This window comes from Mastomys coucha, unplaced genomic scaffold (genome assembly GCF_008632895.1).
Source record: "Mastomys coucha isolate ucsf_1 unplaced genomic scaffold, UCSF_Mcou_1 pScaffold1, whole genome shotgun sequence".
NCBI lineage: Eukaryota > Metazoa > Chordata > Mammalia > Rodentia > Muridae > Mastomys > Mastomys coucha.
The window spans coordinates 10,262,307-10,334,395 of record NW_022196891.1 but is presented as its reverse complement, the minus strand read 5'-3'; the positions used below and the strand labels follow the sequence as shown (position 1 = coordinate 10,334,395).

At 39.2% G+C, this 72,089-nt stretch overlaps 1 long non-coding RNA gene across 1 annotated transcript; it reads left to right on the top strand.

Moving 5' to 3' along the window:
* Positions 1–20,891: 20,891 nt before the first annotated feature.
* On the top strand, positions 20,892–36,063 carry LOC116069891. The gene is made up of 4 exons (XR_004110199.1): positions 20,892–20,981; positions 23,864–23,919; positions 29,631–29,704; positions 35,732–36,063. It is a non-coding gene; the product is annotated as an uncharacterized LOC116069891 (long non-coding RNA).
* The last annotated feature ends 36,026 nt before the right edge of the window (positions 36,064–72,089 follow it).

The following is a 72,089-nucleotide window of genomic DNA, read 5'->3' as shown; positions in this document are numbered from 1 at the left end:
TTCCTGTTCCCTTCCCTCAGTTCTCTATACCCAGTATTCTGTCAGTTTATGTTTTCTTCATTTTTCAATTTTCAGTTCTTGAACAGTATTATTTTCTTCAATGGTTTAACTGTATTTTCCTCTGTTTCTGTAGTGGATTCACTTGTTTCCTCTTTAAAGCCGTTTAACTGATTGTATTTTCCTGTAATTTTTAAAGACACTTAGTTATTTCCTCTTTAAAGGCCTCTATCACCTTTATAACATTGGATTTAAGGTTATTCTCCTTCAGTTGTGTTAGGGTAACTAGGGCTTGCTGTAATAGGGTAGCTCCTCTCACTTTCCTGTAGTAGCATCACCTCACCCTCTTAAGGGCACTACAACTCCCTGTTCCTTTAAGGAGAGAGGTTGGAGAGAACTGTGTTATTATTTACTGAGGCAGGAGGACACTTGTGCAGATGATGAAACACTTGACTATGAATAGGATGTTCTCTGTCCATCCTGGGAAAGAAGACAAAAGAGATGGTGGTACCTATGTGTTAAATGTATAGATGGAAAAAGAAGCACAGTTCCTGTCATAGTCTGAATGTGTCACTTCCAAAACATGTGATGGAAATTGCTGTGTGACTTTTCCTGGGAAGATGTAACAAAACTGTCTATATACTCTGTATAGAGTGCTGACAGCAGAGAATAGAAATATTTTCAAGGAAGATTACCTAAAAGAATTAGTGAGTTGAATATGGGAGCATGTGACAGGAAAGTCCATTCATGAAATATGTATCCTTGTACAACTTACAGATATTATAACTGATTGAATATCCTCCTTTTCAAGCTAATACTAGGGAAGAGATTTTCTGTCCTAAATAAATGTTACCTATGGAGGGCTGCTATGTAAATGTAAGTTCTAGGAACTCTCTGAGACTTGTGACCTTGTCTTTACTTTTGGAGTCTTCTGAATTTTCTTTACTTTTTGAATCTCGAATAGTCCTGCTGTAAAGCAAACATTTCTCTTAGAATAAATATCAATACCACAGGAAACCCAAAAGTGTTAGGAGATAAGGGCTACTGAGTGGTTTTTCAGTCATGAATGGCCCACTGCCAGGATTGAGGTTGAAGAATTTGAGGTTGCTTGTGTCATCTCCCATACTTTGTCATGTCATGTCTTCTGCTTTGTTATAACACGGCTAGAAGACACTCACCAATTGGTCACATTTACACGTTCAACTTTCCAACCTTCAAACCTGTAAAAAATTAACTTCTTTCCAATTTTCACATCTTATGATATTGTGTTATAGAAGCAGAAAAGTAATCAGTAGACCCTTAAACAGAAGTCAAAGGACTACTCTATGGCCAACATGTGATACAATCTGAGATAAAGAAAACACAGAATTCCTATCTTCTTTTTTTCTTCAATCACTTATGTGGGGAGCATGGGTCATGTTCCAGGCCAGGAATGTGGCAGGGAGCAGGGAGTAACCTCAGTCTCAGGAGTGTGACCACCAAGTCTCCCAGGTGTCAACCAGCTCTATCCACCAAGCTTCCTGGCATAGTTTTATTGTCCCACACTTTCTCCAACAAAACCCTACTTCCTAAAATTCTTACAACCATCCCAAATTATCACTAGCCAGAGACCAAGTGTTCAAATATACAGACCTAATGGGACATTTCAGAGTCAATCCAAAATGCCATGCTGCTCTGTGGTTATAGCACCCAGAGGGTTTTTCCCATATCATGAAGATTTGACTGATTTTTGGAATAAAAGAATGGAATGAAGGGGGAAAGGAAAGAAGGAAGGAAGAAATGGAGAGAGGGGAGAAGGGAGGTAGGCAGGTTGGGGGAAATGATGGGTGGCTGGATGCTGCCTGTAGACTGGTTAGCAGTAAGCTGAGACACATCTGCTGTGATGCATCTGTACTGCCTTTCAAGGAGAAGGTCCATTTTGTGTCTCTCAAAATGATGAAAAAGTCCATTCCCTGGCTTTAATGGAGTTCTCTTAGAATTTTATATGCACATTAATTGCTTTTAAATTTTATCACAGGTTATTTCCTCTGCCTTTGCTTTCACAGCTAAAATGACATAGAAAATTGTTCCCTAGTTCATGGTCCCAGAGGGTTTTTCTGTTCTTTGCTGTATAAATTCAGTTTCTGATTTAAAAAAAAAGAAAAAAAAGAAGAAGGAAAATTGGTCGAGGGAGTGAATCCCTGCATGTGTGAAGATGTGCCATTAAGTGGCCTGAGGCAGAAACAAAATTTCTTTTGTGTGCTCGAGCTTTGTCTTTTAATTATTCATGCAGATTTTCTTCTCATTTCAGTTTGTAATGTATATATGAAATCTCTTAGCAATTAAATTAATTTCTCCATCACCACAATTTTCAAGATGTACAGTGCCTTTTCTCTTGTCATGACTCAAAGATGTGGCACCCATGTTTAAATGTCAGAGATGGAGAACGCCTCCTACACGTCTCATCCATGGCCTTTTCTTCTCTGAGTTTTCCTGCCCACTCCCCTCTGTTCATCTCTCCTACTATTGCATTCTATAGTGCAATATCTGGATCAAGTTTGTCACCCCATATATTTATGTGTTAGAAGCTTTGTCCCCAACTGTGTCAGTGTTAGATGTGGTGAATCATTAAGAGGTAGAACTTAGTGGGAGATAATTAGGTCATTGCAGAATTAATATAGTAGTCCTTATATAAGTACAGTCAGTGTGTATAAAAGAGCAGGACTGGGCCCCTGGTCTCTTTATCTTTCCTTCTTATAGTATGAGTTCTTCCTCTTCTGTATACTCCTGACACCATGAAGGCCTTCTTCTATAAAGTTCTCTGCAGAGCCGGGAAGAGACCAGCTCAGTCGGTCCTGACACTCCAAGGCTGTGAGCTAAATAAAATTTTTTTCTTTTCTTCTATTGTGTATGATAGCATAAGATCATCTTAATGCTTGCATATACTATATATTTTTAGCATATTTTCCCCATATACCACTACCTGCCCTGTGACCTTCTCCCCTCTCTTTAGTTCCTATTTATTCCCAAAATCAGTTTTGCTTCTACTTATCTGTTCTCTGCATACGTTTACTTTTATGTGTCTATAAAGTATAAAAGTCAACAAATGAGAAAAAAATAACTTTTGTCTCTTTAAGATAGATTTAGTTCTCTTAATATAATTAACTCAACTTGCATCCATTGTTCTGCAAATGATATAACTTCCTCTTTGTCATAGCTAAAACAATTCATATATGTACATGCGTACCACATTAATTTCTTTCTCCATCCCTCTGTGGTTGAACACCTGGGTTTGTTCCCATAACTTAGTTACTGTGAATACTGTTTATTTATGAATAGGTGGCTAGATTTGATTCAGTCAGTTCAACTGAAGCAATCTCCCTGCATCTCTAAAAGAGAATTCCAGAGACAAGTACTCAGAATACTTCAGGGTCCAGCAACCTTGAGCCACTGAGCTGAGGTCACAGAATCTTCAGCTCACAGTTGCCTTCCACTTTGAGCAGTACCACTGTGGTGCTTGACATTCTCATTCTATATAAACCTCAGGTGTTCAGCAGCTTTTGTGAGGAGCAGGAACCCTTCAATCTGGGTCCAGCTATGATCTGATTCTGATTCTGTCAGAGCCTCTATCCTCATGTGAAGCTTGGTTACTATTGTCTTCAAGCCAGCAGGTCAGCTTTGTTTCCATTACAGATGCAAAAATGGCATTATCATTTATTTTTTTCATCACAATAATACTACATTCTCAGGCTAGGGCATTTAGAAAACATAAATATTAGGAAAAAAGAAAAACCCACCAACAGGCCACCACAGAGAAAGTGGAAAAAACACATGGAAACACGTCTTAACTCGTGAGTAGGCTCCACCTACTTTAGCCTGAGGGTGTCCTCATTGCTGTGGCTTGGCTCCTGTCCTCTCTTTATCAGTGTGTAGGCATGGCAAGGATAGTAACTTGCTCTTGCCTTGTTGGCTTCCCTTGAGTTGATTTTTTTCTGATTTCTACTATCCTTTTGTTTCCTTTTTCACTTGGTCATACAATTGCTACAGCTTGTGATGGCTTATCTTGACTGTTGTGGTGCTGTGATTAAGTATGACTGCCATACACTCATGTGTTTGAATGTTTGGGCATATGGAATGGCACTATTGGAAGTGTGGCTGGTTTGGAGGGAATAAAACTGTGGATTTGGGCTCTGAGGTCATGCATATGCTCAAGCTACTCCCAGTATGGAACAGTCACCATCTGCTGTCTGTGGATCAAGATTTTGAACTCTTGGCTCCTTCTCCAGTACAACATCTACCTGTGTACCACTATCCCTCTTGCCGTGATTATAATCGACAAAACTGTGAAACTATAAGCCATCCCCAAGTTAGATGTTTTCCTATATAAGAGTAGCCTTATGGTGTCTCTTCACAGCAATAAAACTCTGAGACAAATATCAACTTGATTTGATATGGAATCACATAGAAGATATGTCAGTGGTTGGATCTGTGAAGGGATTTCTGAGAAAGACTAACTACAGGGAAATATCTTCCCAGACTAGGTAGCACCTAGAAAAGAAGAAAGGTCCATATATCAAGAGGACCTGGGCAAAATCACTGACCCTTGTTTGCCTTAACTTATTGCTAGTAAATGAACCTATTCTGTTGTTGATGAGGCTGAAGTATGTGCCATTCTTCATTGACATCAACATTCAACTTCAATAATCTAATAGCTGAAATCCATCAGCTCTCCAGGAATCCTCTAGACCTGCAGCACCAGAATGGGACTACTAAGATATCAGTCCCCTATACTAAACGACTACCCTACTAGATTCTCAGCCTCTAACATTCAGAAATCCATTCTTGTATTTAATAACCCAAATCATATAAATCAATCTAACATATCACCTTTTGTAATATTATACTCATTCTGTTGGTTCTCTAGAAAGTATTAAAATATAATTATATTTATACTAAAATGAAGAAATCAAAGTTTAAATAGGCTAAGAAGGTTGCCAAGTTTACACAGCTATAAAATGAGAAGAAACATAAGGCAAATGCCACTATCGAGCAATCTGAACTCATGTAGTATCAATGTAATGTCTTTTCTCTTTATTTTGTATTTGAGCTATTTACTGTAGATGTAGCATGAATGGGCCATCATATAAAATTTAAATTTCAAAAAGATAACTATAGAGTCTTTAATCCATTTCTTATTTAATAGAATGATCTCCTTTCAGAACATAATACCCCTTGTCTTTAAGGGTATGCCATTCCAGTCAGCACTTAGCAGTGTGAGAGGAAAAGCAAATACATGTCAGAGCAGCACAGAGCAAGAAACAGCCACTGACCTATGACATAGTAAATTGCTAACTCTCCTGTCACTCTTCCAAAACCAGACACTATGCACAGCACAGAATGAATATGGACCAGAGTAATATTCTTAATCCTGAGGGGTTAAAAATCTGATGCAGAAGTCAGAATGCATGATTCCGACCAGGCAAATAGTATGGAGGGAGGTTGTGGAAGAATTCATGGGAACTGATAGAGAAAAGACGGCCTGCATTCTGGAATATGGCATGGAAACTGAGACTATGAAGGGAGGAATTCCAGGAAGAGAAATAAATGTCTGTATGATCTAAGATTCACTGTTAGCCAGGAACAGACTTTTTGGTAAAGCCCTGCTCCAGTTTGGTTAAATGTTGACAATTTCACAAAGACAAAGTAGTAATACTGAAGCAAATTAGTTACTGCCACCCAACCCCCACCATACTGGCATGCTTCTGGATCACTTGACATTCTATTACCCAACTCTAACCCCCCTTTTCACAACTATAAACAGCCATTCTTGGACCGAAAAAAAAAAGGATGCTTTTTACATCCGTCCATCTTTCTATAACTACCTCTAGTCTGAATGAGAAATTTGTTCAATTTAGAGACCTCCCTTTTTTATGCTTCTCAGATAGAACCAATTCTGCTGGTGAAACCTCATTTCCTTGTCTGCTTTTCCTTTTCCTGAACTTTCATGTGGTAGTCACAGTTCTCTGGAGGAACAGAATAGATAGAATAGGTGTATGCTACATAGGGGTTTTTATTACATTGCTTTACACAACCAAGGATCAGTAATCCAATGGCAACTGTCTCTGTGCTGGAGAGCCTGAGAAAACAGTACCTGCCCATCCAGGAGGCTGCAGACTTGAGCAATGCTACCCTGGCACTGAAATTCTGGAGGATTCCTTGGGAACTGCTGTCCACATTGAAGGGTTCGGATAGCAGCAAAGGATGGAGCAGCATGCCCGCAACAAGTTAGACACATTCACATGTATGGTGTATAGGCAGGCAAGCAAGTTGCAAGGCTTTTTCCTGGGAAGTTTATATCTGAGAACTTTCAGGATGTTCTACCCACCTCGAGGGTAAGATATTTGCCCTCAGTTACTCCTTCTAAAAAAAACGCCCATACAGATGTGTCTCTTAGTTGATGCTAGAGGTAAAGAATTTGACAAGTAAGATTAACCATCCTGACATGTGAAAGACTCTGGTGCACCCATGAGGCAGGTGATGCCTCCAACTCTTCTGGGACACTTAGAACAAGAGAGTAGCCAAGTGTCCTGTCATATGCAGTCTTTTGTTTGCAAGCTAAAGGAAATATTGTCAGAATTAAATAAGACACACCAAAAGGAAAGGATTTAAATAGTTTATAATACTTAGAAACTATGAGTCAAATGAGACAGTAGTTCTTGCACTCTCAATGGTCATCATTCACTGTCTTTCTCCAAAGATGCAGCTTCTAATAGAGGTTATAATGCAGGGCCCCCTAATAAGAGTAGAAATCATAGAAGAAACTGAATAGAAAAGCGATGGCCAACTGCACTTTGAACTGTCAAAAACACATATTAAGTCCATACCTCAGTGCTCTGTTAATAACCTCCATGTGGAAATCTTTGATGTTCGGATCTCCTCAAACTGTAGTTTATTAGTTAAGAGAATGTACTGCTCTTACAGAAGACCCAAGTTAGATTCCAACATCCATGTCAGTCAGTTCATAATGGCTAAGCCTGCTCCAGGATAAGAACTTCTGCCTGATGTTGGCATCTTTAATTACAAACACCCACACAATCACACACACACACACAATTCAAAGGAAATATATGTATATATCTCATATATATGTACACATATGTAAATGTAAGTAAAACTTTGTATGAGAAAGGAGCCTTAAAGCGATTGAGTCTTCCTCAGTTCCAAAGCACTATAAGTATGTCATTTTGTCAAGCTAGATAGCTAGTTTTTTTCCTCAACCTTACAGGGAAATGCAAACAGAATCCTCCCTACCTAGCTATGCCTCTAGCTAATAATGTCTCTTAACTGATACTTTTTAAAAGTTGAACATTCAAGCTATGTGAATTGGCATCTGTTTGCCTGAGTTCTGAGAGACACTGACTATCTTGAAAGTAGTTCTAATGTGCAACTGATGTTAAGCGTCACTCCTTTAACAAAATCCAGGGTCCATAATCATGAATCTTTATATAAACTACCATCTCTATGGACAGTCTTTCCCGTGGAAGATACTGTCTGCTACTCACATCAATCCCACTCCTGCAAGTGAAATGGCAGCCCTGGTCAGACAGTAATGACAGGAGACAGCATGCCGTAGCCACCAGAGTATCTGATGCACAGGATGGGCCAGTGAGCTGCAAAATTAAACTCCTCTTTTTAGAAGCCATTTGTGTGTTAAGCAAGAGAATAAATAAGCTAACACCATGGCCACTTAAAAAAATGCACCCAGACAGAGAACTTATTTGACTATTTCAAACCAATGGGGGAAAATGAGCTTTATAATTGAAATGGTAATGGAATGAGTTAGGCATGGAGGGTCAGGGCATTCTCAGAGGTGGTGTACTCAATAAACTGGCAACTCAGACAGAAGCTTGTACAAAAGGACAAGGAAAGAAATCAATTTCTGGATGAAATATGAGGTCTCTGGGTACAGATGTGGTCTAGCTTCATAAATACTGTGGACATTACAGGGCCACAGTAGAATTGCTTCATAATTAATGGCAATGCTTGTCTGTCCTTTGTCATATCTTCCTGCCTTCCTTCTCCAGACCAAATCCAGGCCACTTGTCCTACCCTCATGAGCCCACTGATACTAAAAGAATGTATAGATGCCTTTACTCTTTTCCAGTTGATAGAGAGAGATTGCAGTCTTAACTCACTGGTTACACATTTGTTGAGAAATATCTGTGTCCTTTAGAGCTGACTCCTTGATAAAGATAGCTTCTGTCAGGGAAACATCCCCACCAAAAACTTCAGTAGCATCTTGTGAATTCTAACAGAAGAGCCTCAGAATCAACCAGAGAATGGCAATTTGAGAAGCAGCCACTCAAATGCCTCTACACAGGAACCAATCCCTCAACTGGCATGTAGGTCTTTCCTCTGAATTGAACCATTTCCACATATTAAAATGTTTCTCAAGACTCTGGAAGTAAATGAAACTTAGAAAGCTCAGAAGTAAACAAATTTACAAAGTTCAGGAATTTCCTGAAACATATACCGTAATAGTTGCAACAACAATAGCTGAGAGAGTTAGGGAGAAGAAATTCTCTGACCAGTGGAATATCTGTCCTTCAAGTGCCCTGTAATTTTCAGGGCTGTATTTCTCATGACTCACCACTCATTCTGAGGTGGGATTTTTAGTGATCCAGCTGTCTTTGAGTCACCCACAGACCTGTATATAACTCCAATAAAACTCTGGTTCACTACGACTCTATGACTATTTCTTTTTTCTTATTTTTTTTTTCATTGGTACAACAATCAGAAAGAGACTTTGATTCATACATCAAAAGTTTGAAATACATGTAAGCCTATGTGCCAAAAGATCTCAGTTTTCTAGCATTACAACAACTTTATTGTAGGCAGGATCATACGATGTTGGTGGAAAAGGCACAGGAAGCTACTCTTTACCCTGTGTTAGCACTCATTTTTTTTTCGTGTCTTACAAATGCCTGGCAATATGAGGGTCAGAAGGGACTATAAAAAATGTTGCCTTAAACAGCCCTGGCAGGGAGGCTGGTGAATTAAAGGCTTGCCTTCTCAGCCTATTCTGGCAATGGCCAACAAAGGGAAACAGTACTACATTTAAATGGAGGACAAGAGGTGTGCTTAACTAAACAGAGCCAGTCACAATGTCAGACAGTTTGAATAAATACCTCCCCATTGTCCAGGTTCTATTTTGATATGTTTTAAAGGTTCTCCCTAGAGAACAAGTTCCTCTTCTGTCTCTCTCTAGGACCTCAGCGTTTCCTTCTATCAGTAAAGGTATCTTAGGGAAATTTTAGTTTTTAAGGTCCAAAATTTCAATAGTCTGATAGCCCAAGGGAGACCGCAATTGTCTCATTAGCTACCCTACTTCCTGCAAAACCAGTTAGAGCAACACATGGATTTTAAAGATGTTAGCTGAAAAGCCTCTGACTCCTCTGCCTGCTCTTGAGGCTCCTTTAATCTGATCGGGTTACCTTGTCTAGCCTTGATAGAAAGACTTTTGCCTTGTCTTATCATATCTGGTTTTGCCTTATTTGGCTATTTTTCTCTTGGGATATATTCTTTTCTCTTCTCATAGAAGAAATGATGGAGGAGAAAGTAGATCTGGGGAAGTGGGTAGCTGTGGGGGAGCTTGGAGGAGTGGAGGGAAAGGAAAGTGTGGTTGGGAATTATTGAATGAGAGAAGAATCTATTTTCAATGAAAATAAAAGACTGGAATTCGCCTTCTTTCACTCCTGATATGACAACAGACTGCCTAATTAAATGTTTCTCTCCAATTCTTGTTTCCTACCATACTCCTACCATTCTCCTTGGGTGGGCAATCCATTGAATGCCCTTTCTTGGGTAAAATGAAATTGACATGGACAAGCACAAGCTTTAGGGATCAAATCGTTACCAACTTAAGTCAAGCTGTGGCACCCACCTTGCTTGGTACTGACTACATATCATCCCTGGTCTCAGGTTTCTTGGGATCAAGGAGGAACAGCAATTACACAGGATTTCTGGAAGGATGAAATAGCCTAAAATCTGTGAGATTCTCAGTATAGCAATTGCAACAAACCATCTTTGAGTCATCACTACCATCAAGACTCATCTATGTGCTGAGGCTGCTGTAATAACTGCTGTTCACCCTTTATTTGTCATTGTAAATTTCATAGCACCATTTTCACATGTTTGCCCAAGATGCCAGCACCACTTAGGAACCAATACATGTTGCTTGGTCCCTAGTGGGCACTGGGAAGATGTTGATTTTATTTCTAGATAAAAGTGTGTGTGTGTGTGTGTGTGTGTGTGTGTGTGTGTGTGTGTATGACCATATTGGACATTTGTGGAAATTGTCATTTAGTACATGTATTATAATAGTTATCAAGTTGACACAATCCAGAGTTACTGGAAGTGGTCATCAACTGGAGATTGCCTCTATCTGATTGATTTAAAGGCATTCTATGGGTGATTTTTATTATTGATTGATGTAGAGGAGCCCAGTCCACTGTTTGTCATACCATCACTGGGTTGATTCACCTGGTTTATGAAGGAAATATATGCGAATCCCTGTCCTGGGAAACACATAGTAAGGAACATTTATTTTTTTTTGTATCTGTTTTTAGTTCCTGCATCCAGATCCTGCCCTGACTTCCTTCCATAATGTACTAAAACCTGTAATCTGAAATATACCCTTTACTATCCAAATTTCTTTTGTTTAGGATATTTATCACAAAAACAGAAAAAAATTGCTAGGAGATATCTAAAGACAAGGTGTCATCAGAAGACAGGCTTCTGTCTGATGGGAACATTGAAACATTCAAGACGCCCCTCAGTACCACAAGAGTCCTCAAAGTCATGAAGCTTACCTCCCACTCATCACCATCTACAGCCCTATAAGAGATAGTTCACCCTCTCATTTTCAATCTTTGTCTCAGTTGCTCCTGACTCTGTCCTGGGCATAAGAGACTGGAGCAGTGTAATCATGTGCATGAGTAGGACAAGCCATTCAGTTGTTCATCTGTTCATGGATAGGCATAATAGCCAGGTCTTATATAAATGCATCACCTCTCATCATGAACCATCTTCATTCACCTTCATTCAACACCCTTTGCTTCTAAAGAATTAATACAATAGTACTATTAATATAGTTCTTCCTTGTGCTTGTTTTGTATCACATTATACACATTTTGTCATTTAACCTTTCCAAGAATGTAGTACGCATCATGCTACTTCCTTGTAAAGGGAGAAACTAAGGCTCAGAGAAGTTGTGTTTCTTACCCAGCTAACCACAGACACCAAGTTAAGAAAAAGAGCCCAAATTTGAACTTTGAGGCTTTTTGTTGTTATTATTTTTGTTGTTTTGTTTTGTTTCTAATAAAAAATCTGATGTTCCTTTGGCTGGGAGATAGCTTAATTGTTTCACTGCAAGCATGCAGATCTGAGTTCAAGGACGTAAACCTACATTTTAAAAGTCAGTCATGGTAAGACATGCTTGTAGTTATATTGCTGCAAAGATGGAGTTGTTGAATTTGTGTGGCTTACTGGTTAGCCAGCTTAATGGAGAAAAAAATGCCTGAGATTGACCATTGGATTCAACACACATGTGCACACATGTGATAGTACACTCATGGACACAGAACACATATGAACAAACAAACCCTGTGTCTCTATTTTGCATTGTACTATGTCTTAGGTATTGTACATTTCTGCTGAAATTTCTGCTGAAATTTCAGCACAGCACTATTATACTTCCCCACCCTCTTTACTTCCAGCTTCAATTTTCCATGGTGAATGAGCCCTAGATTAAATGAAAGGCGTACGTATTTATAACATTCCCCCTTGCTGTAGAAAATATCTAACAGAAGCGCAAGATAAAGAAGAAAGGATTTACTTTTGCCCTTGGTATTGGAGGTTTGAGTCCATCATGGAAAGAATGCCATGGAGGAGCAGAGCAGTGCACATCATGACAGCTGGGAAACAAAGAAACAGATGAGAATCTGGGACTAGGAATAACCTTTACTGCTCCATCCTCATTGTGACCTTATTCTTCAAATTAGATTCCAGCTCCTAAAGTTGCCACAACCTCACCAAATGGAAACAACAGCTAAATGTTAAAAACTTAACAATTGAACCTGTGACAAACAATTCAATGCTCCAATCAACATAATCCAGGTAACTCTTTCATAGATATTTGAGTATTACATTTTATCTCTGATGCCTACTCTAGTAGAAAACTGGCTATTTTTAGAAAAAATGATTGGTTTGAAATGATACCTTGTAAGGAGGGGGAGTCACAAGGATTTATGAAAATCTTTCTGCCATAGAACACATAGTGCATAGGCCAATATGGATTGTTATGTCTTTGAAATTCAGAAAGTGGGTCAGTGACCACAGCAGAAGTCCATGAACCTGACTTGCAGAACACAGACATTTAGAAAGCCAGGCATAGCATCATTAAGGGGCCAGCACTGAGTCATCCCAGAGTTCTGAATACATCCTTTTATGTCATCTACTTAGTCAACCTTGTAAATAGACAGAAATAATTCAGAAGCTTATCACAAGCTGGAAGCAGAATATCAGACATGCCACATTCCTTCCTGGAGATTCTTCAATAAACTCCTTTTGTTTAAAATTCCAAGAATCTAAAAGCCTCCTAAGTCATAGGATTTATCCTCCAAGCCAGTCATATAGCATGTCTCTAGGAGTTTTATCTTCCCTGGGTTGGGCCCTGGCTCCCTCTCTAAGATGAGTAGCTCTGCTAGCTTGTCTCCCAAGGCATCAGTACCCTGTGTTTTTAGCCAAAGTCCAATAGCCCTGATTCATTTCGGGCCTAGCCCAGGAAAACAATGAACTCATGAAAACAAGGAAACAAAAACAACTAACTTATAAACAGGGTGCTTTTCCACTGTGCTTCTGGGTTTTTTTTTCCATTCCATTCAGCCAGGATACGTATTGGTGCTCAGTTCCTAAGTAAAGAGGCATTTTCTTCTCACGAATGACCCATGTCTGGTGTCTGTCTTCTTGGTAACATTGAGGGCATGGGCACTGTCAAGTGGAGGCCTCACTGAGATCAGGAAAGAAAGGAGTCCCTACAGGACCACCCCAGAAGGCTGGCCAACAGGTAAGGAGAAAAGGGTACATTGAAGATGGGCACCACCAGCTCAAATCTACTGGTTGTAGACCATCTGGTGGATTTATTAAAACAGCAAGGAACTGGCATTAAGATAAAAACAGTCAAAGAGATTATTAAAACCTTGGAAAAGACCAGTCCTTAGTTTATCCACTTGGGAGGACTTAATATTCCCAATTGGAAAGAAGTTAATGCTGATTTGCAAAAAAAAAGGCTTCAAAAGGAGGTTCCAAAGATTTTCCCTATAGCAACATTTTCTTTGTGGAGGCAAGTAAAGGATGCTTTATTAAATGAAAATGCAAAAGTGAAAAAACAGATGGTTGAAATTAATCAAACTTATGAAACCTCACAGGATGATTGTTCTAGGAAGTCTTTACAGGCATTTGAGGACTCTTCAGATGAATTCTCCTCCTTGGATGAGGAAAAAGAGATTAGAGAAGGAAATAGAAGGATTGTCTAAGAAAGTTAAAGAGTATAAGGGGAAGGTAAAGAAGGACTTCCTAAAACTAATCCCTTATACCCTGATTTCGAAAAATTGGCTTTAGCTCCTTTGGAGAGTGTTTCTGGGGGTGGGGTAGTGTATCCTGTTTTTGAGACTCAGAACCCCCAAGGACAGCTGGTAAGGGAATATACTCCCCTTACTTTTAAAAACATAAGACAACTAAAGGAGGCAGTGATTGCTTATGGGCCTCATATTCCCTTCACTGGTGCTGTTTTTGAATCTTTGGCAATTTTAAATTGTACTCCCTCTGATTGACAACAGTTATGCAGAGCAGTGTTTTCTGGTGAAGACTACCTTATGTGGAGGGCAGAATACCAAGAACAATGTACTCAGATAGCCCAAAGAAATACTGCTGGTGGATTTCCACAAATCTAGATACACTTACCAGCACTGAACCATATACTACCTTGGCTGCAAATTGTGTATGATCCTGCTGTGTATGTACAGATTGAAACAGCAGCTCCCCATGCTTAGAAGACACTTCCTAACAAAGCTGCTGGAGAACAGCTCTATAAGATTTTACAAGGTCACCATTCCAAGAATTTTTTAGATAGGCTTATTCAATTAGCTAGCAGAATATTTGGGATGCAGATACTGTCATGCATAGTTAAACAATTAGCATTTGAAAATGCCAATAAGTACTGTAAAGATACTATAAGACCTCATAAGGCTAAAAGTTTGAATGATTATATTAGGATGTATAAGGAAATAGAAGGAAACTATTTTATACAACAGGTTATTGCTTCCACCATGAGAGGAAGCCCTGGAGGTGCTAACCAGGAGAGAGTCCAACCAAAGTCATGTTTTGGATGTGGACAACTGGGACACTTCTGTAGGAATTGTCCTAAGGAGAGGCCACAGGGTGGGGCCCATACTCCTAGATTATGCCCACATTGCCGTGATGGTCATCATTGGGGAAAGGAATGACACTCAAGGGCTGATTTTGAAAGCAGTCCTCACCCGCAATCAGGAAACAGGGCATGGGGTCCGCTCCAGACCCCTCAAGCCAGGGTGTACAGAGCCATGGATACCCCTGTGACTCGCCCTATCCAGTTTGTACCATAAAAAAATCCTTTCATATCCAAGACCTGTCTGATGTACCTCAGGAAGCCCAGGATTGGACCTCTGAGTTTCCTCTCAAGCAGTACTGACTCCACAAATGGGACCATAAGCCCTAAGTATGGATGTTTATGGGCCACTCTCTAAAGGAAGCATTAGCCTCATATTAGGAAGGAGTAGTGCCCTAATGAGGGGCATAAGAATTTTACCTGCAGTCATAGATGCTGATTATTCTGGAGAACTTAAAATTATGGTTAGTGCAGAATGTGGAGTTGTTGTTATTCCTCAGGGGGATAGAATAGCTCAATTGATTTTATTACCCAAGCTTCCTACCAATAATCGCATCCTTAAATCAGAAAGAGGGAAAGGAGGATCCATAGGTAGCAGTGTTTTCTGGGTGTCTATGTTGGAAAGATGGATTACTTTAACATTAGAATTTGAAGGAAAAGCATAGGTTGTATTGTTGGATGTCTGGACAGACACATCAGTATTATCCAAATCCTGTTGGCCTAAATCATGGCCATTGGAAAGATCACCAACAGAATTACAAGGTGTAAGAATTGAAACTTCACTGGACTGCAGCAGCAAACTCTTAAGATGGGAAGATGATGAGAGTCAAGTAGGGTTTTTTTAGACACTTTGTTTTGGACTATATCCCTATTCATTTTGGGGGAGCTGAATATACTACATGATATGGGAGCTGAATTACTACCCAACCCATCCAACATATGCTGCACAAGCAGAGATTTGCTCGAGGGAAAGGCCTAGGAAAATATTTACAAGAAGATCCTCAACCCATATTTGATAAAGACCTTATGACCTGAGATAGCCAAGATAAAATGGGATTAGGAAATTGATCATGAGGGTTGCCTCAAACTGGATTGCTATGGGGATTCCTTGTTCTGCGGGATGAGTAGAGTTCTGGTCAGGTGGGCAAAGAGTTCGACGGGAAATGACAAACAGAGACAACACAGGGAATCTGAGTGTATTTGCACAAAGTAAAAATCAGGCTTATATAGTATACAGAAACAGCATGAATGACAGAAATCATGTAGGCAGGTGGCAGCCACATCAAAGTCAGTAAAATCAAGCAGCCAGGTGTGAATGGTTCCTTCAGAGGAGCAGTGGTGGTGTTCTTTCCTTCTAGGCTATCTTGGCAACCCCAGGCTAATCCTCTGGGCCTGGTTGGAGGCAAGAACCAAGAGGTCCCATTCTAGCAGCTCCTGAGAATGCTCTTAGCTTTAACATAGGCAATTAGTGATGGAAACCATTCAACTTCTCTAGTATGTAAAGCAATTCTGCAGTGTGTGTGTGGCTGCTCTGAGAATTTTAATATCACTTTATTTATAGTAAACATTAATGTTTGATCTTCTATCTCTAACTCTGGAGACACCCTGTCTGATGAAGTAGCTTCCTTGTGGAAATTCCAAGCCAACATTAGCTTGGAATTCAATTAGGATCATTGAAACACTGTGGAGGCCAGGAAACAATGTTCAATCTTAACTTAGCTATTCATGAATCATTTCTTGGGGCAACTTTATGCCTGAATAATAAAGAAAGCACATTGACTGTTACAAAGTCTAATCTAGAACACATCTGAGTTAGGAGATGCCAAAGAATGAATTCCAGGAGGCTAGCTAGCTTCATTTGAAGCTATACACCTCAGATCCACGAACAAGCTTTCAGTCCTGACATGTGTAATTTACTGGAGTGACAAGTGGGGGTGGCAGAGGGTCACTGCTGAATCACCTCCTACTTTAAAACCCATAGCTATCTCTTAGAAAAGTGATTATCTGGTGTGGTTGGAGCAGTGCCCCTCTCTTCAGAAAAACTGGAGACTGAACATAAACTTGTACAAGAACAATTACAAGCAGGGCATATTGTCTCTTCCACTTCTCCTTGGGATATACCCATTTTTATTATCAAGAAAAAGTCTGGCAGATGGAGACTATTACAGGATTTGGGAGAAGTTAATATAACCATGATGCTTATGGGCGCTACTCAGCCAGGTCTACCAATGCCAACTGCCATTCCTAAACATTGGTCTATGTTGATTATAGACCTGAACGAGTGTTTTTTTTTTACTATCCTATTACATCCTAACGATTGTGTGCACTTTGCCTTTAGTGTTCCTTCCATTAATTTTAAAGAACCATTTGAAAGATATCATTGGGTAGTCTTACTAAAATATATGGCTAATAGCCTTACTATATGTCAAGTTTATGTATCATTGGTCATTAAACCTATTAGGAATAAGTTTAAAATTTTGTGTATCATTCACTATATGGATGATATTTTGCTTGCAGCAGAAAGAGAAGAATTAGTTTTTACAAGTTTACAGTGAGTTGCAAGAAACTTGGTAAAGCATGTTTGGTCTTTGTACCAGAAAAAGTACAGAAGATCTATCCTTATTCATATATAGGTCAGCAAATGTTACGAATGACCTGTATCTGTGTTTTCTTTAAAATCCTCAGGTCTTTGCCCATTTCTTGGTAACATTGATGGCAAAGGATTAAATGGAAACATCAGAAGCTAGAAGTATAAAGGACATTCACATTAAGCTAACCCAGCCTTCAGAAGGCAAGAGCTGTTGAGCTGACACAGGGAAGTGAGAAGGAGCCAATGGAGTAGTGAATGAAAATCAAGAATGAATCAATGCTGGGAGAGGCATAGGAGCAGAAAGAAACAAGGTGTAAGATATGTCCATTCTTCATCTCCTTTAAATACCTACCATGGGGCAATGGTAGGAGGGAAAGGTTGACCTTGTTGAAGCACAATCTGCAAAGACCCAGCAACATGTATGAGAGCCAGGAAGCATACACATGGAACCCAAGAACAAGAGCTTAATACATGATAAGTTTACTATATGCTCATCCAATAACTGTTGAGTTCACTCAAGTTAAGGAAAATCTCTCTCCCTCTCTCTCTCTGTCTCTCTCTCTCTCCTTCTCCCTCTCTCTGTCTTTGTCTCTGTCTCTGTCTTTCTCTCTCTCTCTCTCTCTCTCTCTCTCTCTCTCTCTCTCTCTCTCTCTTTGTGTGTGTGTATTCATACATGTACACATATGGAATATGCATGTGCAGGTCAAAGGGCACACTTACATGTCATTCATCAGGTACCAGGCACTTTGAGACAGGGTGTCTCATTGACCTAGAGTTCAACAAGTAGCCTAGGCTAGTGGACAGAAAGCTCTAGGGGTCTGCCTGTCTCTGTTTCTCATATGCTGAGATTGGAATTGCATGTCCCCATACCCAGGTTTTTATATGAGTACTGAAGAAAGAACCCATGTCCTCAGGCTTTTACAGCAAGCATTTTATCAGTTGACCTCTTTCCCCAGCTACCAGTTAAGAAACTCTTTATAATATTTCAGTGTAGTAGGTATATTTGTTTCTTTATGGGGAAACAGGGACCTGGACATATTAAGGAAACATTCAAATGTCACCCTGCTGAGAGGTATCAGAACTCAGTTCCAAGGAACATATTCCTTTTCTCTATGACTTTGATGCCAAATTCTGAAGACACAAGCCAACCTCCTTATAGAGCACCGGGCTGAAAATATATAGAAGTGCAAAAGGGAAGAAGTGTCCCCCTAGCAAAAGTAAATGACTGCAAAGGATCAAAATTCTGTCAAGCCCTCATGCTACAGAATCATAGACCATGATATATGACCTGTCAGCTGTTATCACCTATACCTGCCCAGCACTCATCTCTTCGCAGTAACTAGCCAACTGTTACCCAGCTCCCACAGGCATAGCTGCCTTGGCTGTGATTATCATCAGCCACTTTGACTCCTTTAGTGGAGGGAAGGCCCTACTCACATTCGCATCACTTCATTGAAACTACTACTCTACTAGTTTTCTGTTGCTATGATCAAAGCAATCTGACCAAAAGCAATTTATAAATGAAACGGTTTGTTTCGTTGTAAAGATTAATCCACCATTGAAGGATACTAAGATAAAAACAAAAGGCAGTAAGTTGAAACAAAAACTATGAAAGAATGCTATTTACAGACCCACTCACTGACTCATGCTCAGCTTGTTTTATTATTATGGCCATGGCCCACCTGTCTGGATATGACACTTCTACAGTGGGCCTGTGCCTTCTCACATGATTCATGAATCAAAATGACATTGCACAGCCATGATCACAGGACAGTTTGATCATGACAATTCAGATTGGGTCTCTCTCTTAGTAGAAGAGTCTAGGCTGTGTCAAATTGAAAATAAAAAGTAGCCAGAACACAAACCAAACAAAAAATCAAATATCATGTCCTGAAAAGAGGCTTCCTATTCCCTGCATAATATTGAGAAGGTTCTTCTTTTTTTTAACACATGGTCATATGAATCACATGTTTGCCTCAAAATCACTATATAACTGAATGTCACCTTGAACTTCTTATATTGCAGTCTCCACATCCATCATACTGGGATTAAAAGTATTCACAGGCATGCCATGTTTATCCAAGTTCATCAAGCCCAAAGCTTGATGCATGCTAAGGAGGCAGTTGACCAGCTGAGCAACATTCCAAGCCTGAGGAAGTATTCCTGTTACTTTGCACCATCTATTCTTACTGAGTAAAGTGAATCTCACCAGAAGATTAGAGTGGGCACCTGAATATCTCAGGACAGCACACAGGAATACAACATATTCAATCATATTTAGAAGCATACATCTGCTTCTGCTAAGTTCATTGTAAAATTGTCCCTCTGTGTTCATACCTACAAAAGCCTAGTGGCACTATTTAGTATGGAAATTGCATACCTGCAAAACACCTGCCTTAAGTTATGAAATGCTAAAAGAATCCAGAGTATTCTGTTATCCTTACAAGCAGAAATAGGATTCCCAACAGACCTAGTATGACAAAATTAATGGATTGGAAAGCAAGACTCTAAAGTACAAGCTCTCAAAATTACAAAGGCTGGCAGACTCACAGAATTCATCTCTTAGGTCAGTGATAGAGTATGAGGGATATAAAGCAGCCAGGAGGACTTTGACAAGGAGCAAAGTGAGGACAGAAGAGCAGAATCCAAAAAAGACAACTGGTTAACCCAAATAACTTTCTCCAAGGAGATACAACTCTATTTTCAATGGGAAGTTTCTTTGTATTTCAGTATAATAAATAGTATTTACAGAAACAGAATCCACAAAAACACAAATTCCATAATGAGAAAGCAAAACAACAGAATTGTATCTAGATCTCCTGTTTGATGGTTAAGTCATTTTATATTGAATTCAGGTTTCATGGACCATTAGAGATCTGGGGGAAGAATTCTCAGAACAATTCTGAACTAATGAGTGTTTTGCAAATTGTTTTTCTAACACATTTTTTTATCTCCTCAGAATAATAACAACCTTTGGTTTATGGAATTTGTTCCTACTTTTGAGAAAAACAGAAGCTATTTTAATTGAACCTAGTGTATTTTCATTAGTAGATGTTGGTGTTTTGTGTCTTTGAGATGCATTTTGGACATTGACAAGCAAATGGTGCTATCAGTCAAACTATTATAGTCTCCTACACCTGTCTCTACACATCTTTTAAGTAGTTTTGACAAATAATCCCTTGCCTCCCTGATAAATATGTGGGTGTACTTTTGTGGATACAACAGCTGAAGGGAAACAGAACTGACAGAATAGTCTATGTCATCTACAAATTCCCTTCTCCAGAGACACCTCGAGAAAGAAGAACCCAGTATTCCAGCAAAATAAGCTGTCTTCCTTACCAGTAACACAGATAATCAAAACAGCAGACCTTTCTTTGACTTACATAGCAAATTCATTTTGGTAATTTCCACTACAGCCATAAGAAAATGATGTTAATCAGTTATTTATAAGTCTTGTTAGAAAAATCAAGTTAAGATGTGGCTAGGAAAACCACTCTTACTCATCTCTTGTAACAAATTTGCCTTAACTACAGAGGTGCATACTTCATTTATAAACATATGGCTCTAGGAGGTATATTAGTTACTGTTTTTTTTCTTTTGCTCTCACAAAATAAATCTGACAAAAATAACTTCAGAAAGAAAAGTCTTATATTGGGTCAAAATTTAAAAGTGCAGTCTGTTTTTGCCTAGAAGTTACAAAGGAAGGACCTTAAGGACCTTACTCACATTTAAATTGTAGTCAGGAGAATAAAAGTAACTAATGCTAACATTAAGGTCCTTTTCCTCTGTTTCTTCAGTCTGAGATCCCTGCACATTGGATGGTGCCATCTACGTTTGGGGTGAGGCTTCCATGCTCAGTGAAAAAAAACAAGACAGAGGAAGACATGTGTTTCTAAACTGATTATAATCACCTGACATTGAGAGTGAAAGGTAGCCATTACAGAAACAATTTGTCTGAATTTTCATCATTCAGAGGTGTTTCTCCCTTCAATGAAAGAACCCAATGTTTATTTCTTAAAATCAACATATGAGACTTATTGCCTGAGTTTTCTTCTTACACTGAATGTTGTTTTAGGTCCCCAGGCCACAGCAAAATAAAAACTGATACTCCAGTTACTAATGATACTACCTTCTCATGTGTGGATACAAATAAATAAATAAATAAATAAATAAATAAATAAATATATAATGGCAAGTGACAGTAAGTTCCTTGAAAAAATTAACTATCAGAGAGAAGAACATGGTGGCCCGACAGAAGCTACAGCTCTTCCCTACTTCACAATTCCTAGGAGGTACAAAGAAAGAAATTAATGCCCAGAATAAAAAATGCAATATGAAGAGAAAGTGGAAAAGAAGTGAAGAGAAAGAAGGAAAATGGAAAGAAAATGGAAACAGAGAGGAAACAGGAGAAAAGAAAAATACTGAGAACCAATTTCCTCCCAACTAAAATATTTCATCTAAGAGAGAGAGCATTAAACCACTTCATAAATCACAAGAAGTTTCTAAACCTCATAAGATTAATGAAGCCCTCCCACAGTGCTACATGAGGTGAGGATTGCTAGGGACAAGAGATACTGACCTGCTGGTCTTCCTGTAAGATGTGCAGGGAGTTCTAGGGATGCAGTGTTTGTGAACTGTTATCGAAACTGGTGTGGTCTTTTCAGAGTTGTACCTTCCTTTGAATCATAGTCCTGTAAATAATCCCAAATAAACTCAATTTGTCAAGTTGGAATAGGGAGAGAAAGAGAGAGAGAGACAGAGACAGAGACAGAGACAATCACAGAGACAGACACAGAGAGGAAGAGACAGGCAAATACAGAGATATACACAGAAAGAGAGAGACAGAGACAGACAGAGAGGAAGAGACAGGCAGAGACACACACACACACATAGAGAGAGACAGAGAGAGAGAGAAAGAGAGAGAGAGAGAAAGAGAGAACATGCACAAAGACCTTGATAGATACACTAAATAACTAGTACTCAGTCTTCAAAGCAATAAAAAGCCATTGGTTTGACTTAGAATGTGATGAGGAAGGTCCTCATGGCATTTGAATAAAACGAAGTTTTGCAGCACAGCAAGAGTAAGAGGGAACAGACAATGGAACAACTTCTGTGGTCATCCCTGATACTGAAAGGTCCTATGACCCAGAAGAGCACACTTCATAGGAGATATGTGTTATAATTAAGATACTTGGAAAACCTTCCAAAAAGAAATGAAAATTTACTCAATGCAAAGTAAAGAGAGAGGTAATAAGGAGGTAAGTAACATCTTCCACCACGCTATCAATTGGTGGTGGGAGAGCAATTCTCCTTGAGAAAAAAAAAATCATGACATAAAAGAGATTTCTAGCAGGGCAGGTTAGTTATGCTAAGGTCTCTCCAGCTCTGGCTCTTACAGTATATCCACTCCTTCTCCTGCTATAGTTCTCTAACTTTGGCGGAGGTTGATACTCTTCACCATTTTTAGGAAGGAAAGTCAGGTTCTTTAGGAAGAGAGAAGGCCAAGTTGAGCTATAAAATCTTTGAGCCTAATGTACTTATGTTTTACCTCTCCTGTTATACCATCCTTTATATCTCCTCCAGGGTGCGAGCACTTCTAAAATAACGGTATGCTTTTGGGAGAAGTCCAATTTACTCAAAATTTAGTCTAAGTAAAAGAAGCAGAGGTATGCACAGCGGTTTTTTCCCTTATATCTATAATAAAAATTTCTTCTCAATCATACCTAAGAGCAGCCATTTCCTCATTTTTCATGCAATGGTATGAAGGTTGAAAAGGAGGCAAGAGTGCTAACACTCACCCTCATTTTCTAGATTTCTGAGAGTTGTCAAAGCTGTGTGAAATTTGTTTCTGTAAGACAAGTTTTCATTCAGACTAGCATCAAACTTTCAGATAATTTCTCCTCAGATTCCTAGCAAAAGCTCTAATTCTTGGGGATGATTATTTCAATAATCTGATATCTAAAGGGAGGAACAGAAGGACTCTTTAAGATATCTTAATTCCTAACAATACAGTACCATTCCTTGTTTTCTTCAAAAACAAAAAGGTGCATATGGGAGGAAGGAAGGAGGGCCAGGAATCCTTTGCTCTCAGACTCTAGAGCTACAGACACACCCAAGCACTTGCCTCCCTGGCACTTGAACACGTGGCTTTGTTTGATTATTGGTTAAGTTGCTCCTGCTGTAAAGATGATTAATGACATGAGTGCTGGCAGCACAAACAGAAGAGGCTGTGAGCATGGATAGCTGAAAGTAGTTCTCTCAAATTATTTTCATTAAAGTTGAAAAGGAATTCCCAGGACACTGTGTCTTTAGTATCTCTTGACTGTCATAGAAATTAGACTTACATTAACTGTTACAGAATGTTTCCATGCCACCTTAACACTGTGCCATCCAAAATATGCCCTTTGATCTCAAGCTAGAGTCACCTTGGGAGACTCAATGCCAGTACAGGCCTTAAGAGTATACCCTTTCACTGCTAGGGCTTCCACTTTTCTAAGACCTCAGGAAATCAATGTGGGTAAAGCACTGCATAGTAGGCTAACAGGAATCCTGACACATGTCTCTCTGAAACGTGCCCACAGGAGGTTGCTTAGCTTCTACCAAAGCAGCAACTAAGAATAACTTAGTCCACCAGCAGCCTTTCTTGAATCAACTCAATTTAAATCATAGCCACTTGGAATTAGAAAATGAGGGGGATTGGCTCTTAATTGGCTTTTGTGTTAAATCAATGGTGAACTGCTGGCGAGCCGGCTGGAAGAAAACTGTATTTGTTTTTACTGAGATGTGAAATAGTTCTTTTCATTCTTTTACAGGAGAAAGAGAAGAAATCAACAATATTTCAAGTGGAGCAGTATGAATAAAAGAAAAGGTAGAGGGAATAGTAAATATTCTATCTAGTTTGAAAAGAGTAATTTATTGTAACCTCTATTAATTATGAATTATTATTCTAGCTATTATTGGAAATTGCTGTCAACTGCTAAACTACCATGTTGCAGTCACTCTATTAAGAAGAAATGAATTGACTCAGCATAGCTCAAGCTAATTTTGCTTTTGAATATTTTTGGTGGGGGCTTTGCACAGCAGAGAAGTTCCAGCCTACTCTGAAGAGATTAGTGGTCACCCTCAAGGGACAGCAATGCATCCATCAGAGCACATCTTCACAGCACATAGCAGCATGAAAAATTCACAAATGAACACAGTCTTGCCAACAGGGAGCTGAAGTCCTCCTTATTAATACCAAGTAGAACAGGCAGGCTATACCTCAGTTGGTAGTGTGTCCTCCAAGCATGCATGAAGCCCCTGGTTCTCTCCATGTGAACCTGGCCTACTGGTGCATATTTATCATGCCAGCATGAGCGAGGTAGAACAGGAATATCAGAAGTTCCAGGTCACTTTCATCTTCATAGTGAGTTCAAGAATGGCTGAGAATGCATGAAACTGTCTGCAAAATGTATGTTTCGAGAGAGGGTGCGATGGAAAGAATTTTTTTTTGAATACTAAGATAGAAATTTTTCTGCTGAGGGTGGCTTTGTTATTACACCTACATATCCCATCTCTTCCTCTTTCTTCAAAAGTACAGAAGAATGAATGGAAAAATCTGACTGAACTTCCCATGTTTTCTGACCCTTGAAAAATTAAATGTTCTCCAGCCAAAAAAAAAAAAAGAGGAAAAAAAGAAAAGAAAAGAAAACTGGAAGGTGGTGAGAGCAGGGCTAGTTGATAGATCTAGCTTGAAGTCATCTGAGGGACTGTCAGTAACTAATTCCTACTTGAAGATTTGTTAGAAAACCTCAAGTAGCTGTGCACATCAGGCCTGTTCTCACATGAAATAAGACAGGCCCTTATTATTATTATTATTATTATTATTATTATTATTATTAATATTAACAGTGTAATAATCAGCACATTACTACTGTAACTGCGCTGAAGAGGTGTGTGATCATGTGTTTCAGTTTTCCTATATTGTATATTACACATTAAACATCTCTCCATTCGTATGGAATATATTCTAAAGATAGACAACATACAAACCCACTTGACTTTCGACAACCAGAACAATGACTCCCCTGGACTGGGATTTCCCCAGGAATCTCCTGCTGTGGGAAATAAAAATAAATGATGAAGCCTAGCTTCAGCCAGAGGGCATCTTATTTAATGGGAAAATGTTTTACACAGTTCTAACAAGATGTATAACTACCCTGCAGGACTGACTGGAGTCCAAGGCAGTGATGGATCAATGATGGGTGGGACCATGACTGCTTAGTAGGGCATACCTCTAACTTTCTATTTAAACCTAATAAGCCCATGCCAGGACCTAGAGATGGACCTGAGGATGAGTAACCTTTCTTATTTGTTTCTCTTCTCAGTGTTACCAAATTGAATTAATTTCTTTTTTCTCCTTTTCCCCATACTTGGGTATGTAATTGGCCTATTGAACATGAGTGACTAAATCTCCCTTGCTAGTACCAGGGACTAGTTTCTGATCCTTAACTCTAGTAACATCAGGGTCAGAGTGCTTGTTGGCCCTAAGAATTCATTTACTGGGAAATAACATGCTTCAGATGTGGTAATCATAAATCTTATATATGGTTGTTTAAATACTAGTAATAAGTTTATTTCCACTGATTTGTTTTAAATTTTATGAAATGACTGCTAGAAAGCATAAGAGTGTGCTTGCACTGTAGTCACACTGGCCAGCTGACAACTATCCCATAAGCACATTTCCTCAATTTTCTAGAAAATGTCATTCTACTTTTGCAAATGAGTGAAGTGGATAAAAATATATATTAATTGATTCTTACATAGAGTACTGCATCAAAAATCCACAGAGAACCACATTCACAGAAATATCAGATCATATTGTTAAACTGGTCTATTCATTGTTAGTTATTGTTAATCTCTTATTGTGCATAATTTATAAACTGAGTTTCATTATAGTATGTAGATATATTAGAGAACTTTTCACATATTTTTATATATAGGGCTGAGATTTTCCAACTTGGAAATTGCCTTCCATACATGAGGACCAAGGTGTAATCACAGAACTGTTTCAGGTATTGATCTGAACCCAGAGAGCACCTGCGAAGAATTTCTGGCTATCGCATCCTAGAACAAAGTATTGCATGAAAGGCTTATAGATAGTGATAGAGCTGGACACCATTTATTACAAAGGATGCAGGTGCACTCCTGAGAAGTGGGGTAGAGAGCCAGAAAAGGTTAAAGGCTCAGTGATGCTCAGCCAAGAGAGTAATGATCCTTTATGGTCATTTCCTTTGCTGGTGTTTGGATAATGTGGGCTTTTCCTGTGAATCCTGTCCTTGGTATTCCATAATCAGTATTCTCCAGCCGTTCTTTTATATGTTAATCTTGATACCACCCCACAATCATAGTCTTCTGTCACAGTACTACACAGAAAATGTTATATTTTTTTTATACATGTACATGAAAGACTGGTGTTACTCATGATTTCTATTCAGGGACACCATTCTTAGAAATAATTCATGAGGAAAGCACAGAATGAATGTGAGTTTTTACAGAACTGGGGATTCTGTTAGTAGTAGTAGAAGATGTAGTAGAGATAGAATACAACACACTTTTGCTGAAGAGACATTGTCTGGGACATACATTGGGTCAATAAGGAATTGTAGTAATGACAGGAGGGCTCTGCTATTATTTATATTGGAATATAATTCTCAGCTCTCACATCCAAGGTCCATATTAAAAAGTATGACTTCCAGTACTATGTAACCATTTTCTTACCTAGTCAATTACATCATTCTACTAATAAACCTAGTTGTAGCCACTTTTTTATTACTATTTACAAATTAGTATATATTTATATATAATATCTTATAACTTAACTATTATACATTGATTCTCAAAAAAGCTACCACCTCTGCTTTCTCATTCTTCCTCCCTAAAATAGATAGACAGATAGAAATAGGTCTGTGTGTGTGTGTGCGTGTGTGTGTGCGTGTGTGTGTGTGTCTGAGTATATGCTGGGGAATGTTCTAGACCACAGGCCATCAAGAATATACACGATGCTTGAGACCCCTGCAATCATGGAACCTAGAGTGTGGTGTAAAGTAGAATCAATCAGGATGTGTTCAGCAGAAGGAAACCATGTTTCTAATGCTTGAGGTTTCAGTCTACTGTGTTGCTAACCATAACAAAATGTCCAGAGAGACAAAACTCCAGTTGTCAGTTCCAGAGATGTGCTCTGATTCTCAGTTTCTTCTGTTGCTTTTGTAGAAGTAGATCCATATCTATAATACATAGATAGTAGTAGATATTACTCTTGGTATACAGTCTCTAAAAAGGTGTTCCTCAGCCAGTGAGGTGACTCAGGATGTAAGGGCAATTGCTGTCAAGCCTAGTAAACTGAACACATAGTTAAAGGACAGAATTTATAATTCTAGGCTGCTCTTCTGACATCCACATGCATACCATGTGATGCACACATATGCCAAGCAAAGCACACAAACACGTAGATATACACACATACATACACACACACATACAGAGAGAGAGAGAGAGAGAGAGAGAGAGACATCCACATGCATACCATGTGATGCACACATATGCCAAGCAAAGCACACAAACATGTAGATATACACACATACATACACACACACACACACACACACACAGAGAGAGAGAGAGAGAGAGAGAGAGAGAGAGAGAGAGAGAGAGAGAGAGAGAGAGAGACGGTAGAAAGTTGCCACACTAATCCCAGTAGAATCTGTGTGACAAGTTCCACAAATTGTGGCAAAAACTTCAAAAGAAGGAGGTCTCCTAGAACAGGTTGTGTCACGTTTGCCCAGAACAAAATATTGAGCAGTAGTTCTCATGGCAATTTTATCTGTTTTATTTTCTTTTATTCCTTTTCTTATTATATGTTCCTGATAGCCTAGGCTACGATTCTAAGCTAGAAAAATGGGTAAGAAACCATCCCCTGAAATGGGATCACTAACCATGACCTTACCTCTGAGAAAACCAGCACTTTACTTCAAAAATCATTTATAAAATTACATAATAGTATTATGATAGATACAAACTTTCCCAACAATAAAATTTCATGTGGTTGCACATATGTCATCAGAAGTGGGCTTTGGTATGTGGTAAAGAGAGCCTTCCATAAAAAGAATGAAAATAGTTTAAATTTATGTTTTGAAGATTTACAAAAAATCAGGCACTAGATGTTAAACAATAACTGACCATAAAAATTTATTAACCTGCTCTAGGAAATATGCCATTAGCCTTGGTTGACTGCCCCACTGAATGCACCCTTTCCAAGTTGTAATACTTGGATGATTCTTATTGTGTCAAATAACAATGATGTTACCTTTTCTATGTGTGATTGCTTTACTGAATACATCTTTTTAGAGTTGTACTACTTGGATGATTTTTGTGCTTTACTGTGCCAAATGATGTTATCTGTTCTATTCATGATTGTTTCCCTGAATAAATCTTTTCAGAAATGTAATACTTGTTTTTTATACATAAAAACCCTTGCTTGAGAGCTGCAAAATACATTCAGATTCAAACTGCCTCTGTGTGTGTTTGTTTGTCACTGCTGAATCCTTATCCACCTAGCCTTCAAGGACCCTCATCCCAGGGACCCCCCATAACTGACTGGGGTGGTCCATGGCAGAAAGCAATTAAATTCTATTTTCTAGTTTGGTAGAGAAAAATTATTTCTTTATATACATTTGAACTATGACTATGCCTCATTTCTAACTCAGCTGTCTTAGTCTAAATCCGGCTCTTGATGCTGTACCTGCATCCTTCATTATATTAGGAAGCCAAAAGACAGAGACAGTGTATCGTCTTAGTCACCAATGTCTCCTCTATGCCTAACACAGGGTCTAGTACATTTACAAATTAAATCTTACCAAATTAAAAAATATCAGAAAGCCAAATCTAAAGGACAATAAATATGTGTTCCTAAATCAACAGCAAAGTGTAAGTTTGGATTTGCATAGCTAATGAAAATGAAGAATTGGTTTCTGCACACCAAGGAAGTTTGCTGCAGTTTTGTAACTACTGAACACTATTTTCACCAACTGTACCCCAAATCTAGCACCAAGCATCTTGGAAGAAAAGCTAACACGAAGGGCAATCTTTCCTCACCTCACAGTTTCCTTCCTAAAATTCTACATGGATGTTCATTCTCAAGCAAGAACTAAAATTGCTGAATTCTCCTCGTCTTTGTTCAATAGGTTCCATGTCTGCAATTCATCCTCTTTCTGTGTCTCTATCTGTCTCTGTCTTTCTGTCTCTCTGTCTGTCTCTCTCTGTCTGTCTGTCTCTCTCTGTCTGTCTCTCTCTTTCTCTCTGTCTCTCTCTCTCTCTCACTCTTTTTCTCCTAATAATTCCCATTAACCCTAGCTACCCTCCTACACTACAACTAGAATCTTTGCAAGTCAACCCAAGAACATTTCTACAAACTATTGGGAAAGTAGTGGCATGTTGTCTTTTACTTTAAATAGGTAGAATTTCATGTATTCCAGGTTGGCTTCAAGTTCAATGTAACTTGAATGGACTTTGAACTCTTGCTTCTCCTGTATCTGCTTGTAGAGTACAGAAATTAGAGTCACTTTTGCATGCTGCCCTGTTCAAACGGATGGAATCCCTGGCTTCTTGCAAACTCAGTAAGTGCTCCATCAACAGCACAACATTTGTATCAATCAATTTTAGAGCCTCTCAGTTTTCAGTGGGAATAAGAACAGACAGATTTTGTAGAAAGTAGACATGTCCCAGAACTGTACTTGACCAGTTATGAAGTGTCAGTGCCACAGTTATAGACTGTATGCATATTCACATGAACCTGCATACACAGAGAGAACACTGTGACTGGTATGTGCACAAAATCAAGGAAGTGTAAGAAATGTGCTTAGCACACAGAAGAATAGTCATACATGGTATAAGAGGGGTGGATAGGGCCAACAGTAGAATTCTAGAGAATAAGACTTTAACTGAGGAAAGCAAGCATATGAGTACAGAGTCACACACAAACACAAGAACCCTGATGCCATAGAGAAGCTCAGATGGATGGGACATGCAAGGGACAACTATCATTAAGATCAGAGTTCTTGTTAGCCAAGGCAGGAGTCCTGGCAGTACAATTCCTGAAAGATTTGTGGTCAAAAGATGTCATAGATGTCCCATGAGAATAAGTCAATTAATATCTCTATTAGCTAGTGCTGCCATAACAGATCAATGTAGTAGGAGACTTTGGATATTTGTTGGGTTAATTTGTTCTGGATACTCTGATGGAAGATTGTCCCTGTCTGTCCTGGCTTCTAGAGCTGATAGCAGTCTTTGGTTGCCCTTGGAATTTAGCTTCATTGCCAGAAACTATGCCAGGAATACCTGTGCATGTTATTGGGGGGAACTCTCCACATATAAATTCTTGCCTGGATCTATGAGCTGTAGCTCCTTTATAAGGAGGGCTTCTGAGGAAGGTTTTCATCTAGGAAATCACAGGGTCACAGCCTATTCTTCATATGGAGCTGTCTCAACAATGGAAATACCATATTTTTTTGACATTAGTATATTTCAGTGCCTGCTTGCTGGTTAGGTCTTTTGTGATCCCAAAAGGGAGACTGTATTTTTCTTTCTTACTGCTTGAAAAAGAAAAGTCAGGAGGATAAGACAATGTGTCTGAACCAGGGATTTACCTAGATGGTGAGACCTTATCTGTGCCACATGTTTTTAAGAAGGTGGTATTTAGGCTACTTAAAGCCACTAAACAGTCGTCCTCAGTTCCAGAGATCACCTCACGTATACAAAAAGCATTGGGTAGACTCCACCTCAACAATTATGATTTCCAAGACAAAACCTGCTAATGTGTTGGGAAAGCCAGTGCTCTCCAGCCACCATGTAAAAGCATGTACATACAGTGGGTTGTTCCAGGAATTTCTTTCTATGGAAGTTCAGTTCTAAATGAAATATTTATTTAATAGTAGGTTTTTCTAACATTTGTCTTATCCTAGCTACACTGGATTCTTGAGTACAGTAGGGGTGAGGTTCCTTTCATATAAAAACACTCTACGAGCAATGGCTGGCTTGGAGTAAGCCCTAACTACATTTCTAAGTCAAATAAATAAATGAATAAATAAATAAGTAAGCGAGGAGGTGGGACATTATGCAGCCTGTTGATAGGGTGTCAAGGCTGAGATTTGGGTAGCTGGAGAGATAACTTGTTCAGTAAAGTGTTTCCTGCAGAAGCATATGGGACTGAGCTTGATTCCCTGCACCATACATTATAAAACTAGGATTGGTAGCATGCACTTTTCATCTCAGTGTTGGGGAGGTATAGACTGAAAAATCTATTGCGCTCTCTTGACATCTAAGCAAGCGTAATCATTGAATTATACATGAAAGGCCCTGTCTTAAAAACAAAAACAAAAATTATAAATAATTAAAAATAAAAATAAAAGAATGACATATTTGCTAGTTCCTAAGGAAAGACCTGAATATCTATACTATATTCAAATGCACTGACACCCAGAAACACACATATACCTGAGGTACACACACACACACACACACACACACACACACAGAGACACACACACACAAACACACACAGACACACAAATTTCAGATATGTGCAGAGAAGTTCAAATGTAAAATATGTGCCATATTCATCCTCATCTTGGTATCTCTTCAGCATCTTCAACAAGATTTATTAGCTTTTGCATCGAAATCTCATCCTGTTAGCAATACCCACAGTGGCCTGTAGTATGCCTCTCGGGCTCAGCACTCATGGCCGCAGCCATGGTGCACTCCACTGCTGCATGACTCCCTGGAGCTAGAAATACAGAGAGTTGTAACCTACTCGACATGGGTACAAGAAAAACAGGAAGTCCTCTTAGCCACTGAGCCACCTCCAACCCTTCCAAGTGCCATATATAATAAAATGCCACAAATCTAACTGTCTAAATCTCACTTTTTCCTGAGTTTCACTTCTCATATGACAGTATCAAGGTATATGAGCACAGAGAGGTTGAACTGAGATGGACTAAAAGAGAGAAACAATGCCAGAATTTGAAAAGAAAATACCAGAAGATGTATTTTCACTGTTCTCACTAGCTATTTCATATTGACTCCATGCTGAAGTGAAAGTATTTGGAAATATGATAAACTATTAAATATGTTTTAAAGCTCACTTTATATGTTTTCATTTTTATCTGCCTAATATAGCTGGTGAATTTTAAAGATTTATATATGGCCCATGCTGTGGTTATATAGTCATTAAATTCCCAAAACCCACTGTCGTCTTCCTTGAACTTCCTCTTTCTCCACTGGCATGTCGGAGACACCTCAACCTCTCAGGAGAAATATATGTAGCTCTCACTCTTCCCCTCATTACATCTAGTACAAATGTCAGTATCCCCCTTATTTTTCCGCAGTTCCACTAGTTACTGAACTACGATCTGATGAATAAAATCATAAATTATCTTTTGCAAGTCATACTAATTAATCCTTTAACGCATAGACTGGCTATGAGCACTTGCGGGAATTTTACTAGGAAGATTTGAGACATCTACCTACCACAGTTTGAGAGCTTACCAAAGAGCAAAAATTTGCTTTCATCCAAGTCCATCTAGGTCATCAAATGAGCTTGTAGTATTTGCTTGCAGTAGCATAGGTAGGGGTTACTTACAGGAAGACTGGTAACTCACAGGGAAAAGAATCACTGAAAACCCCACCCCAACCTAGGTGACAACTCGTGACAGCTGCATACCTGGAGATCCTGGCACAACCCATAAATAGATAAGTCAATCAGAGTCTCTTCTCTCTAGGAATTATTATTGTTTACATAACCCTTGGATAGGGGTTGGGAAAAATCTTGTGAATCTTATATATTTTATGAGCTTCTTAAACCCTGTAACTTTACGTTCTGAGACTTGTATGTTTCGTTTGCTTCCTGAGATTTATTGGCCTCTTTCCCTACTCGGGAGAAGATATTTCCATTGGGAAATAACTTCATAGTAGCACCTGTCTCATGTTCTGCCACTCAGCTTCCAGGGACCATTATACTCACTGTAGATGATAGCACTCAAGACATTGGTCTCCCATTGTCTCCCTCAACTCACATCCTTCATGTCAAAGCAAAATAGACTTTTCTATCAGTAAGTCCAATTCTGACAAAAATTGTAATACCACCAATTGCTCTTAAAATTCATGTTCTGACCACAGCACACAAAGTCCTACTGTAGTCTTGACTCCTGTTGGGCCCTCTACTTTCATGACTTACTTTGTATCTCTTCCCAGCACTTGTCACACCAACTTCAGGGTTACTCTATCTTTTGATCAATGTATTTGCTCTTTCTTCCATCTGAATTGAACTTTCCATGTTACATCACAATATCATGACTCATTTTAGAGGGTCTCCTTGATGTCCTATCTAAAACACAAGCTACCTATGGCTGTCAATCATAGCATCCCATTCTTCCTTTACTAGTCCTATCACTTATAAGTTTGTCTGTATATCTGTGGTTATCACACTTAAAAGGTGATCATTCACTACTTAACACTTGTGCCTGTTATTTTTCCCATGCCACATTTTATATCATCCCAGCTAACATAGGTACGCATGTGGATAGCTCCATGACAAGACTCCCAGAGATTTCTTTTCCAGTGTTTAGGAGAGTGTCCTGTGCATGTTGGACAAGTACTTCACCACTGAACTATAGTCTGATGCCTTTTCTTTATTTAAATACAGGGACTCCCTATATCAGACTGGCCTCAAATATAATATCATCTGCCTCTGTCTTCCACATAGCTGAGAGTAGAGGGCAATGCCATCATTCCCAGCTTCAAGTTCTATCTCTCTTATTAATATTTATACACACACACACACACACACACACACACACACACACACACGGGGTGGGGGATAAACTGCTATAAAGTTGCCTTTTATTTTAGTTTCTTGTAATTATTACAGGAGATACATACAGGAGTACTTGGAGAATTCATATTGAATCCAATTTGTGTGCTGGTAGCTCATGTCATGTACAGTTCTTAGAGCTTGGTGGTTGTCTCAAGGCACATTTTCTTAGGGTTTCATATTGATTAGTGTCAACACTGTCCTGCTTCTTGGGTTTTCAGTGTTCTCCTTCATCTTGATGACCAACATATATACATATATATATCTCGGTAAAGCTACACCTGAAGAAAAAGACAAAATATGTGTGAAGAGTGAAGCCTTACCTACATTCTTGCCACTCTCATCTTCTGGATCAACACTGACTGAGGTTAACAGTATTCCTACAACTGAAGTCCAGGAAGTAGCTTTCTTTCCTCATAAGAAATTCTTCTTTCTTGACACTTCTGCCCCCTTGTGCAACTGCTCTTTGCAACCAAAAGTCCTTCCTAATGCAGACACCCGGGATGAAGGAATCAAAGACTCCCAGCTTCCCATGCTGGTCAAGGTCTCAGTTTTGCAAAATGTATGTGACCTCTTCCCTGAATGATCCCATAGTCAGAAAATGAATAACTGAGGTTTGGATTCAGTCAGTAGAGTGCTTGCCTTGTAATCTGGAGAACCTCAGTTCAATTTACTAAAACCTGCTTTTAAAGGCTAGGCATGTTATGTCTACTTATAATCCCAGCACTTGGGAGGTGGACACAGGAGGATCCGAGTACTCAGTGTACAGCCAATATAGTATATTTGATGAGCTCCCATCCTACACACAGACCTTGTCTTTAAAAAAAAAAAAGTAAGTGTCCCTGGAAAATGACAGCTAATATTATCCTCTGGCCTACATGTAGGCATGAATATATTTAAGGATACATGTGTACCTGCATACATGCACAGAGGGAGAGGGAAGGGAAGGGACAGGGACAGAAACTGAGACAGAGACACAATGAATAAAATGAGTTACTCTTTGCAAAAATTCTGGCTCTTAGCATGACTTCGGAATGGGTATACACTTCCTCATTTTTGTAGAATGCTTTGTTCCTGGAAGACTTTGTTTGGGTCTTTGGGGAAAACGACATGAAAAATTCATGTATAGTTTAGTTTATGTAGCAGGCAGCTTCCGCAAATCTGCGTCTGATTCACATATTTTACAAATTGAATCCCATTTCCCCACTAGATATGGCTATCCTTCCCTCTATAATGTAGCTCCAATTAGCAGGAGGAAACTGTGACCCAAGCTCTACAATTCTATCCTTCCCAAGAGGCTCATCAAACAATTATCAGAATTTCCATTCAGAACCTATTATGTGCAAGACATTGTTAATGATCAGTAAAGAAAATAGGCAGTATACCACAGGCACTAGGGGAAGCTGCTATCTGAATCCTCCACAAAACCATGCAAATATAAACACTCTTATTTATATCCTTTTAAATTCAGATTTTCCTCTATTAGGATTTTCCCAAAGAGGTATCTGTTAGTTCTGTGCAGGTAAACTAGGATACCATAGAAATGGAAAGGCATAAAAGATTGTTTAGAAATGTAAGGACATCTATGAATCCTCTACAACCCTTATGATTTTGGTGAGCAATAATTGGTACTATCCATGACATGTTCTGAGTTGGGAAAAGTTCAAATAACACACCAATCTGTAGCTCTGGGGGAAAAAAAGCATACGAAGGAAAAGGCAAGGACATCCTATACAAAACAGCTTATAAGAACTTAATTTTCTTTTGTGCCCAAAAGGAATTCATGCGACTGAGGGAACTCCAAATCAGCCTCCAATATCTCTGTGTTCTAAACTTCTTCCAGTTCTGCCTTAATGTTTTCAGTGGCATCAAACTGGCATTGTGACCTACCTCAGCAGCGGCTACCCAGCTTCCGAAGAAAGTACTTGAGATTAGTTATTTACGCATGGTCATCTGGACACCCAGGGATCCTGAGCATCTCAAAGAAGACTAAGAAGTGCCAACAGATAAATATTGGATACACCAAGGACAGCATACTTGAGATTTGTTGTGTGTTTGCAAACACCAGGAATGAACTAATGCCTCCTGAATAAAGCAAAAGAGAATCATGTTTTGTGATGAAAACTATTTAAGATATTAATATGTAGAGTAATTAATATGTAAGGAAAAAGAGGCCAAGGAAGGTTACAGGCAGTAGGGTGGTCTTCTTTTCTTTTTGATTCAGGAGCCATACCAGACACTCAGCTGCAATTTTCTTGGTGCATCTATACCTCTGTACTTCCTCAGAAGGCTGACCTTCTTGCTGCCCAGTACATGGAGACAAACATCCTCAAAGTCTACATTTTACCCTCAAGCTACCTGGAGAGATGTTGTCTTTCTCTAGGGCCAGTTCCAAACTTCCAGTTAAACTTGAGTTGTAGCACAGTTTGTCACAGATGGCTGTCATTTTACCAAGTAATTGGTTGACATTGGGGGTGGATTTCTTGTCAGCTCAGAGTGTCATTACAAAATACACCACCTGCTGGTTAAAATGCAGGCACTTAGAAATTCTGCCAGATAGGTAAGTGAAGGATGAGAACAGGGCTCACTTTCTCCCTGTGTCCTTACATGGCCTGTCAACCATGCATGTATTAGAAATAGAAAGAGAGAAAGCAAACCCTTCAAAGCCTCTTACAATATCATCGAAATGTCGTCCCTTCACTACCCCAGCTAAACCTCTGAGTGAATAGGAAAAACAGCCAGTAGCCAGGAACTATGTCCAAAATGGCCCCTACTACACAAGAGTGTACAGTGGGAAAGGTATGTCACACAGAGCACAGGAGGCAGCACGGCATTGCAGTGACCATGCAGCATCTAAAGGGCATAGCATATGAGTGGCACTGATGGCATTCTACTATGGCAAGGCCCAAGGAAACCCCTTCCTACTTTGCAATAACCTGTGGTAAATTTTGTGGCCTCTATGGTTAGGACCTAGATTGGTGTATAACAAGCTTACCTTGATTTCACTACGCTGTTTATACTCATAACAATATTTACTTCTACTTTGTCAGTCATGGACAAGGACAGGATCATGAAAGCTGAAAGCTCTGTATATGATTCTATGGTTTTTGTTTTTTTCAATACACTTTTGAGGGGAAAAACCCTCTTCTCCTCTTTTTGCCTGTATCAGTCCTTTGGATGTGACCGTTAATCCAGGATATTTGGGGACTTGATTCATTTCCCTAGAGAGCCAGATATAAATGTGACAATTGTGAATAAATAAGTCTGTGACAATTGTAAAGCAAGGAATGGGCTCTGTTTGCACAAATGTTTTGAAGAAGCAGTGTCTAATCAACAGAATCTTGAAATGGTCAACAGAAAACTTAAAAATGGAGATGTTATGTCTGATTAATAGAGACTTGGAAATGATTCTTAGAAATATGATGAAAGTATTTGACAGCTACATTTCAGAAAGGTTACTTGGTACAATGAATATACCTCTATCTTCAATTAGAAAAGTAGATTTATATGCACAAATGTTTAATTCTGTCTTTCACCTTGCAGTCTATAAAACTCTCGCCATTGAACACAGACATATCTGAAGAGCTATTGGCAGCAGATAGTTGTTTGGGGAGAGTAGATTTGTTCCTTTACAACCTCAGGAAAACTATTCATATAACTATTCTGTCTCTAGAAGCAGTATTGTAAGAACATCCAGCCATAGTATATTTCTCATTCCCTTTGCACATCCAACTTGTTTCACCCTGAGTTCTAAATCAGTACTGTCTCTGAGACTGCCCTCCCCATCCCTTCCCAGTCCACCCTCTGGCTATTCCACATTCCATACCTTCCCTCACCCCCCATTTCTACAAGGATGTCCCCAACACACTCACACACCATTCCTTCAGGCCGCTTCACATCCTGGGGCCTCCAGTCTCTTAAGGGTTAGATGTAACTTCTCTGACTGAGTTCACACTCAGCAGTCCTCTGCTGTATATGTGTTGGGGACAACAGATCAGCTGGTGTATGCTGCCTGGTTGGTGGTCCAGTGTCTATGAGATCTCAGGCATCCTAAGTTAGTTGAGACTGCTGGTCCTCCTACAGCTTTGCCCTTCTCAGCTTCTTCCAGCTTTTCTCTAATTCAACCACAGGGCTCAGCAGCTTCTGTCCATTGGTTGGGTGCAAATATCTGCATCTGACTCTTTCAGCTGCTTGTTGGAACTTTCAATAATAGTGTCAGGCCTTGGAGCCTCCACTTGAGCTAAATCCCATTTTGGGCCTGTCGATGGACCTCCTTTTTATCAGGCTCTTTTTCATTTTTTCCTTGCAGTTTTTTTTTCAGACAGGAACAATTATGGGTCAGAGTTCTTGACTGCGGGATAGCAACTCCATCCCTCATTGATGCCCTGTCTTTCTGCTAGAGGTGGGCTCTACAAATTGCCTCTTGCCAGTGTAGGGAATTTCTTCCAAGGTCCTTCCCTTTGAGTCCTGAGAGCCTCTTACCTCCCAGGTCTCTAGTACATTCTGGAGGATAACCTACATCCTATTTCCTGAGGTTGCCTGTTTCCATTCTTTCTGCTGGTCCTCTAGGCTTCATTCCTGTTTTCCCGACCCACTACCTCTTACCAAATAATGTTTCCCGCTTCCCCTCCCCTTTGTTACCCAGGCACCTCCCTCTCTCCCCCTCCTGTGATTGCTTTCTTCTCCCTCTCAAGTGTGATTGAAGCATCCTTACTTGGGCCCTTCTGCTTGTTAACTTTTTTGAGTTCAGTGGACTGTATTCTGGGTATTCTGTACTTCTTTGTCTAATAACCATTTATTTTTTTATTAGGTATTTTCTTTATTTACATGTCCTATGATTTTTCCTTTCCCAGTTTCCCTTCCAAAAAACAAACAAACAAACAAACAAAAACAATACCATGCATGTCGTTTTGGTTCTGAGTTACCTCACACAGGATGATATTTTCTAGTTCCAACCATTTGTCTGCAAAACGCAGGATGTCCTCATTCCTAATAGCTGAGTAGTACTCCATTTTGTAAATGAACTGTGTTGTTGTGGGACATCTGTATTGTTTCCAGCTTCTGGTAATCTATCATAAACAAGGCCTCTATGAACATAGTGGACACATGCCCCATAGTGGACCACATGCTCCATAGTGGACCACATGCCCCATACTGGACCACGTGCCCCTGTGACATAGTGGGCCATTTGGGGGGTATCTGCCCAAGATTGGTATAGCAGAATTTTCAGGTAAATCTGTTTCGAATTTTCAGAGGAACTTCCAGATTGATTTCCAGAGTGGTTATATTCCAGAGTTTGCAATCCCACCAGCAATGGAGAAGTATTCATCTTTCTCCATATCCTCACCAATGTGTGCTGTCACCTAAGGTTTTGATCTTAGCCATTCTGATTGGTGTAATGTAGACTCTCAGGGATTTTTTTTATTATTATTGTTTGTGTTTCCCTTATCAATAAGGACTTTGAACATTTCTTTAAGTGCTTCTCAGCCACTTGTGATTCCTCTGTTGTGAATTCTCTGTTTAGTTTTATGCCTCATTTCTTGATTGGGTTGTTTTGATTTTTAGTAGTTAGGTTCTTGAGTTCTTTATATATTTTGGATATTAGCCCTCTGTTGCATGTTGGGTTAGTGAAGATTTTTCCCAATCTCTAGGTTACTGATTTGTCCTTTTGACTATATCTGTTGCCTTAAAGAATCCTCCCAGTTTTATGTGGTCCCATTTGTCATTTCTTGATCATAGAGCATGAGGCATTGGACTTCTGTTTAGGAAGTTTCCCCTTGTGCCAATAAGTTCAAGGCTCTTTCCCACTTTCTCTTCTGTTAGATTCAGTGTATCTATTTTTATAGTGAGGTTCTTGATCCACTTGGACTTGAGCTTTGTGCAAGGTGAAAAATATGGATCTATTTTCATTTTTCTACATACAGACTGCAAAATATCTTGTAGTAACTCTAACCAAATAAGTGAAAGATATGTATGTCAATATCTTCAAGTCTTTCAAGAAAGAAATCAAAGAGGATCTCAGAAAATGGATTGGCAGAATTAAAATAGTAAAAATGGTCATTGTACCAAAGGCAGTATACAGATTCAATGCAATCCCCATAAAATCCCAACACAATCCTTCAGAGACATAATAAGAGCAATTTCAAAATTAATTTAGAAAAGCCAAAAGCCCAGAATAGTAAAAACAATACTTAACAAAAAGAAAAAAAAGGAATTTGTGGGGGAATCTCCATCCTCGATCTCAAGCTTTACTACAGAGCAATAGTGATAAAAACTGCATAGTATTGGTTCAGAGACAGAGACGTTGATCAGTGGAATAGCATTTAAGACCCAGAAATAAAACCACACTCTTACAGACACTTGATCTTTGACAACGAAACCAAAAATATAGAATGGAAAAAAGAAGACATCTTCAATAAAAGGGTTTAGGGTTTTTATCAATATCTCTGTCCCTACCTTAAGCTCCCTGGGCAATATTTTGTTGACTTTTCAAATGATCCAGATAGAAGACAAACCTGGGACAGCTCAACAAGATGAATTCTCCATTCTAAGGCCCAGCTACAAAATGTCAACCAAGTATCTGATACCACTATATGTTCTGACCCACACCTCCATGGGATCCCTACCTCTATCAAGAAATCCCATTCTGGCATTCTATTGTAGGGGTGTTTTGTTTGTTTGTTTTTCAAGTATTGCTTTTCTCTTGTTTCTTTCTCCAGCATTAGCACACTCCTCACTTGTAAGATGATCTTGCCCCCTACATCAGTGAGAAAACAAATGCTATTAGAAAATAAATTACAATAGCCAAATCCACACAGCTAGCTGCAATGGAGGAGTACATCCATCTAGTCCTTGTTCACTCCTACCTGGAATGGGAGCTAGCACAACTCTCCCTCAATCTCCTCTTTGGGTCTCACTCATGCAATTTTTTTGCTATCATTTCTCCCTTTTCTTGTGATTTTTATTACCCATCTCTGGTTTAAGCCACGTGGTCACTTCCAGCTGAGCCTGCCTAGACACTCCTGGAGCCCAACCATACCCTTTCCAATCCAGGAAGGATGTTATCCCCTTAGCCTTCTGCTCACTCCTCAGTCCCTGGCATCTGAGTCTAACACCAACCATTGCAACTAAACTGCATTTTCTGACTTCTTTCATGGAAGTCTATGAATATTTTCAATATAATGGATCAATCCATACACTGGATCCTGGCCGGCCTTCCTGCCTGCCTTCCTTCCTGCCTTCCTTCCTGCCTGCCTTCCTTCCTACCTTCCTTCTTTCCTTCCTTTCTTTAGATTTCAGAATCAGACAATCATGACCCTTCTTTTCCTACACACAAATCTAATCACATCCCCACTTCAGTAAAACACCAGACAAAAACAACTTAAGAAAAAATTATTTATTTGGCTTACAGTTCAAGGGTACTGATCTCCAATGTATGAAAGATGTAGCACATTGACACATTGTATCCATAGTTAGGAAACAAAGGTGAATGCTAGATTCCTCTTTCTGATTCAATCCAGGACATTAACATGGAATGGTTCTATCCACAGTTAGTGAGTTTTACCACCTTAATTAACTTAACTTAGAATCTCCTTCATAGACACACTGAGAGATTTGTTCCCATGGTGATTTTAAATACTATCAAGTTGACAATCAGGTCTGAACTTTATATATACCCATGCCTCTAACCTCCTTGATCTCGAACTTTAAAGAGGAATTTATTTCCTCATCTGTGAGCTACTCCATTGGATACAACTCACTCAACTTGTAATTATCACCTCATTTATTGAACATGTACAGAACAACTTATGAGGCCCCAAAGCAGGACCCATGACTTGTTGATCTATGCAGACCTCAATGGTGCCTAGGAAAGATCTGTCTACATAAATAAATTCAACTAAATTAGACTCAGGGTATTCCGTTTAATTATGATTATTTCACAATCTTTTCATATGTGTGCAAGATATATGTGTGTAAGTACACAGTGACACAAGTTCCATGGAAGTCTATGAAAATCTGAGGACAACTTTTGAGTCAGATTTTTTCCTTCCACATTGTTGAGGCAGAGACTATGTTATTTGTTCCTACTGCACTGAATACACCTATTATACCTGGCACCTGATGTCTCAGAATTCTCCTTTCTCCAGTCCTTATCACAAGGAGGACACTGGAATTTCAAAAATGAACCACAAACTACACATGGTTGGTTGGTTAGGTATTAGCGTAAATTCCAGGGGATAAAACTGAAGATCGTGTACTTGTGCAGCAAAGCACTTCTGTTTTCTGAAACATCTTAACAATCTAAAGTCATTCATTTCAACAGTGCAATATCCAAAAGCTCTGGTGTCTTCTTAAATGACAAACTGTCTACACTATTCAATGTAGAAAATACACGTTTAAATGTGGCCAAACTGCTTATGCAGCAAACTACAACGAGTCATGATGCTGTCAATATAGATTCCATGACAAATAACATTCTCATAGAAAGAGGATGAAGAGAGCTTAGGGGTATCAGGCAGTCAGTGAATTGTCTGGGATGGAAGCATGATGATCTGAGCTACCACTCTAGCACCCACATAAAAAAGACACATTAGATGGCATATGCTTATGAACTCAGGGAATTGAAGAGGAGGTGGAAACAGGTGGGACTTTGCTATTGCTGGTCAAGAGGCACAGCCTAAATGAAGAACATCGAGTTCCAACAAAATATCTCTGTGTGTGTGTGTGTGTGTGTGTGTGAGAGAGAGAGAGAGAGAGAGAGAGAGAGAGAGAGAGAGAGAGAGAGAGAGAGAGAAAGAGAAGGAGAGAGAAACAGAGAGAGAGAAATATAGAGAGAAACAGAGAGAGAGGTTTGTAGACAGCAGTGGGCAGCTGGGATAGGAAGGATGAATACTCTGAGCTGCAGAGGAAGAGGCAATTTACTTTTACTTTTTTTATTTACTTTTATTGTGCTAGTAGTGTGTGTTTCCACTAGGAATCTGTGCCCTGACACCTTTCCTCTAATGACTTTAATAGCCATGCAGAACAAGAACACTTTTCGGCAGCAGATGACAACTGTAATAAGCCACAATGGCATGCTAAACACTGACAGGTGGCACAACAATGGGCTCTTCTGATCCACTAAAAATACTACTTTTCTCTGAGATAGAGCAAGCAGATGGAAACCATGGAGAGCATATCTTTTCAATGAGACACTAATCTCCCAAGCTGACTTCCAGTTACATTACTGGCAGCCCTATAGACACATCTGGACCACTGAAGGATTTCCATGGAGTTTCCCTGGGGCTCCATTGAATCATTCACTTAGCTTGTAATCTCAGGCCATAGGTTTTGGGTTTCAAGAAAGTCAGAGACCCACAGACATCTCTCGCACCTTTGGGTGACACTTCCTGGCTTAGCTTTCACACCACTCTCAGCACACCTGGCTTTAAACTTCTACACTGTTTCTTAACAACTTGTAAACATTTGTGCTCCTACTGTACATGATCCATGAGTTTTTTTGAAGAAAAGGTTATATGTCTTGTTCAACTTTTCTTTTACCTAATGTACAGTAAAATTCCTACAACCCTACAGGGAATTAGGCAGGATATAAAAACAAAACAAAACAAAAAAACAAGTCTTAGAAATACTTGGAGTTGAGTCTTTCTATGCTCATGAGCTTACTCAATGTGTACATATCTCTGAACTCCATTCTTGACGCTTAAAAGTATATACCTGCCTGAAAACTGGGTAAAAGAATAAAATTAGTTTCAAATGTACATAATTCTCAGTAAAATTCCCAGTTTGTAATAGGAGTCTACATGGAATGAACAGCTTCCAGGGATTAACCCCATACAATATCTTTGCTGGTTAATTATAATTATCAATGTTATACAATCTAGAATGACACTCTAAATCAAGTTAATCGATAAGCATTACTGTGGGTTTTGGTTTTGTTTGTTTGTATAAGAAGACCCAGAACACTGTGGGCAACACCATCCCTAGGCTGGTGTATAATAGTAAACCTCAAGAGTGAAGGAAGCTAGAAAACAAACAAACAGAACTATATGTTTCTCTCTGTCTCTGTCTCTGTCTCTGTCTCTGTCTCTCTCTGTCTCTGTCTCTCTCTGTCTCTCTCTGTCTCTCTGTCTCTGTCTCTGTCTCTGTCTCTGTCTCTCTGTCTCTGTCTCTGTCTCTGTCTCTGTCTCTCTCTCTCTCTCTCTCTCTCTCTTTCTCTCTTTCTCTCTGTCTCACTCTGCTCTTAATTCTGATGTGATATGACTGTTTTGAGCTTCTGTCTATCCTTTTCTTCAGTAATTCAATATAACACGGACATGTAAACCTTTCTATAGCTGTCTCTTGTCAAGGGTATTTTATCACAACAACACAAATAAATCTACAGTCATAGTCTTTTTGAGATGCAGATAACTAATTGGGAGACAATGCATATGTAGAGGCACAAGGAATATGAGAAGCCTTTGCATCTTCCCCTAAATGTTTTGTGAATCTATAAATAGAAAGCACAATTGAAAGCTTAAAAATAGAAAAAATTACCATCCAGTTCCCAAGAGATAAAGCCTTCTGAGATATGCATCGAAAAGGAAAAACATTGACTAAGGATAAAAGCAAGCTAAATTAGTCTATAGATAAGATTTTACACTGAAATAGCTGAGGCACTCCATGTTTGTGGTGAGTGGGGTGCACCAGTAAGGCTTTGTTCATTTGTCTAAGAGGGTATTTATTTCTGTATCTTCTGTCTACCTAAGTACTAGAAATCAAGTTTCTCCCTCTTGCCCATTGCCTTGCAGTGTTATGTATGAGCTGCCTTCTATGGGCTTGCAGAGGAGTGGGAACTCTAGCAGAGACAAAGGAAGGCAATATTGATGAACTAGCTGTCATGGAGACATCACGGGAGTAAGAGGAATAGCACCTCAGCCAACTGTGAGACCTGGTGTCCCTCTTCTTTCTATGCTGGAGTGTTAATTTCTTTGGTCTCATGCATGGGGAATACCTGGTAGGCTGACAATTCTCTAATTAATGATGGTGCCTTACACTCATGCATTAGTGAGCAGCATTAATTGGATGCAGTAGGTTATTGGCAAAATAATACATAAAGTCGGAAGGTGGTATTGACAGTGCCTATGGGAAGTGGTGGACAGGTGTGGTCTAAATTACACTGCGTTCATATATGAAAATAATGCAGAATAAATGAAAATAAACTTTAAAAGGGCAGCAGCGTTAACTTGCCAGGGCAATCCCCAGCTGTCCTTTCTTGTTTGGTTCTTCTTAAGATGAAAGAGTGTCAGGCAGGGATAAGACTTGGTTATCCCCCTGGCTAAAGTGGTTTACTCCTTGTGAACCAGAGAGGAAGGAAAGAAAAAGAACTAAGATGCTTTATACAATCACATGTGCATAAACATGTACACATTCAAATATTCATACACCCACATTCTGGTCTGGCACAACTATCTGTCACAATCAACTCCACGAGTAGTCATGCATGCATGTTTACATGCATATACCTACACACAAACATATAGGCAAACAGACATGTACATTTGGATAAATGGATGGATGGACATGTGGTGCAAAGCTCTCCAACCCAAACCATTCAACCAAAAAATTTTATTCCTTTACTCTGGTCTTTTATAGACAAAGAGTTCCTTAGAAAATTATCTCAGAATTAAAATTTTATATCGAATTACAGAAAGATGTTGATATTAAGTTCAAAGCAGTGTTTCATTTTATATATACTAATGAAAATTTCAAAGCAACAGTTTTTACATGGCATTGCCTTATTATAGTGCACACCTGTGACTTTATTCTTGGACCTAAATGTTTTTTCTTGAAGACAAAATTGCCTCACTTCTATTTCTCTTTTTAGTGTGATTAAGAAAACTCATTTCATTCTTATTATTCAGTCTTTTCTTACTATTCTGAGGAGTGGGCACATTCTATTCTTGATACTAACTTTATTACATCTTTCTAACCACTGAGACCTTCTCTAAAAACTTTCTTCCAAAAATTACTTGAACCAGGTCAGGACTTCCATAGAATCATTATCTATCTGTCTATATAGTATTACTACAAGATAGTACATCTTTTTAAGTCTGCAGAAATCTGCTCAAAATGGTGGATCAATATCTAGGAATTGTTATATATATTTCATAATAACAGGAAAAGAATATTAATAGAAGGAATCTTTCCTAAAATTAATTTCTCCTGGGCCTTACCTACCAGAACAAATCTGTCCTAGATTTTAATCCAAGTTGGATTCTTCTCAGGAAGATCACCTGCTAGTTTTAGCTTCTAGTTGCTGGTTCCTGATATTAACTATGATAAAGAAGAAAATTATTGACTTTGGTGTTCATGAAAGCAGAGAACACAGGGACTTCTTTAGGAACCAAGCTCTCATTCTGGTTCTGCAGTGGCAGAGTATGTACTAAATGTTATCATGATCAGAAAAATCCTAGCACAGTATCCTGTGTACTTAATGCCTGGATGCTACTTCTAACCAGCCATTTCTTTTACTTCCAACATTTGAAATCACTTGGCAAATGTCTGCTGAATCTGGGTTAAGGGGACAAGGATAAATTGTTTCTCAAGCAGAGTATTTGATGGCGTATTTACTCTTTTCAAGGCACCTCTTTTATTCAATCTGTTATTACTCTGGTATATCTATTCCAGTAGATACTACTAAGAAGAAGGGTTTTAATATAGGAAGAAATTACACTCACAGAACTTCTTTAGAATGTGTATCATTGATGTTTACTTCATAAAAACAGATACAGGGAATAAAATGATACATCGGGACATGATAGTTCCTATTAGGAGGAGATTTTGACTAGTCCCATTACTTTTTCTTCCTAGTCAAGGATAGATGAAAATGATATGGTTCTACAAATTTTTGCCTTTGTAACAACTAAAGATAGGCTCATATGTCAGAACTAAAGAGTTCACTGTTTCCTCATACCTTCTTAATAAAGACTCATTGATGAAACCTAAAGAAGACTCAAATCTTCATATCCACATCTAATAACGTGAGTATTTGAAGCTCCTATTCAATGCCATACTTAGAACTGAAAACTGAGGCCAAGGAGATGGCTATGTTGTTAAAAGTGTTTGCAACCAAAATATAATGTTCTAAGTTAGAATCTCCAGAACCCATATAAGAACCAGACATGTGAAAGGAAAGTCTGTATTCCCAGAAGATAGAAACAAGCTTATAAACAAGTATTATGAACCATACATCCTTGTATACCACACACACACATATACACATACATACACAAACACACACACACACACACACACACACACACACACACACACACACTGAAAACCAAATGTCTCGTTTCTTCAAGTTAGAATACATTTGTTCATAAATTATCATTCTTTCTCACTGTACTGCAAAATACAGCAGAGCTAGCCTTTTCTAAAGGATCAATGGATTTGGACAAAAGGAACAGAAGTAAAGCAGTATCCAAAAATAGAAATTAAATCCAGTTATTCTTATTCCACTTGAGAATAGGAACATGGTGGATGTGTATCTGTGCATATACACCCAAAAAGAAATAGACAAGAAAGCAAATATTGCTTCTAGCACTCTCAAACTCTATTTCACTGGCCCAGTGGTGCCTATAATCCTTTCTCTTTTATTTCAAAGGTCCCAGGAGCTCTTTCCTACTTTGAGGGAAGGGCATGACACACAGATAATTAATCAGAGGCAGCATATTTCTATCATTTACTTTGTGTGCAGGCCCACAACAAAAACCAAAGAAGAGGCTAAAGACTTATGATAGGTAAGAAAAACCCAGACAGTAAACCAAGAGATCCTGAAAGTTCTACCTCTCAAAGACCCAGGTGGTTTTTAAGTCACAACCGCACAAAGTACAGAGAATAAGTCACCACATATGGGCCAGTCCTAAATGAAATACTTACACCATGTAGCCACTTCTAAAGTCTTAGGGACCATAACAAAAGAGACATTAAGAGCCAGAGGTTGGGGGAGATTACTTCACAGTGTATACCAGACACTACAGGACTACTGCAGACATAAACTAGCAACAGCCATGGTGTCCTGAACATGATAAGTTAGGATCAAATTCCAGGGTGGTGATGGGTCTGTCTCCACCACTAGTGAGAGAGCTATTAATGGTTGATTGCTTTTAGAGGAAAAGTGGTACAGGTTCCTTAAATGGTTTGACTTCTAATAATTTGGTGTGGTCCAATGGGTGGTTTCACACACATGAAAATATGAGCAGTACCAACTGGGTGAAAGAAGAAAAGTTAAAAAACTGAAAAGAGTATGATGAGGGACTCTGGGAGGAATTACAGAAGAAAGTCAAGAGCAGAAATGAGTAAAATACATTGAATACATATATGACATTCTCAAAAATTAAGGAAAAATAGATTAAATACAATAACACCAGAGTTGTGTCATAGGAAACTGATGAGCCACTTTAGTAACTAACAGTATTTCCTGAACAAACATACATATCTAAGTTCAAATCCCTACTACTCAAATAAAGAGCACAGTTTGTCTTCATATGACTGTAACCCTAGCACTGTTAAAATATAGGGAGGCAGAAGATCCCTTCACATATTGAAACCCAGCTTAGATCCAGGTACCTTGAGAAACGCTGACTTAAGTGAAGAAAGAAAGTGATAGTGCAAGACTACCAAATTCCTCTTCTGGCTTATGCATATGTACAACACACACAATCTCATAAAGGTATGTATTATATACACAGAGATAAGGCATTCACAGAAAAAATTATATCACATGCACACATATAGTTAAATGTACACATATCTTTAAAATTCCATGTATATGCAGAGCAATAGTGGTGTATGCCCTTAATCCCAGCATTTGGGAGGCAGAGGTAAGTAGATTTTTGAGTTCAAGGCCAGCCTGGTCTATAGAGTGAGTCCAGTATAGCCAGGGCTATACAGAGAAAACCTGTCTTGATAAAACAAACAACCAAACAAAAATTCTATATATTCCTCTTTCTGTTCAACAAAATGTTCACATATATTATATATATTAACCTAGTATCTTCCTTATCTAATCATTTTAACATATCCTACACATAAAATGTTACTTATATATTTTATGTATTTTTTCCTGGCATTTAAAATTGCCTGTTTATTTCTTAATAATGGAACACTTCAAATCATATGAGATTATACATACTTGTTGGGCTATAACTAAGGAAACTAAGACATAGGGCCCACAAGATCAAGGCAAGCCTAGGCTACATAACAAGAGACTGTCTCAAAAATAAACTACAATAGAGTAAGTCTTAGTCTATTGATCAACATTCTGCATAGCAGCAAGATGACTGCCATATTTGATAGCATAGATAGAAAGAAAAGAATCTTGCCTTCTAGTACCCAGGATTTAAATATGTTTACTGAGTTCATAAGTTAGTTTTCTTGCAACTTCTTTGCAAAACCTAAGATGGGAAATAAATACAGGAATATTTACTTTTGACTCATGGTAAGAAGGGACAGTCCATCCTGGAACAGAAAGCATGGCAACAGGTGTATAGGATTGCTGGTCAACTTGCATTACAATCAGAAAATAAAGACCAAAGAAGAAGTAGTACCAGGCTGTAGACTCTGCCCCGTATGCCCTAATGTGTCTCTTGATACCCCATTTATGAAAGGCTCCACAGCTCATAATAATGCCACCAGCTAAAGTCCAAGTGCTTGAACACATGAACACATTTCACTTTCCAAATATAGCTGTCTCTATTGAATGAGGAAACACAAACTTTTGGAATTCATTTATTATGCAGTTGAGGAGGTAGCTCATCCTGTAAATTAGGCCTTGTAAGACCTTGTAAGGTCAATCTCCAGAACTCATATTAAATAAAAAGAAAGAAATACACAAAGAAAGAAGCAAAGAAAGAAGGAAAGGATAGGAAAGGAGAGAAGAGGAGAGGAGAGGGGAGGAGAAGAGAGGAGAGGAGAGGGGAGGGGAGGGGACGGATGGGAAGGAAAGGAAAGGAAAGGAAAGGAGAGGAAAGGAAAAGCTATGCTTAGTGGCACACACTTGTAATCATAGTCTCAGGAAAAAGTTAAACAAACAAATGAACAAACAAACAAAAAAACAACAATCCAAGTATTCTCTGCCATTCTCCTAAGTCTGCCTTACACTATCCTAGACAAGGAGGGACCTTTCCTTAAAAAGATGGAGAGGTCTTCAAAACAACATTAAAGGCCGTCTTTTGGGCTCTGAACACAAATGCTCATATATACATGCAAATGCATATGCACACATGCATACACATATCCATTCATTGAAACGAAGCTTTATGGCAGAGATTGTCATCTCCCTCTTGCATCTTGAAGAATGTAACCCTACATTCCAGTTCCCAAAATAATGACTCTCAGAGGAATCATGATCAGTCAGGTGATGTTTCCATATGGTATACAAGAGACTCTTTACAGAAGAATTCTTATTTCAATTGTCTGTTTATTTCAACCTTAAGTTTTATTGAAAATAATTGACATTCTCTTATGACCTTAGGAATCCAAATGCCTTGGAAAGTGATGTTGGTGAACATATTTAAAGGTCCTTAAGAATGATTTTTGGGTTTCCTATCTGGGCCATCAATTGAGAAGACACTGAATACCTAGCTTGTTGTTACCATTCAGACCAGGAGCATCTTCTGGTTCTTAAGGTTCTCAGAATTGGAAGGAATTGTTTTTGCCAGACAATCATCCAGGAGATTCCTAGTTTAAATAGCACTATAATCTGAACAAACTTCTGGAGATTATGTGGTACACAGAGGACACACACCATAAATTCTTGTCCTTTGAAGGAGGGGGATTGTGAAAACACTCAGTGATTATTTGATTATTTTTCTCCTGCTATAACAAAAAATGTTATGGTAAAAATAATCATGAGGAAAATAAAGGAGTTGTAGGCTTATGGATCCACAGGAAGAGATTTCATCACGACAGGAAACACATGACAACAGACAGGACTAGGAATGGCCACAGAAGCAGGAACCTAGCTGTCCACATTTGTCTATACACAGAAAACAAAAATACAGAAAACAGAAAGAGTGCCAATACATTTACCTAAAAGCTTGCCCCTGTTGACATACTTCCTCTTGCAAATCTTCCCTCCCTATAACTCCAAATCTTTCCAAGTAGTTCCACCAGTTGGGAACAGTGGTTTTAAATATATAAGCCTATGGGGGATATTTCTCATTGAAACCATCACCCCTAGCTCTGAAATTCTTACTATGCAAGTCGTCTTTACATCTCTATAATGAAACGTCCATGCTAATTAACTTACAAAATGAACAGGTTCCTTTCAATTCACCATTTTAGAGGTCTAGTCTATGAGCAAATGTGAGCTTGAAGCCTACGGTGAGTGCAGTGGTAGGGATCATGTCGGAGTGCCAACTGTTCCCATCGTGGCCACAATTTTGGGGTGAATGTGAAATATCCCAATGAGCTCATTTGTTTTAGAACTTAGTCACTAGCTGGTGTCACTATTTGAGAAAGTTGCAATCTGTTAGGAATTGGAAGCTCCTAAAATGGGTTGCTAGAGGTGGGCTTTGAGGTTCAAAAACAGAGCAATATTTCCTGCTTCTCTCTTATTTCTGATAGTGTCATATGACCAGCTGCTTTCTATTTCTACCACCTCGACTTCCTTACCTTAATGGATTGAATTGTAAATCTAAAGAAATCCTTTCTCATTCAAGTTGCTTTTTTTTGTCATAACAATGAGAAAAGCATCTAATACTGCCTGGATACATGTTCATACATACATACACACATATACAAACAAACACACACACACACAAACACACAAATACACTCACCTGTATGAGCACAAGCACATATGCAATGAGACAGGCAGAGAAGAAAAGATAGAGAGAAAAAGACAGACACGCAGACAGAGAACTCAAACTTCCACAGTTCCTACTAGAACACCACCCCATACACACAATAAGCATAATCTTCTACCTCCTCGAAGTCCACACCAGTTCTGCATAATATCACTCTGAGAGCCACATAGTCTTCAGAGGACACTCAATAGTCAAACAGTAACACTTATACACCTGTTATTAGAAAAGCAGACAAACAAAAGTCACTTTCCAGGAGGATGGGCTTTCCTTAGGGTTGCATTAACTGCCTTTCCTCTAAAGGCTCTCAAATACAGCCCAAAGTTTGATAAGATGCTCTCTCTCAAAAGAATAAGATAGCTGTGCCCTCTGGTAGTGCTATGTCCAGTTTCTGGAGGAACCACCAAACTGATTTCCAGAGTGGTTGTACCAGTTTGCAGTCCCACCAGTAATGAAGGAGTGTTCCTCTTTCTCCACAACCTCGCCAGCATCTGCTGTCACCTGAGTTTTTTATCCTAGCCATTCTGACTGGTGTGAGGTGGAATCTCAGGGTTCTTTTGATTTGCATTTCCCTGATGACTAAGGGTGTTGAACATTTCTTTAGGTGCTTCTCAGCCATTCGGTGTTGATCAGTTGAGAATTCTTTGTTTAGCTCTGTACCCCATTTTTTAATAGGGTTATTTGGTTCTCTGGAGTCTAACTTCTTGAGTTCTTTATATATATATATATATATATATATATATATATATATATATATATATATATATCAGATATAGGATAGGATTGGTAAAGATCTTTTCCCAATTTGTTGATTGCCATTTTGTCCTACAGTGTATTTTGCCTTACAGAAGCTTTGCAACTTTATTAGGTCCAAATTGTCAATTCTTGATCTTAGAGCATAAGCTATTGGTAGCTATACCGGTCTTGGGCACATACCCAGAAGATGCTCCAACATGTAATAAAGACACATGCTCCACCATGTTCATATCAGTCTTATTTATAATAGCCAGAAATTGGACACAACCCAGATTTCCCTCAACAGAAGAATGGATACAGAAAATGTGGTATGTCACATGAGTAGTCCACAATGGAGTACTACTCAGCTATTAAAAACAATGAATTTATGAAATTCTTAGGTAAATGGATGAATCAGGAGAATATCATCCTGAGTGAGGTAACTCAGTCACAAAAGAACACACATGGTATGCATTCTCTGATAAGAGGATATTAGCCCAGAAGATGGGAATACACAAAATACAATCCACAAAGCACAAGAAACTCAAGAAGGAAGACCAAAATTTGGATACTTCATTCCTTCTTAAAATGGGGAACAAAATACCCATGGAAGGAGTTGCAGAGACTATGGAGCAGAGACAGAAGGAAGGACAATTCAGAGACTATTCCACCTGGGAATCCTTCCCATATTCAATCATCAAATCCAGACATTATTGTAGATGTCAGCAAGTGCTTGATGACAGGAGCCTGATATAGCTGTCTCCTGAGAGGCTCTAACAGTACCCAACTAATACAGAAGTAGAGGCTCACAGCCATCCATTGGACTGAACACAGGATCCCCAGTGAATGAGCTAGAGAAAGGACCCAAGGAGTTGAAGGGTTTGCAGCCCCCTGGGACAAACAACAATATGAACTAACTAGTACCCTCAGAGCTCTCAGGGACTAAACCACCAACCAATGAGTACACATGGTGGGACTAATAGCTCCAGCAGTATATGTATAGTAGAGGATGTCTAAGTTGGTCATCAATGGGAGGAGAGACCCTTAGCCCTGTGAAGGTTCTATGCCCCAGTGTAGGGGAATTTCAGGGCCAGTATGCAGGAGAGGGTGGGGTGGCAAGCAGGGGGAGGAGGGAGGGAATAGGGGTTTGTTTTATTTTTATTTTTATTTTATTTTATTTATTACTTTTTTTAGAGGGGAACTGGGAAAGGAGATATCGTATGACATGTAAATAAAGAAAATATGTAATAATAATAATAATAATAATAATAAAGAATAAGATAGAGAGCATTAGAGCAGAACATGTGACATTGTCCTCCAACCTCTAGATATCTACATGTCAACACACAAAGATACACATCCACACACACACCTACATACCAAACACACACACACATACACACACACACACAAACATATATACACACACATACACACACACATACACACACACTCCCATCATCTACTAGTACTTTCCTGTGCAACAAAGAAAAAGCTGACACTAAAATCTGTTGGATTCAAGACATAGAACAAATTTGTGATGAGTATATATAAATTTGTTCTGGTACATATTAATTGGAAGTTGTTATCTCCAGGGAACAGAAATTATGAAATGAATCTCTCACTTTCCCTTAGTTTCCATGTCATTTGGCTCAACTTCTCCAACCTGTCACATATACTAAGTAAAACATTGTCTATGTAGTGATTATTTTCTTCTTGGTACATCTCAGATTTCTTTTTATAACATTTATTTATCTTATGTATATAAGTACACTGTCAATGTCTTCAGACACACCAGAAGTGAGCATCAAACCCCATTTCGGAAGATTGTAAGCCATGTAGTTACTGGGGTTTAACCTATAACGTCTGTAACAGCAGCTAGTTCTCTGAACAGCTGAGCCATCTCTGAAGCACACTTGTGTGAGTTTCAAAGGACTGAATCTGTATCAGCTTCACTAAAATTAGAATAAGCCAAGTCAGTAATTAAGTATTTCAACTTAATTCTTCATCTTTTTCCTTCCTTGTTTCTTCCCATTAAAAGAATATGAAACACCATCAAAGAACTCCTAAGACAAAGGAGCTCTAGAGAGACAGATAGTCTGACACCCTGAATAAGAGACAGAAAATAGGAATGGATGGCACTCTAGATAGCAAAACTGCAGGGAGATGGTGGCTGCCAAATTCTTCACCAATCTTTAATAAAACTACTTGTCAAATAGAACAATTCATCATTCAGTCCTTCAAGCAGTAAAATGTTACCCTACTATGATTCTATTATGAATAAATTTTCCATTACATTTCAAAAACCATATGTATATAGATATTTCTGTGACTCTTTAATTGTATCAATTATTAATCACATAAATTGGGAAATATCTTGTGAGTAGAACTAAATCTTTAATGCTATTAATACTCTTTAGTTAGACATAATAACTATAGTAAGTATTTCAAATCAAAATATAAGTTTCGCCGGGCGGTGGTGGCACATGCCTTTAATCCCAGCACTTGGGAGGTAGAGGCAGGCAGATCTCTGAGTTCGAGGCCAGCCTGGCCTACAGAGTGAGTTCTAGGACAGCCAGAGCTATATAGAGAAACCCTGTCTCAGAAAACCAAATATTTATATATGTGTATATATGTTTAATAATCTTATGGTTAAGCCAAAACAACAGCCTTTTATTAACATTAATTTTTGAAATGTTTAATTATATATTTGTTTATGTGTCTTTTGTCACAGATGAAGGACAGTTGGCACAGTACACATGTGGGTACCTTCCTACAGCCACTTTACTTATGTGTCTCTAAAGGATCAAACTTGGTTGCCCAGCTTAACAATGGCAGGTGCCTCTACCTATTGAACTACTGCACCATTGCACAAAATTTTAAATCCTGAAGAAAAGTTCAAATACATTTAAACATAAATACATAAAAAATGGATAGATAATCTAAAACTAGGATTTCTTCCTTTTTTTATTTACCTGTTAAATATATGAGTTATAGAGTACTTTTGAGTTTGCAGTATCCTTGTGGCTTGAAGAAAATATAAAAAGGGACTCACAAGATGCCTGTTCGACCACATAATGAAAAGAGGGAACTGATGTAGACAAGGTGTCCTTTTGCCAATCACACACACACACACACACACACAAACACACATATGAATTCATTGTAGGGCATAGATGAATGCAAACAAACAAATGTAAATTAAAAAATTAAAAAAGAATTATATAAGTTGCATGTATATAAATCTATTTTGTTAAAGATATTAACCAAAAAGGGAAGAAAAGAACAAGTGAAAGACAATTGATGCATCAAAAATGATCAAAACATAAGCCAAACTAATACTAGCTATAAAAATTCTAAGGCATGAACAAACAAAAGTTATCAAATAGAAAATCAAGAAATATACTTACATCCTTAAAAGTTGTATAAAGAATGTGTGTTTGGTAGCATGATGACATCTTCACTGTAACTTGACTGGATTTGGAGTTACCTAGGAGACACCTATCTGGGCAGGTCTTTGATGGTATTCCAGAGATTAATTAGTAAAGAAGTCTTCCTCTGAATCTGAGTTACTCCCTGCTCTGTACTGGAATCTCAAGCTTAATACAAAGCTAAATGATAGAAAGTCAAGCAGAACCCCAAAATTCATCTCCCTCTCCCTCCTGACTGCAGACCAATGCTGTGTCCCACTCCTACCCCAACTCACAACACGATGGACTAGCTCCCCTAATAGAAGGAACCAAACTGACCCCTTTTTCTTCAAGTTACTTTTGTCAGGTAATATATCACAGTAACAGATAACTAATGTGACAAGAACACTAACACTTCTGCTAATGCCTTCACAGCCATGGATGTGAAAATCACTGCTTTACAAAACAACAAGGGCTACAAAAATTGAAAGTCAACATCTCTTATATCAGTTAGCAAAAAATGCTACAGGAGGTACCTCTTCCAAAGACAGGAAATGAACATGGATACAAGAAATCACAGGGTCTCAGAACAGGACACACAAGCAGGCATGTTCAAAGATCCCCCACCTTCTGACAGTGACTACTAGAGAAAATGCACTTCTGTGTAAAAAGGGATAATGTGACAGTTTTGAAGTGTATTTAAAACATTCTGCTCAGCTTAACAAAGTACTAAGAATGAGAGTGCATTTCAGCCACTGACATGAATTTCCTTTTTGTTCATTGTGAAATATCACACAATGTGTAATAGTAAATTTTAAAATACCAACAGGATTGGGGATTCTTCAGACAATCATCATCCATATTTACTGAGCATGTACAGTGCAGTAGGCACAACAGAACACACAGAAAACATTGTCCCTGCTCTGGAGGGGAGCTCACATTCTAAAAGAAAACAAAGTACAAGCTCTTGTAAAATGGCATTTTTGTTTGGTGTTTTCTGTAAAGTACTGAGGAAATAGTTAGTAGGGGGTAGGGTGTGAGCTTTGGGTGTGACTTAGCCCCATCATTATTTGAGGAGAGCAGGAGGAAGGATTTTAAAGGGAGATGGTGACAGACCATTCAGGGCAGAATTTCCAGGGAGATAAACACAAGCTCCACTGAGGAGAACTGGGCTGTAGAGAGGATGAGGGGAGGCTGTGGGATGTAAGCAGAGGAAGCTGGGATCTTAGACACTGAGTGGAGCCAGAAAGGTCATACGGCCTTTTCCCAAATACATGGCCACCAAGTTGGAATGGTTGGTGACAAGACAGTAAAAGGGAAGTGAGCCTGTGCCCAACATGGAAGTAGAGGACTGGAATCCCAGGCAGACTGTAAGAGCATCAGGAAAATCTTAAAGCCAGCAGTGACATCAAAGCACAGAACTTAACAGTTAATGCTGCTCAGTCAGTCACATGGGCCAAGAACGCTGTGGCTTCCTAAGTTAGAAAACGCCAGAGACCAAAATTTTAAATGGAACATATTACCTTTTGTCGATCACCCCCCACCCCATAAAAGTCCACTTCAATTGTTGAGAAGGAAGGAGTAAGGGGGGAAATGTGGGACAAGGATGAGAATGGATGCTACGTTAGCGTCTTTTTGTTATGAAAAACTTTGCATTCAAAATTGGTAAAAGCCCATTAGCTGCCTTACTCAAGTTGATGAGCAGAATTCAAGTGGCGCAATCCCAGGCTCTGTGGAAATGAGCTCCCCTGCTTGTGAAGAAAAACCTGGTGTTGCTTTTATGAAAGCAATTTGGAAGCTCAAATCAAATATTTCCACTCTGCAATCATGTTGACCTAGAATCTGCCCCAATGCAAATTTTCCTAACAAAATAATGAATGGGCACAGAAGCATATTTATCAAAGTCCTGTATCTCATGATAAAAAGCACAGTGCTACACTCAGACCTGATAATAACTATTTTGATGAATAGATTGTGACATGTGTAAGTGATGAGCTGCTAGCTAATCATGCAAAATGAAACCATGGGTGCTTCTTGGCTCTAAAGGATGTTCATGATGTATTAACAAGTGACAAAAGGCAAATTGGCAAACATGATATCTAGCAGGATTCCATCTTTTCATTTACTCAAAGACAAAAAATGCATTGGAAACACTGCATACAAATTGGCTAATAATACTTAGCTCTTGATGGCTTTAGTTACCAGTAACTATTCATTTGCTTCTTAATAGTGTATACATTTTATTCTTATTAAATTTATATGTTTTTTAAGTTATATGCTATGTATATTTATATAAAGATGCTGAGCTATAGAAATGTTAAAGTATAGTTATTATTTCAAGTGTTATAAATATGAATTAATATTTGTATGTCTTACTTCAAACTTAAGTGACTCAAACTATACATGTTTGCAGAGTGCAGTATGATAATTTTTCAGAGTCTGTTTGCTTGCCATGATCAAATGAGGTAGTTGGGGATCTCTCTTAGCTAAAATAGTAGGTGGGTCCTTGCAATAAGAACAATTAAATCTTCTCATATGGTCACTTTAAAAATGTGGAACTACTGGAGCTGGACAGATGGCTCAGTGGTTAAGAGCAATGATTGCTCTTCCAAAGGTCCTGAGTTCAATTTCCAGCAACCACATGGTAGTTCACAACCATCTTTAATAGGTGCTGATGCCCTCTTCTGTTATGTTTAAAAAGCAGCTACACAGAGGATGGTCTGGTCAATTATCAGTGTGAGGAGAAGCCCTTGGTCCTGTGAAGGCTCTATTCCCCAGTGTAGTGGAATGCCAGAGCCAGGAAGCAGGAGTGGATGGGAAGTTGAGCAGGGGCAGGGGGAGAGGAGATAGGGGGTTTTCAGAGGGGGAATGAGGAAAGGAGATAATATTTGAAATGTAAATAAAGAAAATATCTAATAAAAAGCAGCTACAGTGTACTCACAAATATAATAAGTAAATCTTTAAAAAACGAGAACTATTGTTAACTGCAGTCATCCTGCTGTACAATAAGATGCCTTATCTTCTTATGAAAGCAACAAAGAAGCTCCTGCACTACAATTTCTTGGGTAATTGAAAAATTAGGTCAATTATCTGGTTCTTCATTGGTGGTTATATTTGCTGGAGAAAGAAGAGACATTTTCTTCAGCAGGTATAAAGAGTAACAAGGTGCCCATGCTCCTATAAATAACCCCAACTCATGTTCTTGTAAGCCTCCCTAATAAAACTCATTGAGTTACAAAATAAAATTGGGAAAGCAGAAATGAAAACTGTTGTGAGCCTAATTGTATCTCTGATGTTAACATTTCAGAGTCTTACCTCCCAAACTCTGAAATGTATCAATATTTTCTTACTTTCACTAATGACCAACGTGAAACCATTTATTTCCAATAACCAGTTCAGCTATCCAGTGAATAGCTACTGCTATGGTAGGCTTGATACACAGTCCATTTACAACAGATTTTGAAGAAGGAAAAAAGGAATATTCATTTGTTACATTACAACAACTTAATGGGAATAAATCAGTTCAAAATGGAACATTTCAAGAGGGCTTTTAAAGCTCTTCAACAAGAACAGTGTGTCTAGGCAAACAATTAAATGAGAATAATCTGGAGTAAGGAAAACAAAAGCATATACATCTTGGAACAGACCTGGGAGTCAGCAACACAGCATTACCCCAATTTTCTGGGGGACAGAGAGGAGCCTTGGCTGACCTTCTAAGTAGTAAACAGCCTGCCTTCAAAGGCAAGTGCCTTGCCGGGTCACAGGGATTCAGAAGTGAGTAGATATCCACAGAAGTTAATAATGTTATCAAAGAGACAACATGAGAATTACTAGGAAGACATACCTACAGGGCATATCCCAAAGGGACTTTCTAGATTAAGATAAATTGAGATAGGGCTACTTACGCTACCTGTGGGCAGTGTCATGCCGTGGCCTGGGGTCTAAACTAAATGAAAAGCATCAAGTGAACTGAGCAACAGCATTCACCACTACCTAGTTACTCTCTATAGATACAACATGAGCAGCGACCTCAGTTCCCTGCTGCCCTGACTTCCCCACTATGATGAACTCCGTCCTCAAATTTCCTCAGGTTGCTTTTGCCACATTATTTTTTGCAGCAATGGGAAAAGCAATTAATGTATTCTCCATTTTCTTATAGATTCTACAAACCCATGAAAGGAAAGGTGAGGCCTGGGGAGATGGCTTATTGTATAATGACACTTGCTCGATAAACAAGAGGACTTGAGTTCAAACCCCTAGAACTGGTATAAAAGCCAGGCATAGTCTCCTGTGCCTGTAACACCAGAATTGAAGGATGAAGACAGGCATATCCTGAGAGCTTGATAGCCAACCAAAATAGCCAACATACCATGCTTCAACCTTGTGAGAGACCCCAACTCCCAGAACAAAATGGAGTACAGCAGAGGATATGTTTTGATTCTTGATACGTTAGAGAACTCAGCCATTTGTCCCAGGGTTCAAAATTTTGCACCATGTGTTTGCACCTATAACTTCAGCACTGTTCAACAGAGGTAAGAGGTCTTTTGAGGCTTGATGAACCTCTGACCTGGCCAAAAAATACCTGGTTACAGGTTCATTGAGAGACTTTATCTCAAGAGCGAAATGCAGAGATTAAGAAAAAAGGATACACAACACCTTTTAAGTTCCATGCAGACATCTACATGTGTGTGTGTGTGTGTGTGTGTGTGTGTGTGTGTGTGTGTGACACACACACACACATACACGTATGGATACATAGACACATGCAAGAATATCTATAGGACTCTTACGTATCCTTAAAGTTGATAAGTTACCATTGGGGGGAAGGGATACAAACTTCTGACCTTGATCTCCTGTTCAAGGAGTCCCTGATGCCAGTTTAAGCTGACCCAGATGTACTGTACCATTACCACCTTCAATTCTTCGTGTCCTATCTATTTAACTACCACAAAATATCTCTAAGTTCTTTTTATTTCTACTCTGAGTGGGGCCATCTAGAATAAACCCCACCATTACATCCATGGCCCAGCTAGAATTAGCTACCATCAGGGTTTGGTCTTTTCTATGGGGTTGATAAGTCATTCTCTCCTGGAGTTAACTTTCTGCTATTAGAAGGAGCAACTGACTGCAATGTGTACTCAAATCAAACAAGTAAGAGAGGTCCAAGGGAAGGGATAGCATTTCAAGAGGCTAAGGAGCTCTTGCCACTAACATTCTACTTACTCTGTGAAAAGCTTATCTTTCGCCTTAAGACACCACAACAACCCAGCAGGAAGGAGCATTCTGCCCCCTAATTTACAACCTTCCTCAAAATCTCAAATCTTAGATTTCCTAGACTCTATCAACTCAGAAAGGTTACCAGAAAAATGGTTACTGAATTATGCATGGATTCACTAGATGTGAAATGGGTTTCCTCTATAATCTGGTTGTATATTATCTTCCTTTTATGCTAATGTTAACTGATTTTGTTTCTCCTGCTTACTCCTCATCCTTTGGTGAGTGTACTGGCTGGTTTTGTGTGTCAACTTGACACAGGCTGGAGTTATCACAGAGAAAGGAGCTTCAGTTGGGGAAGTACTTCCATGAGAACCAGCTATGGGGCACTTTCTCAGTTGGTGATCAAGGGGGGAGCGCTTATTGTGGGTGGTGCCATCCCTGGGCTGGAAGTCTTTGGTTCTATAAGAGAACAAGCTGAGCAAGCCAGGAGAAGCAAGCCAGTAAGGAACATCTCTCCATGGCCTCTGCATCAGCTCCTGCTTCCTGATCCGCTTAAGTTCCAGTTTTGACTTCCTTTGTTGATGAACAGCAATGTGGAACTGTAAGCTGAATAAACCCTTTCCCCCTCAACTTGCTTCTTGGTCATGATAGTTTTTTGTTCAGGAACAGAAACCCTGACTAAGACAGTGAGCATAATTTTATTTTTCAATAAAAAGAAAATTTTCCTATTCCAGCCACTGCAGAAAGCTTTTCCATGGGAAATAGACCTGACCTGACTCCATCTGCTCACTCTTCAGAAGAAAATAAATCCTCACTGGAAGTCATTTTTGGAAGCTCAGTCTGGGTGCTAGTTGTCCCTAGCTGAGAATCAATTCTCTGAAAGATACATCCCCATCACCTTCATTAATACTTCTGTCTTTCAATCCATGGTCTCTTCTGAAACCCACATCATGCACATGTTATTCCTTATCTTCAGCTCTGCTAAGAGACTATGATTGTTTCAGTGTAATCCATAGTTTTAAAAACATGAGTCTCAAGGAATAGTCAAGGAAAAGTCTACCTTTGGGGGATAAGGCACTGAGCCACACTTTCAACCCTTAAGTCTAATGGACCCAAACTTATGTGGACTCAGTTTCCACATTGTCTTAGCTACAGCACTCTCAAGATAAGAGAGGGGTGGGGTGAGTTCAGCATCCACAGGCTATGATATACATGTAGAGGTTAGAGAACAGCCTGCATGCTTGCTAGGATTGATTCTTTCAGTCCACATTGTGCGTCACTGGGGTTAAATTCAGATCATCAGACTTGACAATAAATAATTAGCTTACCTTCTAAATAATAGCAAGAGGCTCTTTCACGATGATGATGATGATTTTGATGATGATGGTGATGGTGATGATGATGATGATGATGATGATGATGATGATGATGATGATGGTGATGATAATGATGATAATGAAGATCATAGATGCATTTTCTTAAACAACTTTTTTTCAGGCTGTTTGCCGAACTGTGTACAAGCATCCTGGTAGTATGCATGTTACTACTGTTTCTGGGAACAAGGCCCAGGAAATAAGGTGTCTCTCAACAAGAAAACAAGCCTATGCTTTTACCCCTTATAAAAGAAAAAAACATTGCCACGGCTGCTCTGGTTTCCATGAACAGGATAGTGCCCTTACAGAAGAGGTTACAGAGTCCCCAAACCCAGTGATGATGCCATGGAGGAACCAGGACGTGAATGCTCACTAGCAACAGAATCTTCTAGATGTTTGACGTAGACTTCCCAAACTCCAGAATTGTAATAAATAAATCACTGTTGCTTATAATTTCCCAGTGGTATGTGTGTGTGTGTGTGTGTGTGTGTGTGTGTGTGTGTGTGTGTGTGTGTATGGGTGTGTATGTGTGTATAGGTGTGTATGTGTATGGGTGTGTGTGTGTGTGTGTGTTCATTCATGTGTGTGTGTGAGCAGCTTGTGTGTGTATGTGCTTGCAAACAAGAGCATATAGAGACCACAGCTCAACCTCAGATATTTATTCTTCACGAACTAGATGCCCTGGTTTGTTTTCTATATTGAGACAGATTTTCCCAATGAAATTTGCTAACTTGGCTAGTCTCATTGGCCAGTCAGACCCAGAGATCATTCTATCTCTGCCTCCTCAGCACTGGATTGCAAGTACAAAGCATCATGCCCAGCTTTTTTTTTCTTCTGTGTATTAAGAAATGGATTCTGGTTCTAATGCTTTCACGCAGCATTCATCAAACTAAACTATCTCTCCAAATGTCTTGCAATCTTCTATGATTTTTCCAATACATGGCCTTCAGTTCCATGGCCACCTTCTGTCCTGAGTCTAGCATGTGAGCTCTGAGAACCGCTGACTCCTTTCCAGAGAAGGAGAGAAGAGAGTCTATCTAGCCTTTCCTTTTAATTTTGTTCAGCTTTGTTCACTGATCCATCTCACTAGCCCTTAGCTATCCTTTTGTGTGTCTTGCTTCCACTTTACCACAAATGGTGCTAGGTCCAGTAACAAACATTAGCCCAGTCTCAACTCATTTGAACACTTACAGACCAACTTGATGGACTCCCTTAGAGCACCAACAGCAGTCACAGTGTTCTCTCATTACATGTGTGGTTTACTCTGAAGCTTTGCTCTGGTTTACTAAGCATCAGCTCTATCTAAAAAGATAGCATCCCCAGAAGACCACCTGACTATGCCGAGTGCCCTGGGTACCCTGGAATCAGGGTAAGGAGCATCAACTCTGAAGAGTTTTTGTCTACGCTACTTCTTTTGATAACCCCAGCCTCTCTTGCTCCTAATGGAGAACAGTTATCCCTCTCTTACCATTTTTATCCTTTTCATGCCTCTGAGCCCAAGTGGTCCAAATCTCTGTGTGCTTGACTCACCTTTCCAAAATGTCCAAGGTTGTCTGTTCCCTCAAAATGCATAAGATTCTGAAGAAGAATTCCTGCTGTGATTGCTCATGTCCAGTGTCCTCTTTTGAGCTTCCCCTCTATCCACCAGCAAATGTTTCACAGGTGTCTTGGAGCTAAGGTCATACAGCACTGCTGCCCAGTTCTTAATTTAGCACCATTAAGCTGCCAGCCTCAGGCTTTGCCTAGAGATCCCCACAAGCAGTTCTTCAGTTTCTAAATTGTTGTGGCAGCTCAGGAGCATAGGTTCAGCTGGCATTGGCTTATTAGTAGAAAGGTGCTAAGAAACCCTGAGAAACATTCAGAGATGCAGGCAGGCCAGCCACCAGAAATACCTAAAGAAACTCTAGCAGAAGAGAAGGAATAGGATGCTCTTGTCTTCAGCCAAGATTTAGCAGGATATCACAGAACCTTCACTCACCCTCATCCATAACCCTCAGGCAATTAGGTTTCCTTTCCATTCAAAGGGTCTGAGTTATTTTTCTCATTGTTTTTACAAAAAATACTTGAAAAGATCAAGTTAAGAAAGAAAGAGTTTACTTGGCTCACAGTTGAAAAATTTAACCTATCATAAAGGAAAAAAACATGGCATCTAGAGCATATGGTGGCAGGTCACATTGCATGTACAGATAGGAAGCAGAGAGTGACGAATTCTGGTGTCAGACCACTGTCTCTTCTTGAGGAGCCCAGAACATGGAATAGTGGCACCCACTTTAGGTTGGTTCTTCCTACCTCAATTAACCAAATCTAGAAAGTCCTTCACAGGCATGCTCAGAACATTACCTCCTGGATGATCCTGGAGCCTGTCAATGATGGACATTATTAACGATGGATATTAATGAGGAAGAAGTTCTCAATGTTTCATGTGCAACTTAAAGGATAACTGAGGCTTCGCTCTCCTACTTTGTGAGGCTACTAAAGAAATGATGCCCAACTGCCAAAGGGAATGCATTTACTAGACCCCTTATTTATAGAGAAAGTGATAATTTGGGTCTGAAATCCCTGGAATTTTCTCTTCATAACAACAGCACATCCATCCACCCCCAGTGTGTGGATGCATGCAAGTCTATTTATCTAAGGAACAGATGGTCCTTAGATACATCATGAAGGTGAAGGAATCTCTATACAATCCAGCATAATAGATGTGCTACCCAATCCACCATAACAGAGGTTATTACAAGAGACATAGTAACACACAGAGGGGAGGTTTTCTGGAGACCAGGGAGAAAGACACCCATGTGTAAGCCTCGGGAAAAACAAACACTCACGATTCTAGACTTTTAGTCTTCAGAAATGTTTGTATCAAAATTTCTGCTCAAGACAACCAACATGTTGTTCTTTATTGTAGTAAGATAAAAAAGATTAGTATATAAGTGCAATGTTAAAACCCAGGGCCTTCCAGAAGAGGACCTGGGTAAAATTAAAGAAAAAAAATGCTGCATACAATTGACATCATGTTACAATGTGGGAGTCCTACAGATCCTCACACATGGACTTGTTCTACCTGAGATGCACGACAAGTATGCTTTTGTCCTGTTATTACCAAATGTGGCAGCTGAAACTGAATGAGAAAGGATGGTGCCAATGAGAAGGGACACTCAGCAACCAAAGCTCAACCTGGGAAAAGATCTCTAGTTTAGGCTAATTATCCACTCTACTTGCTTTTGGCTGCCTTCTGTCTGGCCCCAAAGCTCCACAGGCTACAAGCTAAGCCCTTACCCTTTAACCATGTTTGGTCAAGTCATTTACTCACTTTCTCGAACTAGATAGATAGATAGATAGATAGATAGATAGATAGATAGATAGATAGATAGATAGAGATAGGTAGACAGATAGATAAAGAACTGGGGATGTGGCTCAGTTAGTTAAATGCTTTCTGTTCAAGCATGATGACTTGAGTTGCATTCTTAGAACTTATGTAAATATCTAACCATGATGGTATGCATTTGTACTCCCAGAACTCTAAGGCAGAGACTACTTGATCCCTGGGACTCAATGGCCAAATTGGCTAGACTAACTGGAGGGCTCTAAGCTAATGAGAGACCATGCTTCACAAAAACAAAGTGGATAGCCCCTAAGGTTGACTTTGGTTTCCATACAAAATACACATATATGGAACCACATACCCACATACATGTATGTACAAACACACACACACACACACACACACACACACACACATAACTAAGTGTAGTACACTCTGGTAAAAACTATTCTTTTGATGACTAACTCTGTCCCATGTGCACAACTAAGCTTATATAAATCTCTTTGAGGAACAAAGGAAGCTAACTACGGATCTGTAAAGAACACCTTCCATGAACATGGACTCTATAGATTGATTGAAGAAAAATGTGTTTATGAGAATGGGTCTGGAGAAGGGTCAGGACCAGAAAGTATTTTGCCACAGATTGCAAAAAGATCTCCAGGCTAGGAAGCACATCCACAACTGCCTTCGGGCAGAAAATAGATCGAATGAACAACCAGGTGTACTTAACATTTCAAGTTCTTCTAGACTTGTCTCTGAGCAGAAAGATGCCCATATCCCCTAAAGCATTTCCCATCTCTCCTAGGTATTGAAATATTCTAAGTCAGTGAGTTCTTCCATCCCTAGAAAGCAAAACTGAGAAGCCCTGTCCAAAATCAGGAATAAAAAGACATAAAATTGGGGGCAAGAATGGATATCCACAGAGAGCCTGCCTCAACCACCTTCTCTCCTTGGATTTCAGACTCACATTTCCTCTGGGCCCTCCAGGTCAGGTAGAACATGGAAGTTTTCTTTGTCTGTGTTATTCTGAGGACATTTCCTCTATAGCCCCACAGTGTTCAGAGTTGACTGCATTTCTAAGAAGCAGGTACTGGTGCATTGTTGGCGCCTGTCCAATGCATACCTGGTTTTGTAATGCACATGTGCCTGCTGAATTGTTTTTCTCTAGTTAGATGCATTAATTCTTAATATTTTTCTTCCATGAAGAAAAGAACATGAAATAGCTCTGAGACAACACTGTCAGCAGGCTGCTCATCTCCTAGCCTGAGATTCTTGCATGTGTTTTGAAAGGAAATATGGTTGTTTGACCCTCCTTCTGTGGGATCCCAAATAGTAGCTAAAGCCCATAGAGATCTCACTCTGCAGAAGTAGAGGAAGTGTCTTAGCATCCCTGATACCAAAAAAAAAAAAAAAAAAAAAAAAAAAAAAAAAAAAAAAAAACAAAAAACCAAAAAACAAACAAACAAAAACAAAAACAGATGGTACTCATCCCTTGTTTTACCAAACATCGTCTCCTTCTTACATGTTTTCCAAAATATAAGGTACAAGTACCTCAAAGTAGGTATAGATATATGAATGCTAGCCAACTCAAGATGATAAATTTACATAAAACATTAAAATTATTTTGTGTGATTTTTTTTGATGACTCTGTTTTTACTAGGACATCTTTCAACCTTTTAACTTTATATATTTAAATGACACATTTTGATATTTATCTCCAATTCTTCTTTAACACTCCACCTAGGAAATGTCAACATATCCCTCTCCACACTTCTTGTCACCAAATCTTTAATGTTCTGCATCTAATAATTGCTACTTAATGGGCTGTTGACAGTTCTTTTTGTCTTGATCATGAGCAACATGACTATGATCTGTCCAGAAGATTGCAATTCATAACATTCTTATTTATTCTTTGTTTTTTTTTTTACAGTCTTTCTACTCCCTTTTCTGCAGTGTTCTATGAGCCTTAGAAAGAGATGATACAAATTTCCCATGTAGGGAACAACAATTCTTTTTTCAGGAAACAAGTGAGCAAGATACTTTTTATCAATACATCAAAGGCTTTAAAAATTCAGAATTCTCCATGTACAAATCTTTCACAGACTCTGCTCTTTTGTATCTTTAACCTATGTGGCAAATATTAAGAATTAGATGTCCAATTCTCTGGTTCTCATTTTTATGCTTTATTTTTTGCATAGTAACTGTGTTTTATAGATATTTGTCAACTTTACAAAGCTGGCATGATCTAGAAAGAGGGAACTGAAGTTGGGAAAAAGCTTCCACAGGTTTTGTCTCCAAGTGTCCATCTGGGCACATTTTCCTAGCGAGTGACTGAGTTGAGTGTACTTTGGCTTACTTACGACAGTACGATCCCTGGCCTGGTGGGCCTGAAATGTATAAAACAGCAGTCTGAACAAACCATGGAGAGAAAACCCGTAAGCCACATTCCTCCATGACTTCTGCATAATAACTGCCTCTAGGTTTGCATCCCTCAGTGATGCATCTTTACCTAGAATAATAAAATAAACCATTTCTTCCCCCAAACTGCTTGTGGTCATGATGCTTTATCAAAGCAATCAAAACTCAAATTAAGACAGAATTTGTCTTTGTTATGGTTTCTATTTCTATAGTAAACACTATGACACAAAAAGAAAGTTGGGGAGGAAAGGGTTTATTGATTTCCACTTCGACAGCAATGTTTCTCATTGATGGAAGTCAGGACAGGAACAGAAACTGGGCCTATGTTATATCATCCTGGGTGCATGGTCTGATGCAGAGGCCGTGGGAAAGTGCTTGTTGCTGGCCTGCTTCAATGTCTTGCTCAGCCTGCAGTCTTACCGTTGTGTTGGAAAGTGGCTTGTATCTGGAAATATCTCACTAGACCAACACAGCCCCGCAAGAAGAGATTTATTGGAGGGAGTGAGGAAGAGAAGAAGCAGGGGGAAAGAAGGCAAGAGAGAGAGGAGGGTTCAAACAGCACCTTTTATAGTGAGTCAGGCAACCTGGTTGTTGCCTAGGTAACTGTGGTACAGAGCAACAGGAATGTGGTTGACATGATCTTTAGCTACATGCTGCTGACTTTGGGCCATGTGTAACTAGGAAACCTAGGAGAATGGGTATGGGGATATTGGTCTAGTCTTAAGAGAGTTGCCTGTTTTCTTGCTGTCCAGGGTCTGTTGAAACACTTGTGGATAGATCAGAAGGAATAGGTTCAGTAGACAGGTCTGTGTCTGTGAGAGAAGATTGGAGCATCTTGAGATTGCTTTTCTGGAGCTGTCCTGGAAGAGTAAATGGCTGGAATTGACATGATGCTGAAACACACACACACACACACACACACACACACACACATATATATGGATAAAATATTTCTAAGATGTACATTTGAAACCCATAGGTATTGGTGGTTTGGTGGGGGAGTCCCAATTTCAGGAACAGGAGAGAGAATCCTACCTCTGCCATGGAAGTAAGTGGGAACTTTAGGCTATTGATTAGAAGATGTACTTATCTGGATGGAGTCTATTTGGTCCATGAGAAGTAGATCTGAGTGGGTTTCCTGTAGCTTTTAAGTTTACAAAAGAGATAGATTTGTTAAAAACATGAACAGTCTTTAAGATGAGCCTTTCATGGAGCAGAGAGAACAAGAATTGCTTTTATCTTTGTCTAGGAGACTAAATATACATAATGAGAAAAAACTTTAAGCTTGTAATTGAGAGACAAAGGAAATTCAAAACCTTTCCCTTCTGAAAACAGTTGATCATTTAGAAAGAAAGCACCTTAAGTCTATAGTTAAAGATCAAGTTAAATGCAATGTATATTTGCATATGATAGCTTAGAGTATAGATTCAGTAGGAGAAATACTTTAAATCTAGTTAAAAGGCAGTCAAAGAAAACTTAAAACTTGAATTCTGTGATTATACAGTGAATACTATGAGGAATATTTTATTATGTTTAGGCAAATTTATAAGAACTGGAATAATGTTAGGTTTAGTAGGTTGACTGACTAAAAGAAGGAGCAGAGGGTCTACTGGCAAACTTGGGTTTAAGCAAAGGAATTAGAGGCTCCCACCTTAGCTAGAATATCACTTCCCAACAAGGGGACAGGACATTTTGACACATTTGACACTACCAAAAAGAAATGGGTGAGAGGCACACCACTAAAAATGCAACTAAGTAGTAGGCTCTTGTGAGGAAGGTAAGGTTGTCTTCCTATCCTGAAAATAGAGGAAGAAGAAGGAGAAGTGGGTTCTCAAAACTCCATCAGGACAGAGTAAGTGGCCCCAGTGTCCAAAAAGAAGATGGGCTGTTCACATACTATGATGACTATGTGAAGCTCTCTGCCAGTGATAAAAGTGGGCCTCTTCAGTCATCCAGAGCCAATACTAGTAGATCAGTTGGAGGGTTACCTGTGAGTGATGTTCCTCTGTCCTGTGCAATGTAAGTGCAAACCACAGCTCAGTGTCCCTCCTGATGGCACCTAGAGCATGGCCCCTTTGGCTCGTGGGAGTTAGGGCAAGCCCTTACCCAATAACCTTGTTGACCACATTTGTAGCAGAAGCCTGGTGGTCTCAGAGCCTTAGAAGACCAGCTCGGGAGATTGGCTGGGACTGATCACACAGCCTTTCCAGCATGTGGTATTTTTTGTCTGTGGGCGTTTTCATCTTTCTGATAGTACACTTTGAAGGCCAGTGCCAATACTTCTTTCTGCCTATGGAGTTAAGGATCCCCTCTCCAAACATCTAAGGTTGGCTTTTCTGTTGGAGTAGCTCTGAGAAAAGAAGTAGGTCATCAGGAGTTACTTACCTTCAGAGTTTTCAGGGTCTAGATTAGTATATTGTAATAGGGTCTTTGTAAGGCTCTCTAAAATTTGATATGGGTTTTCTTGATTGTCCTGGATGACCTCTTGGAGATTTTTTTTCAAAATTTACTGGTTTTAAGGCTGCCCTATGAAGACTGGTCAGGAGGCAGATTATGAATCTATCTTTAGGTAAAATACCACATGGAGAATTAATATTCTGTCAATGATCTTGGTCAGATAGTGTGTCATACCTGATTAGATATGTTGCATCTGTTTGATGATTCTCATCTGCATGTATTTTCACCTACTCCCAAATTTGCCTGCATTCATCAGAAAGTAAATTATTAGTGAGAATCATATGTACACCATGAAAAGTCAAGCTATAAGATCTAGTAAGGTACTGAAACTTTTTAATAAAGGCAGAGGAGTTAAAAGTATAGGGTCCCAATTTGTTTTCTATTTGAGAAATTTTACTTGGTGAGAAAGGAACATGTACTCTGATTAGACTATGTACCTCTGTAACTTCCCTTAAAAGAATGACTGATGCTGGTCAGGTGTCCCAAGAGGAGAGGGACATATGAGAGTTTTGGCTGTGGATTTACAGCAAGTGATGGGAGGCCTGAAAATAGGTCCCGGTGCAGGATGATTGGAGCAGCCTGCAGCTGGCACAAGGGAAGGGTAGGAGTCTGGAAACGTCAAGCAAGGAAGCTCTGGAGAAGTGTGGTGAGAAGAAGAAGCTGAGGAGCTGGTTGGGGTTGTAGAAGGCACAGAGATAAGTATGAGGCAAAAAGGAAGCTATTTGTTAGGTGGTTGTAATGTCATCTATTAGAGGTTTCATGTCTAGGAGAAGTTGAATTGAGGAACAAGAAGGACTGAGATAGGAGTTGGAATGAAGATACATAAAAGCTTGAGCATAGGGGACCTCCTTCCCTTTACTGGACTACTGAAAGTATGTATGAAGATCCTGTAAAATAATTGGATCTAGTGGGCCATTAGCTGGCCATGTAGAGCCGTTGTCTAATGGATACTGAATCCAGACCTTATTGCAGAGATGTACAAGCTTTGATGCATTCAAGTCAGGCATTAGATTGTTTTTCCATCCCCCTGGGCATTAGCTTTAGATATTTAAGGTTTTCTACATGACACCCAAGAGGGGAACCTGGAGGCACAGTCAAAGACAAGACATCCATTGGGTTAAGGTGATGTTATTGAACTATTCATACAGGCATCCTGAGAAAAAGTTCAACAAACCATTACAAATATGCAGCCAGGGTAGATGGTCAGGTCATCTCATGGACACTAGGGGCTACAATGAGTCCCAGACTCCCCTTGGAAAGTGGCCCATCTAAGCTTAGGAATTTGCTGTATGGCTGTAAGAGCCTGAGGAGGGGGATGAAAACTGCTTTAGAGAGGGAAGTCGCCCAAGGGTAG